General features: G+C 44.1%; 1 protein-coding gene and 2 pseudogenes across 4 annotated transcripts; 1 reads left to right on the top strand and 2 right to left on the bottom strand.

Annotated features, from left to right (window-relative positions):
* Positions 1-17,211: 17,211 nt before the first annotated feature.
* On the bottom strand, positions 17,212-18,802 carry LOC129491580 (BTB/POZ domain-containing protein 7-like; annotated as a pseudogene).
* Positions 18,803-20,001: 1,199 nt separating this feature from the next.
* On the bottom strand, positions 20,002-20,317 carry LOC129491764 (large ribosomal subunit protein eL42-like; annotated as a pseudogene).
* A 1,653-nt stretch (positions 20,318-21,970) lies between these two features.
* Positions 21,971-71,067, top strand: MCM10 (minichromosome maintenance 10 replication initiation factor). Of its 4 annotated transcripts, none has more exons than XM_055296605.2 (20): positions 21,971-22,087; positions 24,613-24,694; positions 31,368-31,709; positions 32,783-32,887; positions 33,035-33,172; positions 35,948-36,119; positions 41,177-41,342; positions 43,676-43,843; positions 46,634-46,750; positions 49,324-49,523; positions 51,733-51,833; positions 52,693-52,803; positions 52,891-53,008; positions 55,474-55,702; positions 58,362-58,506; positions 59,450-59,568; positions 62,316-62,429; positions 64,919-65,064; positions 70,312-70,354; positions 70,448-71,067. In XM_055296605.2, exons 2-20 carry the CDS (start codon positions 24,688-24,690, stop codon positions 70,529-70,531), a joined length of 2,625 nt encoding a protein of 874 aa, XP_055152580.1. In that variant the 5' UTR covers positions 21,971-22,087; positions 24,613-24,687; the 3' UTR covers positions 70,532-71,067. The 4 variants fall into 4 exon arrangements, with proteins under 4 accessions (XP_055152580.1, XP_055152579.1, XP_063466170.1 ...); XM_055296604.2 differs by having other exon boundaries at positions 21,977-22,087; positions 33,032-33,172; XM_063610100.1 differs by lacking the exon at positions 46,634-46,750 and having other exon boundaries at positions 21,987-22,087.
* Positions 71,068-71,609: the final 542 nt, after the last annotated feature.

The raw sequence follows: 71,609 nt of genomic DNA, 5'->3' as shown, positions 1-71,609 counted from the left end.
CAGGCAGATTGCCTGAGTTCAGGAGTTCGAGACCAGCCTGGACAACACAGTGAAACCCTGTCTACTAAAATACAAAAAAAATTAGCTGGGTGTGGCGGTATGCACCTGTAGTCCCAGCTACTTGGGAGACTGAGGCAGGAGAATTGCTTGAACCTGGGAGGCAGAGGTTGCAATGAGCCAAGATTGCACCACTGCACTCCAGCGTGGGCAACAGAGCAAGAGTCTGTCTAAAAAAAAAAAAACAAAACAAAACAAACAAAAAAAAACGCTTGTAATCCCAGCACTTTGGGAGGCCGAGGCAGGCGGATCACGAGGTCAGGAGATTGAGACCACGGTGAAACCCTGTCTCTACTAAAAATACAAAAAATTAGCCAGGCGTGATGGCAGGCGCCTGTAGTCCCAGCTACTCGGAGAGGCTGAGGCAGGAGAATGGCGTGAACCCGGGAGGCGGAGTTTGCAGTGAGCCGAGATTGTGCCACTGCACTCCAGCCTGGGCGACAGAGTGAGACTCCGTCTCAAAAAAAAAAAAAAAAAAAAAAAAAAACAACACCTACAAACAAGACATGGTTTAAGGAAGAAGTCTCAAGCAATATTGTAAGCTAAATGAAAATATAACCTATTAAAATTTGTGGGATTCAGAGAAAACAGTGTTTTGAGGGAAATTTGTAGCATTGAATATATATATATAGAAAAGAAGAAAGACTAAAATCAGTAATATAAGCTTCCTCCTAGGAAACTAGGAAAGAATAGCAAAGTACAAAATAAGCAGGAGAAAAGAAGTAGTAAAAATTAGAGCATAAATTAATGAAACAAACAAGGAAATCAACAGAGAAACCAGAAGCTGGTTATCTGAAATAAATCAATAAAATTGATGAACTTCTAGCCAGGTTAACTAAGAAAAAGAGACAAGGTACAAATTACCAATACCAGTATACCAACAATGAATCATTGCCCCTTGATATATAAAAACGTAGTACTACTAGCATTAGTACCAAAAAATGGAACACTTTGGTATTCCTAAGTATTCATTTAAGATCTGTATGAGGAAAACTACAAAACTCTGATGAAATAAATCAAATAGGCTGGGCGTGGTGGCTCACGCCTGTAATCCCAGCACTTTCGGAGTCTGAGGCAGGCAGATCACCTGAAGTCAGGAGTTGGAAACCAGCCTGGCCAACGTGATGAAACGCTGTCTCTACTAAATATACAAAAATTAGCTGGGCATGGTGGTAGGCACTTGTAATCCCAGCTACTTGGGAGGCTGAGGCAGGAGAATCGCTTGAATACAGTAGGTGGAAGTTGCAGTGAGCCGAGATTGCGCCACTGCACTCCAGCCTGGGCAACAAGAGTTCTGTCTCAAAAAAAAAAAAAAAAAAAAAGAGAATAAATAAACCAAATAAAATCTATTAAATGGAGAGATATTTCATGTTCATAGATAGGAAGACTCAATATATTCAAGATGTCAGTTCTTCCAGCTTGGTCTATAGATTCAATGTAGTTCCAGTCAAAATCTCAACAAGTTATTTTGTGGGTATCAACAAACTGATTCTAAAGTTTATATGGAAAAGCAAAAGACCTAAAATAGCCAACACAGTATTGAAGGAGAACAAAGTTGGGAAAGTGACACCACCGGCTTAAAGACTTACTATAAAGCTACAATTATCAAGACAGTGTGGCATTGCCAAAAGGACAGGCAAATAGATCAGTGGACAAGAATTGAGAGCTGAGAAATAGGCCCACGTGAATACAGACAACTAATCTTTGACAAAGGAGCAAATCCAATTCAGTGGAGAAAGGATTTTCGATAAATGTTTCTGGCATAACTGGACATCCACATGCAAATAAAAATTTAAAAGAACCTAGACATAGTCTTTACATCTTTTATAAAAACTAGCACAAGCCACAGACTGCGTGAAAATGTTTACAGGATGCCTATCTAATAAAAGACTGGTATCCAAAATATACAAAGAATTCTTAAAACTCAACAGTAAGAAAACTCAATTTTAAAATGTGCAGCCAGGTACAGTGGTTCACACCTGTAATCCTAGCACTGTGAGAGGTCAAGATGGGAGGAAAACTTCAGGCCAGGAGTTCAAGACCAGCCTGAGCAACATAGGGAGACCCCCATCTTTACTAAAAATTAAAAAATTAGCAAGGTGTGGTGGTGCATGCCTGTAGTCCCATCTACTCTGGAGGCTGAGGTGGGAGAAGCATTTGAGCCCAGGAATTTGAGGTTGCCATGAGCTATAATTGCCACTGCATTCCAGCCTGGGCAACAGAGCAAAACCCTACCTCAAAAAAATAAACAAAAATGGGCAAAAGATCTGAACAGATACCTCACCAAAGAAGATGTACAGTTGGAAAATAAGCATATGACAAAGATGCTCAACCTCTTATGTCATTAGGAAATTGCTAATTAAAACAACAAGAACATACCACCACACACCTATTAGAATGGCTAAAGTTCAAAACATCGACAAGACTAAATGATGAAGATGTGGAGCAACTGGAATTCTCATTTATTGCTGGTGGATATGCAAAATGGTACAGCCACCTACTGTAGAAGAAAATTTGGCAGTTTCTTTAAAAAAACCAAGCATACTCTTACCATATAATCCATCAATCATGCTCCTTGGTATTCACTGAAATCAGTTGGAAACTATGTCCACACAAAACCTGCACATGAATATTTATAGCAGCTTTATTCATACTGGCCAAAATTTGGAAGCAACTAAGATGTCCTTCAATAGGTGAATGGATAACCAAACCGTAGTGCATCCATAAAAAGGAATATTATTCAGCAATAAAAATAAATTAGTTAGCAGGACATGAGAAAACATGGAGGAGACTTACATGTGTTGGGGTGAAGGGAAAGCTTCCCCTTCACCCTCGAAAGTTTCGCTGAAAAAATCAACTCAGAATAAAGCAGATTAATAAAAGGCAAGCCAGGTGCGGTGGCTCACGCCTGTAATCCCAGCACTTTGGGAGGCTGAGGTGGGCAGATCACCTGAGGTCGGGAGTTCGAGACCAGCCTGACCAACATGGAGAAACCCCGTCTCTACTAAAAATTCAAAATTAGCTGAGCATGGTGGCGCATGCCTGTAATCCCAGCTACTCAGGAGGCTGAGGCAGGAGAATTGCTTGAACCTGGGAGGCAGAGGTTGCGGTGAGCCAAGATCGCACCATTGCACTCCAGCCTGGGCAATAAGAGCAAAACTCCATCTCAAAAAAATAAAATAAATAAATAAATAAAAATAAAGGAAAAGCATACAAATTTATTTAACCATGCATGTGGAGAGAATCACAGAGTGATTACCCAATATCCCAGTGGGGCCCAAATACTTATATAACCTCATGTCAAAAGGGAGGTAGGGATGAGGAATATAGGTAATTCCGTTGAGGGGCAGTAAATGATTACTAGGGAGAATGAGTGGATACTTAGGAGGGTGAATAGATAGGGGAACAGAGACTGATTTGTAATTGGTTCTCTCTGGAAAATGAATGAGCCTGAGAGACAGACATTATTTTGTAAAAAGATTGGGCCAAGTCTGGTTACATTCTTGATCATCATTCCTGCAATAGACAATGAAATGACATGGCAGAAAAAAACCATTGTTCTTCTTGGTGGATCTGTCAGGTCTTTGTGTAGCTAGGAGAAAAGTCTCTTCCAAGTCCTATCGGTCTGTAAGGACTTTTAATTCAAAATGCTTATTATGCCAAGGAGTCATATTTTGGGGTGGAATTCCTTGCACTTTTTAAAATGCAGATTGCTAAGTGAAAGAAGCCATTCTGAAAAAGTATGATTTCTGTATGATTCCAACCATCTGACAATGCAAAAAGCAAAACTATGGAGATGGTAGTGGTTGCCAAGGTTTGCAAGGGAGGGAGGCATGAGAGTATGGGAGACTTTTAGGGCAGTGAAACTACACTGTAGGATACTGTAATAGTGGACGCCATTGTCAAAACCCATAGAACTGTACAACATAAAGAGTGAACCCTAATGAACTGTAGACTGTCGTTAATAATAATGTATCAATATTGATTTATCAATTGTAACAAATGTCCCACACGAATGCAAGATGTTGGTAAGAAGGGAAACTGTGTGTGTGGAAGGGGCTATTTGGGGACTCTCTGTTCTTTCCAGCTGATTTCTCTGTAATCCTGAAGCTGCTCTAAAAAAAAATAAAGTCTATTATTTTTTTGAATGAAAAAAACTTTGAACTATAAGATTATTTAATATGAACACACCTAAAATTTATGTTTGCATCAGAAAATCAAGGTTGTTGTAAAGATTAGTTAACACTTCCATGTGAGCCATAAGGAAAGGGCTAACTTGGATTATTTTTAATGAAATATTAAATTTATTATGCCATCATTAATTCAGTGGGGGAAAATGGATATGACACCTAGTTGCAGCTATTTTTTTTTTTTTTTTGAGACAGAGTCTTGCTCTGTTGCCCAGGCTGGAGTGCAATGGTATCATCTTGGCTCACTGCAACCTCCACCTCCCAGGTTCAAGCGACTCTCCTGCCTCAGCCTCCCAAGTAGCTGGGATTACAGGTGTCTGCCACCATGCCCAGCTGATTTTTTTTTTTTTTTTCAAGACAGAGTCTCTCTCTGTCACCCAGGCTGGAGTGCAGTGGCGTGATCTTGGCGCACTGCAACCTCCACCTTCCTGCCTCAGCCTCCTGAGTAGCTGGGATTACAGGTGCGCACCACCACACCCGGCTAATTTTTTTTTTTTTTTTTTTTGTATTTTTAGTAGTTATAGGGTTTCACCATGTTATCCAGGATGGTCTCCATCTCCTGACCTCATGATCCACCCACCTCGGCCTCCCAAAGTGCTGGGATTACAGGCGTGAGCCACCGCACCCAGCCACGCCCAGCTAATTTTTGTATTTTTAGCAGAGACAGGGTTTCACCATGTTGGTCAGGGTGGTCTCGAACTCTTGACCTCAGCCTCCCAAAGTGCTGGGATTACAGGTGTGAGCCACTGTGCCTGGCCTAGTTGCAGCTTTTAAGTCATAAACCAAAAATAAAATACTAAGCCCCCCAACCAGCTGGATGGAAACTCCTCTTGGCCAACTGGATTCCAAAGTAAACCTGAAAAACTAGTTCAAGCCATGACGGGAAGCAGAGATCTTATGACCGATGAAGCAGACTCTTTGTAGCAATAAGATACAAGATTCCAACCTGAATCTAGTATAGCATCACATGACAGCAGGCCTGGACAGAAACTTAAGTATTTTACCCCAAAATGTGTTTCTTTGACATATTTTGAAGTGGCCCTGCAAAGCTGTCTCTTGTGGGGTAATTTACATTCTGTAGAGAATCCCCTTCCCTTTCCAGGTCTTTTTCTGATCCTGAACAGATTAACCGAGACTCTGGCCTTTTAAAAGATCTGAATAGGAAACATGTGCCATCTGTTGCCTCCAAGGGTGGCTAGAATGTTTATTGGCTTCCCTTTGCAAAACATCAGTCAAGGTAACTAGATGGAAGTAACCTCCAGGTTGGCTGAAGAGCAATAGACATCTATTTGGGCAACAAAGACAATATTCTGTTAATGAAAATTAAAGAGGTTGGGTTTTCTTCTTTCTCAAGAAGGCCACTTATCTCTAAGCAGAGATATAGGTCTTTGTCCAGTCAGCTGGACAAATTCAAGTTTGGGATAAAACTCTAGAGATTTCGGCACCATCCAGCATGGAAGATGTGAAGTCAGACATATACAGGGGTCTACAAGAGATGGTGGCGGTAGGGTGGGTTGCAGAAACCAGGCTATTACTCCCAGTAGGTCTGACTCTGAATAGCATTGCCTCCTGCTGGGCCTAAGGATGGAATCATTGTTTTAACGATCTGGTGCATTAGCTAAGGAAACACATTCAGAGATACTCTGCAATGTCTACTTGGAGAACTCAACTACGTTCTCTTTTTTTTTTTTTTTTTTGATATGGAATTTCGCTTATTGCCCAAGCTGGAGTGCAATGGCTCAGTCTCGGTTCCTGGGTTCAAGTGATTCTCCTGTCTCAGCCTCCCAAGTAGCTGGGACTACAGGTGCACACCACCACGCCCGGCTAATTTTTTGTATTTTTAGTAGAAATGGGGTTTCACCATGTTAGCCAGGCTGGTCTTGGACTCCTGACCTCAAGTGATCTGCCCGCCTCGGCCTCCCAAAGTGTTGGGATTACAGGCGTGAGCCACTGCACCAGCCTCAACTATGTTCTCTAAACCCACACCCCAGACCTACATTTGAAACCCAGATCCCCCTGGCTTCAGTCACAAACCTGAAGGAGGAAATCTCCACGCCATAGCCTGGGACTGATTCCCCGTCTGGTCCACAGTAAGCTCCTCTTTCAGACTCCTCATCTATTTCCATGGTTCTGCCAGTCTCCTGGGCATTGCCAACCTGCCCACTGTCCTCTCCTTTTCCTACCCAAGGTAACTTTCCTTTGGTCAGTTACCAAAGCAGATAGGCTTTCCCAGATACATTTTCCATTTGTCTCTTCCTTTCTCTGCCTCCAGTCTGTTGTGTTTTCAGTGCCTGAGCACCTGCCTTTGTTAGCTTAATCTCCCTAAACAGTGCCTGACGGAGCAATGAGAACATAAATGAACACACATTTAATGCTTACAGGTGCCAGGCACACTACTGCGTATTTCCAAATTTTTCTCATCTAATCCTCATGATGGCCTATGAAATAACTATTACTGTCCCCATTAAGCAGATGAATAAGTGGAGGCTTTGAGAGGTTAAGTAGCTTACCCAAGGTTGTGCATCCCTATTGTATGTGGCAGTTAAAAACGTGCAGTCTTGGCCAGGCTCGGTGGCTCACGTCTGTAATCCCAGCACTTTGGGAGGCTGAACTGGGCAGATCGCTTGAGCCCAGGAAGTTGAAACCAGCCTGTTCAACATGGGGAAACCCCGTATCTACTAAAAAATACAAAAATTAGCTGGACATGATGGTGCACACCTGTAATCCCAGCTACTCAGGAGGCTGAGGCAGGAAAATGGCTTGAATCCGGGAGGCAGAGGTTGCAGTGAGCCGAGATGGTGCCACTGCACTGCAGCCTGGGTGACACAGTGAGACTCTGCCTCAAAAAAAAAAAAAAAAAGTGCAGTCTTGGACCAGGTGCCAGTAGCTCACACCTGTAATCCCAGCACTTTGGGAGGCGGAGGCAGGAGGATTGCTTGAACCCAGGAGTTCAAGACCAGCCTGGGCAACATAGACTTCAACATAAGGAGATAAATAACAGCTGTGTGAAAACGTCCTGGAAAGTCTCATTTGATCTTCCCCAAAACCCTCAAATCCAGGTATTGCTGTCATCAGCTCAGTGGAAAAACCAAGTTCCCAGATGCTAAGTGACTTGTCCAGGAGCAAATATGCTATTCAGTTCTTTCTTTCTATTAGCATCTATTGTGTGCCAGGCACTGTGGGCAAGACAGAAGACAGAGGAAGAGAGAGAGGAAGAGGAGCAAGACATAGTTCCCTTTTCTCTAGGTGCCCATGTTATAGAGGGAAGAAGCAGAAGTCGTGAAGAATTAGGGTGCGTTGTGGAAAGGTCTGTGTGCGAGCTGCTTGTGCACAAGCTCTGTGTGCAAGCTCTAGAGCTCTAGGAAGTAGGAAATGCTTCGCCCAGGGGATCCAGGAGAGCTTTGTAAAGGAGAGGAGGCCCCAACGGAGCTTAGGTGGGAGAGGAGGAGTCGACAGGTCATTGGGAGTTGACCTCATGGTTAAAGGCATTCCGGGCAGATGGATTGGCAAGTACGAAGGCTCTGATGCATGCTAGAGCCCAGAATATTTGAGGAAGAGGGAATTGTTCAGTACGGCTGGAAGACTCATTCAGTGGGGAAAGACGAGAGTTGAGTTTAGTGGAAAAGCAGGCAGGAATCAGGTCTGTAAGGAAAGATCTTCAGTGGTGAGAAGTTTGGAATTAATAGGACCTGAGAAGTTATTAGCAGATTTATTTTATTTTATTGAGACAGGGTCTCACTCTGTCACCCAGGCTGGAGTGCAGTGGCACAATCTCAGCTCACTGCAGCCTCTACCTCCCAGCCTCAAGCCATCCTCCCACCTCAGTCTCTCGAGTAGCTGGGACTATAGACGCTTGCCACCACACCTGACTAATTTTTGTAATTTTTGTACAGATGGGGTTTCTCCATGTTGCCCAGTCTGGTCTTGAACTCCTGGGCTCAAGTGATCCACTTGCCTTGGCCACCCAAAGTGCTGGGATTACAGGCATGAGCCACCACACCTGGCCTATTAACAGATTTTAAACAGAAAAAGGCCATGCCAAGATTTTGTTGTTAGTGGAGGCAACAAGAGAAGTGGATTGAAGGTGGGTGAGATTGGAAACAGGCCAGTTGGAGGTAAAAAGGAGAGAGATGACAAGAGCCTGAAGAGGCTTAGGCCCTCACCTCTGGACCCATCCACCCATAGCAAGCATGGCGCGATCTCAGCTCACTGCAACCTCCACCTCTGGGGTTCAAGCAATTCTCCTGCCTCAGCCTCCTGAGTAGCTGGGATTACAGGCACCCGCCACCACGCCTGGCTAATTTTTGTATTTTTAGTAGAAATAGGGTTTTGCCATAGCAAGGAGGTAGAGGAGTGGATGGGTTCCAGAGGAAAGAGACACACAGTCTGTGAGGCAGGATAATTGGATGCAAGGATGAGGAACTTCCCCATATTGGCAGAGGTGACAAGGAGAGGGGCTTAGCAATATAAGCCAGAGGCATTTGGGGGAAGGAGACCTGAAGCCAACTCACCTTCTCCCCCCTCCTGCCTGTTTCACTGTCTTGCACCACGCCATGTTTCGAAGGCCCTCCTGGTGATTCTGATGCACTCTGAAGTTTTATGAACCACCGCTGTACAGCAACAAAACCTTCCAAAGGCGGAACATGCAATGCTGGGTCCCACCCCAGAGTCAGTGCTTCCGAGGCTCTGGAATGAGGCCAAGCATGGGACTTCTACCAGGTTCCCAGGTGACACTGCTCCTGCTGGCCCAAAGACCAGGCTCCAAGATGCACCGCTGTCCTGCTGCAGTGACGTTTGTCGTGTCCTTCCTAAAACTCTCCTTCCCTGGCATCCTGTGCCATCATTTTCCCGCAGGCCCACCCCTTTACATTGGAAAAACCCCGGGGCAAGAATACAGACATAGGCCCACATCCTCCATGTGTAAAATTTTTAAGTTTATAGATAAAGCTAACAATCTCCTTGGAGTTTCACACTGAAACATAACAGCTTAAGGAGAAGTGGGCCCCAGCCCTGCAAACCCTTCTTCCCTTCCTACCAGTGTCAAAGGCATGTGAACCAGAGCAACTCCATCTTGAATGGGAGCTGGGTAGAATGAGGCGGAGACCTACTGGGCTGCATTCCCAGATGGTTAAGGCATTCTAAGTCACAGGGTGAGATGGGAGGTCAGCACAAGATACAGGTCATAAAGACCTTACTGATAAAACAGGTTGCAGTAGAGAAGCTGGCCAAAACCCACCAAAACCAAGATGGCAACAAGAGTGACCTCTGGTGGTCCTCACTGCTACACTCCCGCCAGCACCAGGACAGTTTACAAATGCCATGGTAACATCAGGAAGTTACCCTATATGGTCTAAAAAGGGGAGACATGAAGTATCCAGTCTTTGTTTAGCATATCATCAATAAATAACCATAAAAATAGGCAATCAGCAGCCTTCGGAGCTCCTCTATCTATGGAATATCCATTCTTTTCTTTTCCTTTTTGAGACGGAGTCTTGCTCTGTCACCCTGGCTAGAGTGCAGTGGCGCAATCTTGGCTCACTGGAACCTCTGCCTACCGGGTTCAAGCAATTCTGCCTCAGCCTCCCGAGTAGCTGGGATTATAGGCACCCGCCACCGCACCTGGCTAATTTTTGTATTTGTAGTAGAGAGGGGGTTTCACTACATTGGCAAGGCTGGTCTCAAACTTCTAACCTCGTGATCCACCCGCCTTGGACTCCCAAAGTGCTGGAATTGCAGGCGTGAGCCATGGCGCCCTGCCTATTCCTTTATTTTCTTAATAAACTTGCTCTCACTTTACTCTGAGGACTCACCCTGAATTATTTCTTGTGCGAGATCCAAGAACCATCTCTGGGGGTCTGGATCGGGACCTCTTTCCTGTAACACCAGGGCTGAGTTCTGTGCAGCCTTTGCTGGCCTCTCTCCCAATTGTAGGGATACCCCAGACTGCTGTCCAAGCTCCCTTCCCTCACTCAACCCTCCAATCACACCGAATGGCCACTCCTTAGAACGATAACCAGAGAGAGGGGCCCACACAGGTCTCTGAAGCAGGCTGAGGGCTGTCTGGGTAAAACATCCCAGGGTCCCAGGACCTAGAGCTTTGACCACATGGAGCTGCCCAGGATCCAGATGGATACATCCCCTTGGCCCTGGGACTGGTCATCCAAAGGGGAGGAACGCAGCTGGAAGAGGAGGAGAGCTGGGCCCTGTGAAAGGCAGGCCCAGGCCAGGGTGCCGTCTTGCCTTAGGCTAGGGTTGGTTCTCCTTTCTGAACCACCCTGGCTGCTCCCGCTTGGTTCCTGTCTTTGGCTTCTCTTCTTTGCCTTGGCTGCTTGACCCTCAAATGTTTGTGCTCCCCAGGGTTCTGGCCTTTTGCACCAGAAGTTCTTAATTTGGAGGGGTGTCTGTAGATGGGCTTCAGGAGAACACATGTATCCCTTGAAAGGGCATACAGAAACTTGAGTGTATGGGTGTACACTTTTCTGGGAGAAAAAAAAATTATCACTTTCATCACATATATATCTACATAGATATATAGATCTAGATCTAGATCTATAGATATATAGGGGGAGGAGCCAAGACGGCCAAATAGGAACAGCTCCGGTCTACAGCTACCAGTGTGAGCGATGAAGAAGACAAGTGATTTCTGCATTTCCAATGAGGTACCGAGTTCATCTCACTGGGCAGTGCCAGAAAATAGGTGCAGGACAGTGGGTGCAGCGCACCGTGCATGAGCCAAAGCAGGGCGAGGCATTGCCTCACCTGGGAGACGCAAGGGGTCAGGTAATTCCCTTTCCTAGTCAAAGAAAGGGGTGACAGACGGCACCTGGAAAATCAGGTCACTCCCACACTAATACTGCGCGTTTCCAACCGGCTTAAAAAACGGCACACCAGGAGATTATATCCCGCACCTGGCTCAGAGGGTCCTACGCCCATGGAGTCTCGCTCATTGCTAGCACAGCAGCCCGAGATCAAACTGCAAGGCGGCAGCGAGGCTGGGGGAGGGGTGCCTGCCATTGAGTTAGTTGTTTGATTAGGTAAACAAAGCAGCCAGGAATCTCGAACTGGGTGGAGCCAACCACAGCTCAAGGAGGCCTGCCTGCTTCTGTAGGCTCCACCTCTGGGGGCAGGGCATAGACAAACAAAAAGACAGCACTAACCTCTGCAGACTTAAATGTCCCTCTCTGACAGCTTTGAAGAGAGTAATTGTTCTCCCAGCACGCAGCTTGAGATCTGAGAATGGGCAGACTGCCTCCTCAAGTGGGTCCCTGACCCCTGAGTAGCCTAACTGGGAGGCATCCTCCAGTAGGGGCGGACTGACACCTCACACAGCCGGGTACTCCTCTGAGACAAAACTTCCAGAGGAACGATCAGGCAGCAGCAATTGCGGTTCACCAATATCCGCTGTTCTGCAGCCACCGCTGCTGATACCCAGGCAAACAGGGTCTGGAGTGGACCTCTAGCAAACTCCAACAGACCTGCAGCTGAGGGTCCTGTCTGTTAGAAGGAAAACTAACAAACAGAAAGGACATCCACACCAAAAACCCATCTGTACATCACCATCATCAAAGACCAAAGGTAGATAAAACCACAAAGATGGAAAAAAAGCAGAGCAGAAAACTGGAAACTCTAAAAATCAGAGCGCCTCTCCTCCTCCAAAGGAACGCAGCTCCTCACCAGCAACGGAACAAAGCTGGATGGAGAATGACTTTGATGAGTTGAGAGAAGAAGGCTTCAGACAATCAAACTACTCTGAGCTACCGGAGGAAATTCAAACCAATGGCAAAGAAGTTAAAAGCTATGAAAAAAAATTAGACGATTGGATAACTAGAATAACCAATGCAGAGAAGTCCTTAAAGGACCTGATGGAGCTGAAAACCAAGGCACGAGAGCTACGTGACAAATGCAGAAGCCTCAGTAGCTGATGTGATCAACTGGAAGAAAGTGTATCAGTGATGGAAGACGAAATGAATGAAATGAAGCGAGAAGAGAAGTTTAGAGAAAAAAGAATAAAAAAGAAACAAACAAAGCCTCCAAAAAATATGGGACGATGTGAAAAGACCAAATCTACATCTGATTGGTGTACCTGAAAGTGACGGGGAGAATGGAACCAAGTTGGAAAACACTCTGCAGGATATTATCCAGGAGAACTTCCACAATCTAGCAAGGCAGGCCAACATTCAAATTCAGGAAATACAGAGAATGCCACAAAGATACTCCTCAAGAAGAGCAACTCCAAGACACATAATTGTCAGACTCACCAAAGTTGAAATGAAGGAAAAATGTTAAGGGCAGCCAGAGAGAAAGGTTGGGTTACCCACAAAGGGAAGCCCATCAGACTAACAGCTGATCTCTCGGCAGAAACTCTACAAGCCAGAAGAGAGTGGGGACCAATATTCAACATTCTTAAAGAAAAGAATTTTCAACCCAGAATTTCATATCCAGCCAAACTAAGCTTCATAAGTGAAGGAGAAATAAAATACTTTACAGACAAGCAAATGCTGAGAGATTTTGTCACCACCAGGCCTGCCCTAAAAGAGCTCCTGAAGGAAGCACTAAACATGGAAAGGAACAACCGGTACCAGCCACTGCAAAAACATGCCAAATTGTAAAGAACATCAAGGCTAGGAAGAAACTGCATCAACTAATGAGCAAAATAACCAGCTAACATCATAATGACAGGATCAAATTCACACATAACAATATTAACTTTAAATGTAAATGGGCTAAATGCTCCAATTAAAAGACACAGACTGGCAAATTGGATGAAGAGTCAAGACTCATCAGTGTGCTGTATTCAGGAAACCCATCTCATGTGCAGAGACACACATAGGCTCAAAATAAAGGGATGGAGGAACATCTACCAAGCAAATGGAAACCAAAAAAGGCAGGGGTTGCAATCCTAATCTCTGATAAAACAGACTTTAAACCAACAAAGATCAAAAGAGATAAAGAAGGCCATTACATAATGGTAAAGGGATCAATTCAACAAGAAGTGCTAACTATCCTAAATATATATGCACCCAATACAGGAGCACCCAGATTCATAAAGCAAGTCCTTAGTGACCTACAAAGAGACTTAGACTCCCACACAATAATAACGGGAGACTTTAACATCCCACTGTCAACATTAGACAGATCAATGAGACAGAAAGGTAACAAGGATACCCAGGAATTGAACTCAGCTCTGCACCAAGCAGACCTAATAGACATCTACAGAACTCTCCACCCCAAATCAACAGAATATACCTTCTTTTCAGCACCACACCACACCTACTCCAAAATCGACCACATAGTTGAAGTAAAGCACTCCTCAGCAAATGTAAAAGAACAGAAATTATAACAAACCGTCAGACCACAGTGCAATCAAACTAGAACTCAGGATTAAGAAACTCACTCAAAACCGCTCGACTACATGGAAACTGAACAACCTGCTCCCGAATGACTACTGGGTAAATAAAGAAATGAAGGCAGAAATAAAGATATTCTTTGAAACCAAGGAGAACAAAGACACAACATACCAGAATCTCTGGGACACATTCAAAGCAGTGTGTAGAGGGAAATTTATAGCACTAAATGCCCACAAGAGAAAGCAGGAAAGATCTAAAATTGACACCCTATCATCACAACTAAAAGAACTAGAAAAGCAAGAGCACACACATTCAAAAGCTAGCAGAAGGCAAGAAATAACTAAGATCAGAGCAGAATTGAAGGAAATAGAGACACAAAAAACCCTTCAAAAAATTAATGAATCCAGGAGCTGGTTTTTTGAAAAGATCAACAAAATTGATGGACCGCTAGCAAGACTAATAAAGAAGAAAAGAGAGAAGAATCAAATAGACGCAATAAAAAATGATAAAGGGGATGTCACCACTGATCCCACAGAAATACAAACTACCATCAGAGAATACTATAAACACCTCTACACAAATAAACTAGAAAATCTAGAAGAAATGGATACATTCCTCGACACATACATCCTCCCAAGACTAAACCAGGAAGAAGTTGAATCTCTGAATAGACCAATAACAAGCTCTGAAATTGAGGCAATAATCAATAGCTTACCAACCAAAAAAAGTCAAGGACCAGATGGTTTCACAGCCGAATTCTACCAGAGGTGCAAAGAGGAGCTGGTACCATTCCTTCTGAAACTATTCCAATCAATAGAAGAAGAGGGAATCCTCCCTAACTCATTTTATGAGGCCAGCATCATCCTGATACCAAAGCCTGGCAGAGACACAACCAAAAAAGAGAATTTTAGACCAATATCCTTGATGAACATTGATGCAAAAATCCTCAATAAAATACTGGCAAACTGAATCCAGCAGTACATCAAAAAGCTTATCCACCATGATCAAGTGGGCTTCATCCCTGGGATGCAAGGCTGGTTCAACATACCCAAATCAATAAATGTAATCCAGCATATAAACAGAACCAAAGACAAAAACCACATGATTATCTCAATAGATGCAGAAAAGGCCTTTGACAAAATTCAACAACTCTTCATGCTAAAAACTCTCAATAAATTAGGTGTTGATGGGATGTATCTCAAAATAATAAGAGCTATCTATGACAAACCCACAGCCAATATCATACTTAATGGGCAAAAACTGGAAGCATTCCCTTTGAAAACTGGCACAAGACAGGGATGCCCTCTCTCACCACTCCTATTCAGCATAGTGTTGGGAGTTCTGGTCAGGGCAATCAGGCAGGAGAAGGAAATAAAGGGTATTCAATTAGGAAAAGAGGAAGTCAAATTGTCCCTGTTTGCAGATGACATGATTGTATATCTAGAAAACCCCATCATCTCAGCCCAAAATCTCCTCAAGCTGATAAGCAACTTCAGCAAAGTCTCAGGATACAAAATCAATGTACAAAAATCACAAGCATTCCTATATACCAATAACAGACAAACAGAGAGCCAAATCATGAGTGAACTCCCACTCACAGTTGCTTCAGAAAGAATAAAATACCTAGGAATCCAACTTACAAGGGATGTGAAGGACCTCTTCAAGGAGAACTACAAACCACTGCTCAGTGAAATAAAAGAGGATACAAACAAATGGAAGAACATTCCATGCTCATGGGTAGGAAGAATCAATATCGTGAAAATGACCATACTGCCCAAGGTAATTTATAGATTCAATGCCATCCCCATCAAGCTACTAATGACTTTCTTCACAGAATTGGAAAAAACTACTTTAAAGTTCATATGGAACCAAAGAAGAGCCCACATCGCCAAGTCAATCCTAAGCCAAAAGAACAAAGCTGGAGGCATCACACTACCTGACTTCAAACTATACTACAAGGCCACAGTAACCAAAACAGCATGGTACTGGTACCAAAACAGAGATATAGACCAATGGAACAGACAGAGCCCTCAGAAATAATGCCGCATATCTACAACTATCTGATCTTTGGCAAACCTGACAAAAACAAGCAATGGGGAAAGGATTCCCTATTTAATAAATGGTGCTGGGAAAACTGGCTAGCCATATGTAGAAAGCTGAAACTGGATCCCTTCCTTACACCTTATACAAAAATTAATTCAAGATGGATTAAAGACTTAAATGTTAGACCTAAAACCATGAAAACCCTAGAAGAAAATCTAGGCAATCCCATTCAGGACATAGGCATGGGCAAGGACTTCATGTCTAAAACACCAAAAGCAATGGCAACAAAAGCCAAAATTGACAAATGGGATCTAATTAAACTAAAGAGCTTCTGCACAGCAGAAGAAACTACCATCAGAGTGAACAGGCAACCTACAGAATGGGAGAAAATTTTTGCAACCTACTCATCTGACAAAGGGCTAATATCCAGAATCTGCAATGAATTCAAACAAATTTACAAGAAAAAAACAAACAACCCCATCAAAAAGTGGGCAAAGATATGAACAGACACGTCTCAAAAGAAGACATTTATGCAGCCAAAACACACATGAAAAAATGCTCATCATCACTGGCCATCAGAGAAATGCAAATCAAAACCACAATGAGATACCATCTCACACCAGTTAGAATGGTGATCATTAAAAAGTCAGGAAACAACAGGTGCTGGAGGGGATGTGGAGAAATAGGAACACTTTTACACTGTTGGTGGGACTGTAAACTAGTTCAACCATTGTGGAAGTCAGTGTGGCGATTCCTCAGGGATCTAGAACTAGAAATACCATTTGACCCAGCCATCCCATTACTGGGTATATACCCAAAGGATTATAAATCATGCTGCTGTAAAGACACATGCACACGTACGTTTATAGTGGCACTATTCACAATAGCAAAGACTCGGAACCAACCTAAATGTCCAATGATTGTCTGGGTTAAGAAAATGTGGGATATATACACCATGGAATACTATGCAGCCATAAAAAATGATGAGTTCATGTCCTTTGTAGGGACATGGATGAAACTGGAAACCATCGTTCTCAGCAAACTATCACAAGGACAAAAAACCAAACACCGCATATTCTCACTCATAGGTGGGAATCGAACCATGAGAACACATGGACACAGGAAGGGGAGCATCACACACCGGGGCCTGTTGTGGGGTGGGGGGAGGGGAGAGGGATAGCATTAGGAGATATACCTAATGCTAAATGACGAGTCAATGGGTGCAGCACACCAACATGGCACATGTATACATATGTAACAAACCTGCACGTTGTGCACATGTACCCTAAAACTTAAAGTATAATAATAAAATTTTAAAAAGATATATAGTTATCTATATAGATATAGATATATAGAGAGATAGACATATAAAATATTTTGTAGTATTGAGTGCTTGATTTTCATAGTAAATAAAGAACCACATTAATACTGATGCTCAATCTGTCTCAGATGTCGTAACTGAAGGTTCAAAAAAACTGACCCTGTAACATCCCAAACACTGAAATCATAGACTATGCTAGTAGTGTTTTCAGTTTGGAAGATAAATACATAATTATAGAAATCAAAATTAAAAATCAGAACTTCATACCTTGTGTAAGCATGTTAAATTCCAAGAACGGTGCTGTGTGGTAAAGTTCCATGGCTTTTTCTGCCCTGGTCATGTTTGGCTTCCCTGTGATGAGATCGTGAACTTCACCGAGACTCCCCACAGAGGGGCTACAGTGCCAGACAGAGAGGTCCACCGCGTCGGTATACACACAGTGTAATATCACTTTTGGATTTTTTTTGGTATAATGGACTCATCTAATATAATTCTTGTGGGAGTCCTCAAAGTTCCATCTGTGATTTCTTCAACAGTTGGTATTCTCCTTTGTAGTAAATTTTGAAAAAATGGGGACCATGCAGAAATAACAGCCTTGTGGGCTTTGAGCTCTTCATCTAAACAGTTCTGATTTCCACCAAAAGCTTCAACCAGTTCAGAGTCTGAAGAAAAACTAAGGACGACATCATAATAACACATGTAATCAAAGAGTCCAGGCATATCTACATCAAGGGAATTCTTCACTAAGCTGAACAAGGATAATGACATTTTGAAACCCTGAGTCTTCCATTCCAAACTCTCCTGTATAAAGATAGTGTAACAAAGCAGAAAACATGGGCATATCAATACCAGCTGTATTGATGTCCATTATTATCTCTGCCCCATACTCAGGTGAGGAAGACAGCATTGTTTTAAAAAATGGACACCTTGCTGCCAAAATGGCACGATGAACAGGATAACAAGTTTCTTGAAATATGAAATCTATATCAGTACGATACTTGTACTCATAAAGATCAGCCATATCTTTCTGCAATGTCTGGGCTTCCGGTCTAGCCAAACTGGCTTGTAAGGAAAGCTCCTTTAATGCTGACCTTCCCTCATATTCCTCCACTAATGCATTTACGTCTCTAATATCCCACCCCGAGAGGAGTTCTCGCATCTGCTTGGCATGATTGGCAGACCTATCAGATTTTCGGCGCTTAATTAAGTTCTTTCTGAAGGTAGCAGGGCCAGAGGTCCTCTTTTTTTTTTTGAGACAGAGTCTGGCTCTGTCGCCCAGACTGGAGTGCAGTGGCGCGACCTCGGCTCACTGGAAGCTCTGCCTCCCGGGTTCCCGCCATTCTCCTGCCTCAGCCTCCCGAGTAGCTGGGACTACAGGCGCCCACCACCACGCCCAGCTAATATTTTGTATTTTTTAGTAGAGACGGGGTTTCACCATATTAGCCAGGATGGTCTCGATCTCCTGACGTCGTGATCTGCCCGTCTGGGCCTCCCAAAGCGCTGGGATTACAGGCGTGAGCCACCGCGCCTGGCCTCTTTTTTTTGTCTTGTGGTTTCTCATGGCCATGGTCAAGGCTATACAATTTTGGTTCACAACCATAGCCTTGCTGAGAATAGGATGACGTTCCTATAAAAGTCTGTTGGGCCTGTGAATTTCCCCCTACCTTTGCGGAACATGAATGAAGATAATGAGATGCATTAGCACCCATTTTCTTCAGTCACTCAGGCATTCCGTCTGCGGGTTCTTCAGAGTATAATCCCGGAGGCCATTACGAACCTTCAACCCTGGATCCAGCAGCCTCTTTCCATGTATTTCTATGAGAACAGGGCCATTAGACCTTACTTCAGTGCATACTACTGGAAGTATGAAAGGCTGTGGGCAGCCAGACACACGGACAGTGCGTTCTGTAAGAACCACACAGCAAGGATCCTAAAGGGTTTACTATACAGTCTGCCCTTCGTATTCCGTAGGTTCCGCATCCATAGTTCAACCAACCCGGAGGCTCCTCCCGCCGCTGCTTCTGCTGCCGCAGGGACCTCTGCCGTCGCCCCTGCCGCCTCCGCCACCAGCACCGCGGTAGGCACCGGCGCCAGCACACCGGCGCCATCCTCCTCCCACCGCCGCCGCCGCCCTCTCCTCCCTCTCCTGTCGGTGGCTCAGGCTCCGGGACTGCTCCAGGTTTCCCTCGCCGCCATTTTGATTCCTAGAGGGAGCAGGAGGGGCTCGGCTTGGCCTTTTTGTGTGTGTTTTGTGTTTTTTGTTTTTTTGAGACGGAGTTTTGCTCTTGTTGCCTAGGCTGGAGTGCAATGGCCGATCTCGGCTCACTGCAACCTCTGTCTCCCGGGTTCAAGCGATTCTCCTGCCTCAGCCTCCCGAGTAGCTGGGATTACACGCATGCGCCACTACGTCCGGCTCATTTTTGTATTTTTTAGTAGAGAAGAGGTTTCACCGTGTTGGCCAGGCTGGTCTCGAACTCCTGACCTCAGGTGATCTGCCTGCTTCGGCCTCCCAAAGTCCTGGGATTACAGACATGAGCTACCGTGCCCAGCCCACTTTTATTACATCAAAGGGCTCTGTGATAAACACCCTCCTACCGCCCAAAAAAGGATAAGGACCACTGCAATATGGGCTGTTTGCTTTAGATTTCATTTTAGATAGGTGTTGATGACTGTCAGAGCTGTTCTTTTTTGGCCTTCGTTTGTATTTTAAGGAGAGTGCAGGCCTCTCCTTAGAACCCCAGATCTGGAGATCAAGCTGGCTACCGTGCCTTTCTTAATCAGTATCCCTCATACATCTCATTCTGAAATAGAAAACTAAATCTATCTTCTCCCCTAAACCTGTTCCGTTCTTCCTGTGTCTCCTACTTCAGTGCACAACCTCAAAAACTACCCTATTGTATAAATCAGAAACCTAACAGTCATCCAAACCTGTCTCCCTATCCCCTCTCTGCTTCCTTCTCGCTAATATCTCCACATTCAATGGATGTTTTTAAAATATAAACTCAAGATTTTATAGTCTTCATAATAAAAGAAAACATGACACTTAGAACTGGATCACTTGGCCGTTTCTCTTCTTATCTCTTCCCAGTTCAAAATGCTTGCATATTTTAATAGCCAGCACTCTCTTAGAGCTGCAGCTGGGCTCAACGCCCTCAAGCCTTGGCACAATTTTCTGTAGTTTTAGCCTTTTCCCGGAAAATCGGCTTAGTTTGCCCACGATAGCCACTCTGCTTCCTGTCATAACGCCGCTTTCCCTGGGCATAGAGAGAATCCTTGGCCTTCGTGTACTGTGTCACTTTGTGGGGCTGGTGCTTGCCACACTTCTTACAGAAAGCCTGGTGGGTTTTAGAAACGTTCATAATGTTTGTGTGAGCACTATCGGCACGGAAAAGCCACATTCAATGGATTTTTAAAAATCTGTATGCCTAATTGTTTCTCAAAATCACCTCCACTTCTTTTCTCAAAGTCACCACCATACTAATTCCAATAAAAACTGCTTGATTCCTCACTTAAGGAAGGTTTGCGGGCTTAGATTGGTTCTGTTTCTGACTCCTTGCACGGAACTGGATGCAAAGAGGACCTGGAAAGTGAAGGTGAAGAAAAGAACTTCAGAGTACTGATCAGAATTGGTCAAGGAATTTCTGCATAATGGCTAAGAATAAATCTATGACAAGCCTTTTGTTTTTAATAACTAGATGTAGTGATGCATTTATTTATTTATTTATTTATTTAGACAGAGTCTGGCTCTGTCGCCAGGCCAGAGTGTAGTGGCGAGATCTCGGCTCATCCCTGCAACCTCCACCTCCCGGGTTCAAGCTATTCTCCCGCCTCAGCCTCCCCAGTAGCTGGGATTACGGATGCGCACCACTACGCCCAGCTAATTTTTGTATGTGTGTGTTTTTAGTAGAGACGGGGTTTCACCGTTTTGGCCAGGCTGGTCTCGAACTCCCAACCTCGTGATCCGCCCACCTCAGCCTCCCAAAGTGCTGAGTTTACAGGGGTGAGCCACCGCGCCCGGCCGTAGTGATGCATTTAAACATACTTTTTCAATTTGATTACTAGAGTTCCTCCATTACTATGAATTTTTAACACTAGCAGCTCTCAGAAATGGTTTTATTCCTATTCCTCAGCCAATATAGGTTTAAATAATAGGGCTGAGCTCATAAATGGAGCAGTAATATTCCATTAGGACAGAGAAAAAAGTCAACGTAGATGGCATCAGGACTGTTTATCCTCAGTCTTCCTAAAGTCGATTTTAATTGTTCTGAAAATGAAAGTAGTAGTGGATAGAGATAGGATCTTATACCAAAGGGATTATTACTGTGGGAACTGCAAAGCCTGAATACTATCTGCAAGGAGGGAAAGGGGGGAAAGACTTAAAGTGGTCTTTTGGTCCATCAAAGTCTCTTCTGCTATCAATCCCTTGAAATTATGTAAAAGCTAAGTGTTATTCTGCATTTAGAAACTCTGTTGTTAGTATTATGTACAAACACTATTTTTTAGAATGTAAATACATAAAGAGGCCTGAATTTTACTGAAAAAAAATTCTGTGAAAGATATGGGCTGCTGATAAGTTCTCTTCAGCCCTGACGCCCCTTAGAAGTCCCAAAATCTATGAGCCAGGAATTACTCGGGAAACAGTGGTTTCAGTGTAAAAGATGTCATCCACCCTTTCCCTCACTGCACAGATGGTGAAGGGGAAACTCAGAGAGATGTCACGTCCCCAAGGTCCTACGGTAAAAGTGGACCGGATCTGTTTGGTCCTGAGCCCAAACATTTCATAAGGCTGACAAAGGAATAGTCGGTCCCAGAGCGTCAGGAGTTGAGGTGGAACCGCAGGGAAAATACTGGGTGGGACGACTTAAACTTCCCGGCACCAGGGAGCGCCAGACACTCTATTTTACCTAAAGGAGACTGGCTTCTACCGACAGGAAGGTCCCTTGCCCCCAACGAGGAGGGCGCCCAATGACGTAAACCAATCCGATTGCTCTGCGCGAGGGCGGGGGTTCGCTGACGTAGCCAGTCAGTGCGGCCCCAGAGCCGCGTGCGTCTGACGCCAAGGCAGGGGCGGAATCCGGTTGGAATTTTGGCGGGTTCGGCTGTGAACCAAGAAGGCGTCCCGGCACCGGGTGAGCAGAGTGGGGCCCTGGCGTGCGGGTGACCTTCGGGTAGCGGGGCTGGGGCCGCCTCGCACGTCTCTGCGCGGGTTGCAAGGGGTCCTAGGGCTAGAGGCGCGGGGTCCCGGGAGCTCGGGTGGGCGCGATCTGGATTTGGCAGCAGCTCGGGACCGCGCGGGGCTGGCATGGCCGGGCCGGGGGCTGGGAGTTGCCGGCCGTCTACTAAGGAATCGGGTTCTTCCTTTTAAAAGCAGCCAAGTGCTTGCCAAGTGCATGCCGCCTGGGCTTTCTTTTATTCATTCATTCATTCATTCATTGATTTCTCGTATTCATGATTTGCCAATGATTATTGAACGCGGACGGTGTGCAGGGTTCGGATCACATTTCCGCTGCCTTCACGGCGCTTACGGTTTAAAGGGACGAGCAGGTAATAAACAAATGCACGACAGTGGACGACTCAGGGTGGTCCAGAAAGTCTCAGAAAGATGAATAAGTGGAGATCAAAGGGCGAGAAGGACCTGGGAGTAGCTTTCTTCCGACAGAGCCTGAGACCTCAAATCAGCTTAGTGTGTTCCAGAAGGTGGAAGCGGGCTGGCCCGGCTGGAGCATCGTTTTGGGTGTCGGGGTGGGTAGAATTGGACGTGGTGGATTGTGGAAAAGGTGAGGGAGTAGAAAGCTTGGAAAGAGAGAGAGAGAATATGAATCATTGCCTCGCAGGCTTTGTAGATTTTTTTCTAAGGGCAATGGAAAATCATTAAAGAATTTCAATGAAGGGACCCCCATGATCTGATTTATGTTCCTAAAAGTTACTAAGGAAAGGGAAGATTACTGTGGCGGTTGTATGCAGAACAGATTGCAGGGGGACAAAGAGACCAAGATAGAAAGCTAACACAGTCATTGGGTGAAAGGTTGATGGTGGCTTGGCCTAGGGTTCTGGCAGTGAAGTTGGAGAGAAGTGGTAGATTTGAGCAGTGTTTTGGAGATGGAACCACAGTACTTGTCAGTGGCCCTGCATGTGAGGGTGAGGGAGCGTGCATAGTTTCTTTTTGGGGGAAGGCGAGGCAGGTTATAGACTTGAACAAGACAGTTTGCTCCTAACCCTCAGGAAGCTTACTGTCCAATAGATTCCCCAGTAGATAGCACAGTGTGTGGCACATGAAGGATCCGTGGAAATGTTTGTTGAATGAATTTTTAAAAGGCGGCCAGGCGCAGTGGCTCACACCTGTAATCCCAGCGCTTTGGGAGGCCAAGGCGGACGGATCACCAGGTCAGGAGATCGAGACCATCCTGGCTAATACGGTGAAACCCCGTCTCTACTAAAAATAGAAAAAATTAGCAGAGCATGGTGGTGGGCGCCTGTAGTCCCAGCTACTCGGGAGGCTGAGGCAGGAGAATGGCGTGAACCGGGGAGGCGGAGCTTGCAGTGAGCCAAGATGGCGCCATTGCACTCCAGCCTGGGTGACAGAGACTCCGTCTCAAAAAAAAAAAAAAAAAGCACCTTTGGGAGTCCAAGGCAGATGGATCACTTGACGTCAGGAGTTCAAGACCAGCCTGGGCACCACGGTGAAACCCTGTCTCTACAGAAAACACAAACATTAGCCAGGTGTGGTAGTGCACGCTTGTAATCCCAGCTACTCGGGAGGCTGGGGCAGGAGAATCGCTGGAGCCTGGGAGGCGGAGGTTGTAGTGAGCCGATAGCACCAATGCACTCCAGCCCCAACGACAGAGCAACATCCTGTCTAAAAAAAGAAAAGAAAGCACCATAATCACTGTAATTAGTTCCTCGACATTGAACTTGCCAAACAGCACATGTAAGTTAAATAAGAGCCTAGAAAAGTTTATACTTTTTTACTTGCAGTTTAAAAAAATCATCTTAAATGAAAAGAGAAGTACATAGAGTGATACAACTTTGTCTTAATTAGCTATGCTGTTGCTCTGTGCTTTGCTGACTAGTATTGAATCAAAATCGTGATTGTCACTAAGGCTGCAACTAAGTAGAATCATACAGTAGCTGTTGTGGATAACGCAGATGTCAGGTGTATTACAGTGAATACAATGAAAGAATAGCCTAATTTAGATCAACCCCAATAATTCGTGTGTGTGTGTGTAATTCTTTAAAAAGACAAGGTCTTGCTCTGTGACCAGGCTGCTCTCAAACTTCTGGCCTAAAGTGATGCGCCCACCTTAGCTTCCCAAAGTGCTGCTATTATAGGCCTTAAGCCACTGTACCCAGCCAAGCCCAATAGTTCTTCCTCATAATTTATCGCATCCACGTAATCTGGTGTGATTTACAAACTGTTCTGCATCTCAATAAGTTTGTGTAACCTTAGTTTAAAGACAAGTAAAAGTGAGCTTCTTACATCCAAGGAGGGAGATGGCATTGGCAGTGTGGAGAGAGGAGGTGAGAAATGGTCAGATTCTGGATGAATTCTGAGGTTAAAGCCCATAGGAGTGGTAGGATTCTGGGTTTGTTGGATGTGTGTTGTGAGAGAAAGAGAAGAATTAAAAGTGACATTTCTAATATTGATTTCACACAGCCAAGGTTCTACATTGCTCATCTGGACACCTGAGCCTCCTTTGAAGTTTCCTGTCACAACTGTCCTCTTGACAGCATGGATGGTAAGGCCTGGCAGTTTTCTGTTTCTCTGTTTCACGGAAAACTAACCTTTTGTCCATGGACTTGTTATTTATTCCACTTGTAAAATCGTGAAAATGCTCCCCAGCCCTCAGGTGTTGTCTTAGTGGTTCTGAAGCAATCTCACATCTCACAGAGGTCACTGAATGTTACTTGCTTTTATCAGATGACATTTCTTCTGGCAACAGTGACTGTCTTTCATAATTACCATAGCTGGTAGGTGTACAGTGGGCCAGGCACTGCTCCAAGACCCTTGTGGAAGTTAACTGATTCAGTCCTCGGGCAAACATATTTTATAGGCAGGAAAACAGGGATGTTTAGTAACTTGTCACAGTTCAAGCTGGCAGAGCAGGGCGTTGAACCAGGCAGTCTGACTTCAGGGTTTACATTTGATAATGAAATCTGTTGAAGCGATTTTAGTCTAGCTCTGACTTAAGTTTTTATTAACATGATCCTTTCCAATTTTGTTCATTTTGCAAGGATGTGTACAAAATGTTTACCTAGAAAATAGATGTTGCACTAATTAGCAATCACCTAAAATGAATGTGCTGGGCGGGGCGCAGTGGCTCACACCCGTGATCTCAACACTTTGGGAGGCCGGGGTGGGAGGATTGGCTTGAGCCCAAGAGTTCAAGACCAGCCTGGGCAATAGAATGAGACCTCATTTCTGTTTTTAAAAAATTGAAGTGATTGTGCTCGTTGTGAAGAGATCTAGTTGCATAATTGAACTCATAATCTGAAACTGGATTTTTTAAAAAAATTCAAACATATTACACTTTGCCCTTTAAAAAAAAAACTTGAAATTCCTCACACTGTGATGCACAGTGGCCCCCCGTTGCCCCGAGAGATGTGTTTCCACACTCCCAGCAGATGCCTGAAACTGAGGATGGTACCAAACCCTGGGCATGCTGTGTTTTTTCCTGTACATACATACCTGTGATAAAGTATAATTTATGAATTAGGCACAGTGAGAGATGAACAACAATAATAAAATGGAACAATTATGACAATATACTGTAATAAAAGTTATGTGAATGTGGTCTCTCTCTAAAGTATCTATTGCACTCTCAAAATATCCATTGTACTGTCCTCAACCACAGTGACCATGGAAAATCAAAACCACAGAAAATAAACCCTCAGAAAAGGGGTTTTTCCTTATGTGAAACTCATTGCCTGATGGTATCATGGTAGTTTCCTGTTTCTTAAAATTGGCAAATTGCCTACAGGGCAGGTTATATAATACAAAGCGTCACTTTTTGCTATGAGATTGACATGAAAATAAGAGGTGAATGGATACATGTTCTCTAAGAAATCATGGTTTCTATCTGGAAACAGTATAGGTCAAGAAAAAAGAAAAGAAATCATAATGTTTAGGCTGGGTGCGGTGGCTCATGCCTGTAATCTCAGGACTTTGGGAGGCCAAGGTGGGTGGATCATCTGAGGTCAGGAGTTCGAGGCCAGCCTGGTTAACATAGTGAAACCCCATTTCTACTAAAACTACAAAAATTAACCTGGTGTGGTGGCATGTGCCTGTAATCCCAGCTACTCAGGAGGCTGAGGCTGGAGGATCGCTTGAATCTGGGAGGCAGAGGTTGCATTGTATGAGATCCCACCACTGCACCTCCAGCCTGGGTGACAGAGTAAGACTCTGTCTCAAAAAAAAAAAAAAAAAAAAGGAAAAAGAAATCATAATGTTTAGTAAGAAAATCTCATTTGATTGGCATTGGTTCACAATTTGGCTGTGTAGAGGAAATCGGAAAGTGTATGGTACTTGGGATATACTGTTGAACAATGTTCCTGCTTATATTTTAGTGGAGGGAGCAAGATAACAAAACAATAAACGGGTAGTTAGTAGATGGGAGACACTGCTATGTCTTTGTATGCTGACAGGAGTGCTTCAGAGGAGAGGGAGAAATTGGGGATACAGGAGCCAGAGAGGTGGTAATTGTAGAATGAAGTCTTTGAGAAGCTGAGAAGTGGGACCCAGTGTAAGAGTGTAAGTGGAAGAATTGGCTGTGAATAGCACTAGATACTTAGTCCTAGGAAGGAAAGCAGAGAAGATACGTTCAGAGTTGGGAGTGAAGGATGAGGAAGTCTGATTGCATCTATTTTTTCTGTAAAATATAAGCCAAGGGCTGGGTGCTGTGGCTCACGCCTGTAATCCCAGCACGTTGAAAGGCCAAGGCAGATGGATCACTTGAGGTCAGGAGTTTGAGACCAGCCTGACCAACATGGAGAAACCCCATCTCTACTAAAAATACAAAATTAGCTGGGCGTGGTGGCACATGCCTGTAATCCCAGCTACTCAGGAGGCTGAGGCAGGAAAATCACTTGAACCCGGGAGGTGGAAGTTGCAGTGAGCCGAGATCACGCCATTGCACTCCAGCCTGGGCAACAAGAGCGAAACTCTGTCTCAAAAAAAAAAAAAAAAAAAAATATATATATGTATAATCAGCTAAGAATGAAGAGTGGGGAGTGGGCATAGGAGGTTTGAAGAGAGACAGTGTGAAGTGGTCAGAGCCTGGGAAAGTGAATGAATTGGGGAAGTGTGGGAATCTTTAAGCAGTGCTGAATGCTTGTTTGTTATGGGTGTGCAAAAATTTAAAGTTAGACTGAGGCAGGGTCTTGTTGATCACGCCTGTAGTCCCAGCACTTTAGGAGGCCAAGGCAGGAGCATCGCTTGAGGCCAGGAGTTCAAGACCAGACTGGGCAACATGGCAAGACCCCATCTCTACAAAAAAATTTTTAATAAGCTGGGCGTGGTGGTGTGCACCTCTAGTCCCTGCTGCTTGGGAGGCTAAGGCAAGAGGATCGCTTGAGCCCAGGAGTTTGAGGCTACAGTAAGCTAAGATCGCGACACTGCACTCCAGCCTGTGTGACCCTGTCTTGAAAAAATAAATAAATAAATAAATAAATAAACAAACAAAAAAGACCAGTCAGCATGGTAGCGAGTCTTTCTCCAGGGCCATTCACCAGCCAGGGAGCTGAGTCTTTAGAAGGCAGTGATGATGGTGTTGAACATGGATCCACAGGGAGGGCATTAGGGGCAGGGGGTGATGGACAGGAAACACATTGTAGGTAGGTTGATGGATTAGACATGTGGATGAAGCTGAAGAGCTGCTGGATGTGAATACTAGAGTGAGTGGGCTGAAAGGATGGGAGGCTGGATCACAGAGGGACGTTCAGAGGTCAGCTGTGCTTTGCTGTGTGATGAGTTGGAGTTACTATGGGAGTGGGTAGCTAAGATGGGGAGTGGATGAGAAACCCGGTGACCAAGATGTTGGCTGGATCATCCTTGTAGAGGTTGAAGTGCCCCGGGAGGGTGATTGCAGTAGAGATGGAGGGGAGGACCAGGGAGCATGTATGATACACACATTATGATCAGCACATGACAGTGCCATGAGGGGTTCTTGATGCCAGCGTCTGGTGTCTTGAACTTCAGAGAGCTGTGATCTGGAAGAAGACTGAATCATTCCAAAGTGACAGGGATAAAGAAGACATCAGGAACCTGAAGTTGATCGACAAGTATTTATTGCATGCCTAATACACGCCAAACACTATTCTAGACATTGCCATGTGAGGTGTGAACAATTAAACGCTTTCCATTCAAGAGGGTTCCAGGGGTAGCCAGATTTCTGTTGTAAGAGCCACTGGGGATCCGGGAGACGTGCTGATAGTAGATTTCACATCCCAGGGGTTTGAGAACAAAGAGGCTGGGAGATTGAGTCAGCACCATACAGAGAAGACATGATTTTTGGTGGTGACTGAGGTAAACGGGTTTGTGAGGCACCATGGGATTATCCCTGGTTCTCTTGTGAAGGGTTCAAAGTGAATGGTATGGGGTCCCCAGGCAGCATTTTCCACCTGTGGCCCCCAGTGGTATGAGCCAGAGCCTCTTTCCAGGGTGTGCCCTCTTTGGCAGATGGGAACAAGAGATGGTTGAGGCCTCTTTGCTTCCTTGCAGGCATGTGACATTCTCTCTTAGAGCACAGGGGGCTGCCTGGCCTCTTCTCTCTTGCACTGTGCAGTCTTGGAGTCTTCGTGGACTGAGCAACTCAAGCTAATCCTCATACAACCTCTGACTCTGAGCATTAGGCCCCGTCAACAGATTCTAGGCCTGAAGTTTGGCTACTGGCTTTTTCCTTCTGGTAAGGGAGTGTAGAGTGGTGGAAAGGACATTGGTTTGCTGATCTGGAGATTCCTTATTAACCCAGCTCCTGCACTGATCTGTTTCTCCATGTGATCCTGAACAAGCCCTCACCCTCTCATACTCTAGCCCCTGAATTTCAGACAAGGAGAGTAGGTCAGATATTCTTAATATTTTTCCATTGAATACCTCTGATTTTGTAAACAAATAGTGCCCAAATAGGGGGGCAAAAAAGAGCAAAGAAAATAGACAAGAAAGAAGAAATCCGATTGGCAAATAAACATAAACAACTCTTAACCTCACCAGTAATCCAAGAAATGCAAATCAAAACAGTGAGATGCGTTTTTAAACCGTCCATCAGATTGACAAAAAAAATTTAAGTGACACATCAGATATTGATGAGGTGGTGGGGAGAAGTGGCCCTTGTGTACAGCTCTAGTGAGAGTGATACGAGAGATAGCAATTATTTAGGGAGATAGTAAGGGCAACAGAGTCCTCAGCAGAATTTCCCTTTTAACAAAAAGCAGCCCCCAAGTAATTTCTAACAAAGGCCAGCCTGAAAAATCAAGCTGCAGACATACAAAAGCAAGCTAGTAATTTGCAGGGTGAATACCTGCAGCTGTGCCAATAGGAAAAGGCTCCCTGGGGGCCAGGCATATTCAACATGGCGGCCCCTTTTCTTTGTCAACCACGTGTACAGTAAAGAAACAGACAACATGGCGCTGGCCAGGTAGAGAACCACCTGTATAATAAAAGACTAGGGTGGGGCAGCTAGGTTTTCCACCCTATGCAAATGGCATACCTAGTCCAGCCAATCTTTTATGTCCTATGTAAATCAGACACTGTGTCCTCAAGCTCATCTACGAAACCCCATGCATTTCTCCATGGAAGCGGCAACCCATTTTTCTGGGACCCCTCTCTGCTGCTGAGAGCCCTTCTTTCTCTTTTGCCTATTAAATCTCTGCACTTAACCTTACTCCTTGTGTGTCAGCGTCCTTGATTTCCTTTGCGTGAGACAACGAACCTCGGGTATTACCCCAGACGAACGATGCCATTTCAAGAGCGCATCCACTTTGAGAACAACTTGGCAGTATCTAGCAAAATTGGAAAACGTGGATACCCAGCAATCCAGCAATTCCATTTCTGATAGATATTCCCAAGAAACACATGTGCAAGAAGACGGATACACGATTACAGCATATTTAGTAGTGGGGAAAAATTAGAAATAGCCCATATTGTCCTTTATTGGAAAATGGATTAATAAGGTGTGATGCAGTCTTATTATAGGATACAATATAGCAACGAAAAGAAATAAACTAGAACTATATGGGGGTTTTTGTTTGTTTTTGAGATGGAGTCTCGCCCTGTCACCCATGCTGGAATGCAGTGGTGTGATCTCGGCTCACTGCAACCTCCACCTCCCAGGTTCCATCAATTCTCCTGCCTTAGCCTCCTGAATAGCTGGGATTACAAGCACAGGCCACCAAGCCCAGCTAATTTTTGTATTATTAGTAGAGACGGGGTTTCACTTTCTTGGCCAGGCTGGTCTTGAGCTCCTGATCTCAGGTGATCCTTCCGCCTTGGCCTCCCCAAGTGCTGGGATTACAGGTGTGAGCCACCGCACCTGGCTAGAACTATATGTTTTGATTTGGGTTAATCTTACAAGCAATGTTGAAAGAACGTGGAATGCAGAGTAATGCAGTGTGGAATATTTATGTAAATATTTTTAAAACCATCTAATATATATTGACTATGACTGCCTATATATTTATGTGGAAGCATAAGAATGGACTGGAATGATGCCTCAAAATTATGAAAGTGATTACAATGGGAAGTGAGGGCAGTGGTCAGGAGTTGGAATAAGATTTGGCATGACAGACTTTATCTGGAAGGTGTTATTTAATGTTAAAGGCAAGAAGCAAACAACAAAATGTTAATGATGACTAATTCTGGGTGATGGGATCTTAGTATTTTTTATATAGTTTGTATTTTTTTAATCTCAAATAATTTAAAGGTCAGGAATTATATATATCTAAAGCCTAAATCTATGTTTGGTGTTTTAAAATTATTCCCTTGTTGGTTGAATTTCATGGAAGTCGGTGTGCGGGAAGCTGTCTCATTGATTGGAGTAGAATGCTTGAGGACATTTGGCCCCGTGGCTGGCCCACTCTACTCACTAAGCAGTATTGGCTCCTTCTTAGCCCAGTGTCCCCTAAGAAGCACCTGGGGACAGGAAAGATGGCAACAAGGAGAGTAAAGACCAGGCAAAATGGTGCATCTGTAGGTTTTTTTTTTTTTAGTTTCAGCTTTCATTTTAGATTCAGGCTTGTTACAGAGGTGTATAGTGTGATGCTGAAGTTTGGAGTATGGTTGAACCCATCACCCAGGTAATGAGCATTGTACCCATTAGGTAGTTTCTCTTACCCCCATGGGGTCATTTAAATTGCCTAAAGTTGAATGTTTGGAATTAGCTGTGCTTATTCTCTGTCCTTTCTCTTTTTTTCCCCTAGAGGAGGAAGACAATCTGTCTCTGCTGACCGCACTGCTGGAAGAAAATGAGTCAGCCTTGGATTGTAATTCAGAAGAAAGTAACTTCTTGACGCAGGAAAATGGCGAGCCCGACTCATTTGATGAGCTCTTTGATGCCGACGGCGATGGTGAATCTTATACAGAAGAGGCTGATGATGGAGAAACAGGAAAGACCAAAGATGAAAAGGAAAATTTGGGCACTCTCTTTGGAGACATGGAGGACTTAACAGATGAAGAAGAAGTTCCTGCATCACAGTCAACTGAAAATAGGGTCCTCCCTGCTCCTGCCGCCAGGCGAGAGAAAACGAATGAAGAGTTGCAAGGTGCCCTAACTACTTGCCTTCCTTATTTCTTTCGGATAAGTTGGATGAAGACCACCAATCTGATAGTTGTCATCAAAATAGCTGCTGATTCAAGGGTAGAGATAAATGACTTTGCAAAAAAAGAAAGAAAATTATATGAGTTGGTAGATGAAATGTTTAAGGCCAGCATTTTAGCACAAACTACAGACTCTATCAGTGTCAGCCAGCTGCACTTGATCCTGTACGGAGTGGCGCTGAAACTTTTCATGTTTCTTATGGAATAGTAGTACTTTGGGATTTATGTGGATGTGGAGCCAGAGACAAGGCTGCAAAGCTGCCCTATATCTATTTGAGCAGAGCATTCCTGAACAGAAGCTTTGACACATGTTCTTTTCTTATTCCTGGCATCTCATACATGTTTAAGCTATAATAAAATTCGATGGTTAGCTGTTTCTTCTAATACAGAAGCCAGCATTTATTATATTAGTTATGATATCCAATTTATGAAGTAAATATAATTTTTTTTTTGAGACAGATTCTTGCTGTGTCACCCAGGCTAGAGTACAGTGGTGCAATCTTGGCTTACTGTAGCCTCCACCCTCCCAGGCTCAAGTGATCTTCCTGCCACAGCCTCCCTAGTAGCTGGGACCATAGGCATGCACCACCGTGCCCAGCTAATTTTTTTTCTCCTTATATTGCCCATGCTGGTCTCGAACTCCTGAGCTCATGCAGTCCTCCTGCCTCAGCCTCCCAAAATGCTGTGATTACAGGCACGAGCCACCATGCCTGGCCTATAATTATTTCTCAGCTCCTAAAAACTTATTAACTGTGGATTTGTATTTGATATCTCTTAATAGTACAGATTTATAACTAGTTTGACTCTTGGGTGCTTCATTACTTTAAATAAAATATGTATTTCTCTAAGGGACCTCTTTGAAGTACAAAAGTTAATCATGAGCTTTGGGTATGTGATTATATTGTGGGTCTCAAGGTATTGGGGCAGGGAGTGGACAACAAAAATATTGCCAGCATTTTTGTCGTGTAGAACATTTTCTCCTGCCTGGTTCTTAAATTAACATATTTTCATTTCCTAGAGGAATTAAGGAATTTGCAAGAGCAAATGAAGTCCTTACAAGAACAGCTAAAAGTAACAACAATTAAACAGACAGCAAGCCCAGCCCGTCTGCAAAAATCCCCTGGTAAGAAGACTGTCATTCTGGCTATCGTGTGCATTTCTTTTATTAGAAATTATCACATTATTTCTGCATCCAACTCCTGTCCAAACAGCCCTTTGAACCTCTTTCTGAATGGGTTTTTACTCACTTATTTTACTTTTGATTAAGTAGAGAAGTCTCCCCGGCCACCTCTTAAGGAGAGGAGAGTTCAGAGAATTCAGGAGTCGACATGCTTTTCTGCGGAGCTTGATGTCCCTGCACTACCAAGAGCCAAGCGGGTGGCCCGGACACCAAAGGCTTCACCTCCAGGTGTGGTACTTGCGGTCTCAGTATCTTGGCACTATTGTATGTATTCATGTGTGTGTGGGTGTTCGTGTGTGTGGGGGTGTCTGTGTCTTTTGGTCTGTCTTATCTCTCCATTGAGGAAGAAAGAAAGTTTCTTGGGAATGGGAGCCACATGATGTATTTTGTGTTCTTCGTCTACATCTCAAAGTGCCTAGAAAATTATTAGGGCCAAGGCATGAGGCAGGAGGATTGCTTGATCCTAGGAGTTTGAGACCAGGCTGGGTAGTATAGCAAGACCCTATCTCTACAGTAATAAAAAAAATTAGCCAGGTGTGGTGCTTGCCTGCAGTCTCAGCTACCTGAGAGGCTGAGGTGGGAGGATCATTTGGGCTCAGGCTAGAGTGAGGCTAGATCATTTGGGTTGGGGCTAGAGTGAGCTGTCATCACACCACTGCACTCCATCCTATTCCACAGAGCAAGACCCTGTCTGAAAAAAGGAAAATCCTTAGGTACAGAGTAGCTATTTACTGAGTACTTAACAGGTTGAATTTTTTTTTTAACTCTGTAGTCTCATAGTTTTACCCGGGTTGTAGTAAGTAAAGCCACCGGTTAGGTTCTCATGCTTTAGGCTTGTGAGGTTATTTCCCTAGAAAATGGTCAAGTTTTATTTGAAGCCAGGTTGTATTAAATCAAAAGTGCTGTTTTTTAGAAAAGACTTCTTTGCCACGAGTAGAGGATAGTATTCAAATACAGTCCTAGTTCAGCACACACATGTATATGCACAAAACAGCAGTGAAAAGGCTTTCTGCCCTATGTATTGCTTTTCTTGTATTGTCGGGAGACCTAAGACAAGATGGTCCTGATAAAACATGGTGGGTTGGAGGACACAGCATTTTATTGGCTGCATGTGTTTGGAAAAGCCCCTTTGAATAGCATGGGTCTGTGCCACAGTCGTAGAGAACTACTGCCGCCTGAGTGTTCATATTAATCTGACAGCAAGTTATATATTCAGATATCCATTCAGGAGTAGCATCCATCCCCTCAGGACTTTTGGCGTTACTAGGGTGTTGCATTAGGTAATGTCCAAAGTTTGGTTTTGAGGGGTGGGGAATGGGCCTGGCCTCTAGGTTCTAAAGTTCTAGGGTCACCCTGGCCCCCAGTGTGAGAGCAGTGATCCAAAGTCCCTTTGAGGGCAAACAACAATCTTATGAAAGAGAGAGTGATATTTTATTAAGGAAAATACCCAAGCATCTGACTTTCAGGAGAATTATCAAACACTTTTAAAATATGAAAAGTAACTCCATCAGGGACATTTAATGAAGCAATAGTGAATAGAATACCAGACCTCGAACTCTCCTTGGCCCCACAAATAAAATCGAATGGAATGAAATGAAACAAGAAAGAAGAAAAGGGGAGCTAGTTTTGGAATTTTTTTTTGTTTTTGAGACAGACTCTCACTCTTGTTACCCAGGTTGGAGTGCAGTGGCATGATCTGGGCTCACTGCAACCTCCACCTCCTGGGTTCAAGTGATTCTCCTGCCTCAGCCTCCCGAGTAGCATGCCCCACCATGCCCAGCTAATGTTGTATTTTTAGTAGAGACAGGGTTTCATCATGATGGCCAGGCTGATCTTGAACTCTTGACCTGAAGTGATCTGCCCACTTCAGCCACCCAAAGTGCTGGGATTACAGGTTCTTAAAGTAGAATTTGAACTGTACACAAATCTCCACTAATTACTCATTCTGGAGGAGGTCTTGTCCTCCCTTTGAGAATCTGCCCCAGTGATCTGTATCTTGATGAATACCTAGTAAACATCATTGCATAGAGAATCAGTATTTTAGAGCGGCACTATCTAGTACAGTAGCCACTAGCCACATGTGGATATTTAAGTTTAAATTAGATTAAATTTAGTTAGAAATGTATTTCCTTAAAAGCACAGGGTCACATTTAAGTGACCAGTGGCCACATGTGTCTGTTAGCTAGCACCCTATTGGACAGCACCAATGTAGAACACTGTTATCATCAGAGAAAGTTCTGTTGGACTGTAAGGCCAAGAAATGGTCTTGTGGGGCATGCTTTGTTCCCAAGATTTGATTATTGCATGTGTTGCTTTAAAAAAGGAAAAATCCTGGCTGGGGGCGGTGGTTCATGCCTGTAATCCCAGCACTTTAGGAGGCTGAGGCAGGCGGATCACCTGAGGTCAGGAGTTCGAGACCAGCCTGACCAACATGGAGAAACCCCATCCCTACTAAAAATACAAAATTAGCTGGGCATGGTGGCGCATGCCTGTAATCCCAGCTACTTGGGAGGCTGAGGCAGGAGAATCGCTTGAACCCGGGAGGCAGAGGTTGCGGTGAGCCGAGATCGCCCCACTGTACTCTGGGCAACAAGAGTGAAACTCCATCTCAAAAAATAAAAAGAAAAAGGAACAGTATGGGCCGTGTACATGTGCAGTGTCTCACGCCTGTAATCCCAGCATTTTGGGAGGCCTAGGCGGGTGGATTGCTTGGGCTCAGGGGTTTGAGACCAGCCTGGGCAACATGGCAAAACCCGTCTCTACAAAAAATACAAAAATTAGCCGAGCATGGTGGCACATACCTGTGGTCCCAGCTACTCAGAAATCGCTTAGACCCAGGAGATGGAGGTTGCAGTGATCCCAGATCACGCCACCACTGCACTTCTGCCTGGGTGACACAGTGAGTCCCTATCTCAAAGGAACGAATCTGTAAAAACAAATTTCCAAATTTCATTCGTGATTATTGGTGTGGTTGCCTTTTCATTAATTGTGTTAACTTTCTAGAGCCCAAAAGCTCATCTTCAAGGATGACAAGTGCACCCTCCCAACCACTCCAGACGATTTCTCGGAACAAACCTAGTGGGATAACTAGAGGTCAAATTGTGGTAACCCCAGGAAGCTCTGGGGAAACGACTCAACCCATCTGTGTGGAAGCCTTCTCCGGCCTGCGGCTCAGGTCAGTAGCTATGCTGTCTATTCATGTGCGCCACTGCATAGCTTTTTGTGCCTCTCGGAGTCTTTTAGAAGTAGTGTGTTTATACATCAGGATCCGCAAAACAGCAGCAGCTCTTGAACGGGACAACACACCGCCAGAAGACTAGCAGTAGCCCTGGGTTTGACTAAGTACAGTTGCATATAAAATGTTTAAGAAAGACTTTTTCTTGTGTATATAATCAACAAAGAATATGTATCTATAAAAAGAAATGGACAAGTGGTAGTATATTTAATCAGAAATTGACAGACGGAAATAGTAGATTTAAAATTTTCTCCATCTCTATTGAGGTGTAATTTAGACTATTTTTAAATACACAGACAGTTTAACCAGGATAATATTTATGCAATTAAGCAATTACTGGATTGCTTTGGCTCTTCTGGGTCTTTTGTGGTTCTGTATAAATTTTAGGATCATTTTTTCTATTTCTATTGATTCTTGTAATTGATGTTAAGAAAAATAGCTATGCTGTTTTTCTTTCTTATAGCCTTTTTAAGGCAAATTTATATCCTTTGCATCTGTTATAGGGATACATTTAAGATAGCCTGTTGTAATAGGAATATATTCCAAGCTCAATTCAATTAAAAGCTATATTCAAATCCTGGACCTTTTTTTTAACTTTAATTTTTTTAATTATCTATACTCTGTATCACTACTCCATTGCATCTCCATCATTACATCTGGATAATCCTAGGGCAGAACAGTAATCCTTACTGTGAGACTGGATTGCTTTTAGCACAGTCCATTTGAGGAACCCATGAAACCCTCTAAAACTCTTAAACCTTGTCAGTCTAAATATCAGCCAACAACTAAAACTGCTAAGCTCTTAAAGTAGATATTATTAGCAGAGGAGAACAAGTGTTGCCAACATACAATAAAAGTGTATTATAAGGCTGGCCGTGGTAGCTCACACCTGCCATCCCAACACTTTGGGAGGCCAAGGCAGGAGGATTGCTTGAAGTCAGGAGCTCTAGACTAGCCGGGGTAACATAGTGAGACCTCATCTCTACAAAAAGTAAATTAGCTGGACACAGTGGTGTGCACCTGTAGTCCTAGCTACTTGGGGGTGCTGAGGCAGGAAGTTCGCTTGAGCCCAGGAGTTCAAGACTGCAGTGAGCTATGATCATACCACTGCACTCCAGCCTGGGCAACAAAGCAAGACCTTGTTTCCACAAACAAAAAAGAAGTGTCTTGTAAAGACTTGGTATTCTCCAAAACTGAAGAATGTATTTATATCTTAATTACATCTGAGAGGAGTCTAAGAAATAGAATACAGCAGTAGAAGCTGTGGTTCTCACTGAGGGGCTGCAGGCTTCCTTCTCAAGGTAGAGAATTGCCCCCACCTGAGGTGCTACTGCCTGCCCCAGCCATGGCCCACTTGAAGCTCCCTATGGGTAATGAACCATGTTGCTGCTGGTGGGCATTTATTGCACATGTGAATCAGAATTGAGACAGAAGATACTTAAACTACTCAGCAAAAGCTTCTGAGTGGCTTTTAAATTTAAGGGAGTACAGAATTGTTTGAGTCTCTTTGTCATTGTTATACGTGAACCTCAGGCCCTAAAAATACTCTAAAGGACATATTCATAGAAATTCCCCGACACAGGTCGAGGGTCCCTTATCCAAAATGCTTGGGACCAGAACTGTTTTGGATTTTGGATTCTGGAATATTTACATTAAACAGACTTGCTGGTTAAGCATCCCAAATCTGAAAATCCAAAATCTGAAATGCTGCAGTATTTCCTTTGAGTGTCATGTTTGTGCTCAGAAAGTTTTAGATTTTGGGGCTTTTTTTTTTTTTTTAATCTATTAACTCATTGTTACGGAAAAAACCCTGGGCTGTGTAGAAGAACCTTTAGCTGGGCATGGTGGCTCATACCTGTAATCCCAGCACTTAGGGAGGCTGAGGGGGGGCAGATTGCTTGAGCTCAGGAGTTTGAGACCAGCCTGGACAACAGGGCAAAACCCCATCTCTACAGAAACAAAATTTAGCCCGCTGTGGTGACATGCGCCTCTAGTTCCAGCTGCTTGGGAGGCTGAGTGGGGAGGTCAAGGCTGCCGTGGGCCAAGATTGTTCCACTGCGCTCCATCCTGGACAATAGAGCAAGACCCTATCTCAAAAAAAAAAAAGTTTCCTCAAAACTGGGAAGGATCCAAAAGCCAAAGAATGACTCGGACTTATATGTAAGGCACTCCTGGATGGCAGCAAGATTGTTTGGGAGATCTGCTTATTTGTCTATTTTTGCTTTGGTTACCTGTGCTTTCATGTTACTACTCAGAAAATCTTAGCCAAGACCAAGACCAATGTCCTAGAGAGTTTCCCCAATGTTTTCTTTTAGTAATCTCATAGTTTTGGGTCTTAGATTTACGTCTTTAATCTTTTTTTTGAGACAGTCTTGCACTGTCGCCCTGGCTGGAGTACAGTGTCGCGATCTCAGCTCACTGCAACCTCTGCCTCCCGAGTTCAAGTGATTCTCTTGCCTCAGCCTCCCGAGTAGCTCAGACTACAAGCACGCACCACAATGCCTGGCTAATTTTTGTATTTTTGGTAGAAACCGCCATGCTGGCCAGGCTGGTCTCAAACTCCTGACCTCAGGTGATCCACCTGCCTTGGCCTTCCAAAGTGCTGGGATTACAGGCGTGAGCCACCGTGCCCAGCCTCTTGAATACATTTTGATTTGATTTTTGTATATGGCAAGAGATAGGGGTCTAGTTTCATTCTCCTGCATATGGATATCCAGTTTTCCCTACACCATTTGTTGAAGATACTGTCCTTTCCCCAGTGTATGTTCTTTGCACCTTTGTTGAAAATGAGTTCATTGCAGATTTATGGATTCGTTTCTGGGTTCTCTATGCCAGTACCATGCTGTTTTGGTTACTATAGCTTTCATATAATTTGAAGTCAGGTAATGTGATTCCACCAGTTTTGTTCTTTTTGCTCGGGATTGCTTTGGCTATGTTGGGTCTTTTGTGGTTCCATATACCTTTAGGATTGTTTTTTCTATTTCTGTGAAGACTGTCATTGGTGCTTTGATGGGGATTGCATTGACGCTCTAGATTGCTTTGGATAGTATGGACAGTTGAACAACATTGATTCTTTCAATCCATGAACATGGGCTATTTTTCCATATTTGGTATCCTCTTTAATTTCTTGCATCAATGTTTTTTAGTTTTTATTGTAGAGATCTTTCACTTCTTTAGTTAAGTGTATTCCTAGGTGTTTTCTTTGGAGCAGTTGTAAATGGTATTACTTTCTTGATTTTTCAGATTGTTCGTTGTTGGCATCTAGAAATGCTACTGATTTTTGAATACTGATTTTGTATCCTGCAACTTTATTGAATTTGTTTATCGGTGCTAACAGTTTTTTGGTGGAGTCTTTAGGTTTTTCCAAATATAATATCATATCATCTGCAAACAGGGATAATTTGACTTTTTCTTTTCCAATTTGGATGCCCTTTATTTCTTTCTCATCTGATTGCTCTAGCTAGGACTCCCCTAAGCTGTTTGCCTACTGTGTATGTGTGATGAGGCTCTTTTCTTGGTGTGTTCCCATATATGCTCCAGAATGGTTGGGTTCTTAGGGACATCTGCTTCTCGGCTGGGCACCATGGCTGTGGCCCCCTACCCGGCCTTCGGGGTTCAGGCAGCTAACATACACCCTTAAGTAACTTGGGGTGGGGGGAAACCTATCACACTACAATCACAGAAATCAGACAAAGGAAAGAATTTTCCCACCGAAGTCAATGTTTTGCTTCCTGAATATTCGTCATTGTTCAAACTTAGCTCTGGGACTTTCTGTTCCAGAAGACTCATTAAATAGTGAAGAAGCATGTTTTTCTGTGAGTGTCTTTTCTCGTCTGCAAATATATAATGCGATCAAAGATGGAACAAATGTTAATAACCCTGAGAGTTTTTTGACCCAGTCATTAGGAATAAGAATATATTAATTGAAGCTACATTCAGAAGCCTTTATTGTATGTCAAAATGTTGTCTTTAAAAAAAATTCAATTAGAATAGTAGAACCTGTGAAATTCTTGCATAATCGATGAAATTTGTGTCTTTATGAATATTAATTCGTGGTTTTGTAATAAAGTAAAAAAGGATTGTTTGCAGAAGAATATTAAAATTTGCATAGTTTAAGAGCTTAAAGGATTTGTGATCTTTCTTGTATTCTATATAAGCTCTAGATCTAAATCCAAAGAAAGGCAAACCTAGCTTTAAAAATTATCTTAGGCCGGGCGCGGTGGCTCACGCCTGTAATCCCAGCACTTTGGGAGGCCGAGGCAGGTGGATCACGAGGTCAGGAGATCGAGACCATCTTGGCTAACATGGTGAAACCCCATTTCTACTAAAAATACAAAAAATTAGCCGGGCGCGGAGGCGGGTGCCTGTAGTCCCAGCTACTTGGGAGGCTGAGGCAGGAGAATGGCGTGAACCTGGGAGGTGGAGGTTGCAGTGAGCTGAGATTGCGCCACTGCACTCCAGCCTGGGCAACAGAGCGAGACTCTGTCTCAAAAAAAAAAAAAAAAAAAAGATCTTAGAGGCCAGGTGCAGTGGTTCACACCTGTAATCCCCACACTTTGGGAGGCCGAGGCGAGCAGATCGCTTGAGGCCAGGAGTTTGAGACCAGCCTGGCCAACATGGCAAAACCCCATCTCTACTAAAAATACAAACATTAGCACATGATGGCACGTGCCTGTAGTCCCAGCTACTCAGGAGGCTGAGGCAGGAGAATCAGTTGAACCCGGGAGGTGGAGACTGCAGTGAGCCGAAATTGCGCCACTGCACTCCAGCCTGGGCAACAGACTGAGACTCCATCTTTAAAAAAAAAAAAGAAAGAAAGAAAGAATTATTTATTTATTTCCTATAAAAATGGATGCCTTGGTCATACTATATAACTAAGCTTCCCAAGAACAGGTACTGTAGAGGTTTCTGACCATCACACTCCCTTACCACCTGCTAAGGTGCCAGGTAATTTTTTATTAGAATCATAATTACTAATCGCTGGTTTCTTAACCCAGGCGGCCTCGAGTATCCTCCACAGAAATGAACAAGAAAATGACCGGCCGAAAACTGATCAGACTGTCTCAGATCAAGGAAAAGATGGCCAGAGAGAAGCTGGAAGAAATAGACTGGGTGACATTTGGGGTTATATTGAAGAAGGTTACGCCACAGAGTGTGAATAGTGTGAGCCATTGTATTGGTTTCTTAGCTGTTTTACTATAAACTAACAGTGGGAATTCGATGTCCTGAATTTGTTAACTGGAACCCGTTGGTGTTTCATTTAGAAATAAGTATAGTGAGTTCCAGAATCGCCACACATCACTGAGTTGGTATCCAGCGGGTATAAGCAAAGGATGCCCTGTTTAAATAAGACCTGGTGGTACAGGTTTCTTGGGCTTTCCATTGTCCAAATCATCCTTACTGCATTTCACTTGTCACTTTTTTTGGTGACACATATAGTTGTCCCCGTGACACTGTGGTCTCTTCCATGGAGGAGAGGCGCAAGTACCCAAACAGGCTGAGTTCACAGATTGTTTCGAGGTCCCTTTAGATGTAAGATACCAACCACAGAAGTGCTGAAATTGCTGGCCTGTGTCAGTGCCTTATGATATATTTAATTTGATGGTTATTACCAAAGATCTAACAAGTTTCAAAATCACTTTTGACTGAGTCATAAATGGGAAAGTTATTCTGTGACCTGGCAACTCAGATAGCCTGGCTTCTAAGCCTTGTGCCTTTAACGAGCGATGTTACCTTAGGTTGGCTGTTAATCTTTCCTTACCGGCTTCCATTTCCTTATTTATAAAATGAAGGAACTGACTTTGATTAGATTGAAAATCTCTCCTATCTCTAAAATACTATGATTGATCATGCTCAATCATGATGTTATTCTCTAATTTAGATCTTGGCCAACCTTTGGTTTTTTGTTAGAGCTGACATGGAGTTGAATTTTAAGAGAACCCGGTCCTAAGCCATTATCCTCAGCAAACTAATGGAGGAACAGAAAACCAAACACTGCATGTTCTCACTTATAAGTGGGAGCTAAATAAATGAGATCACATGGACACAAGGAGGGGAACAACACACACTGGGGCCTGTTGGGGGAGGGCAGGGAGCGGGAGAGCATTAGGGAAAAGAGCTAATGCATGGCAGGCTTCATACCTACGTGATGGGTTCATAGGTGCAACAAACCACTGTGACACACATTTACCTATGTAACAAACCTGCACATCCTGCACATGTACCCCGGAACTTAAAAAATTTAAAAAAAAATTAAAGATTACCCAGTCCTACACTAGCCCTATTACTGTTGAGGTAAATGTGGACAGGTCTGGTTTTCCTTTGATCAAATTCTTAGTTACTTCATAAGTGGCTGTAATGACATGATAATAATAGACACAAGAATTTATCTGAACTCCTCCAAGACAGGCACTGCACAAATCCATGGAAGATGGATGCCAGCTCAGAGTCCGGGCAGTAGATTCCATGCTGTAACCCATAACCATACCCAGCCCGGGATGCCTCTATGAGATAGTGCAAGTCAAGATTATTCACAGTATTCTGGTTTTAAAAACAACTGTAAAAGTGGAGGTTTTTCACATTATAATCAGTCAGCATTTTGAGCTGTATTTCTTCAGATACTTAATCATACTTCTGAAATGTTAAGGTTAAACTCAACCAGTTTTCTTGAAATGATGCTTTGGTAAGCTAAGCAAAGATTTAATAGCCTAGAAAGGAAACTTCTTTATTCATATTAATAATAGACTTAGGCCAGGCTTGGTGGCTCACGTCTGTAACCCCAACGCTTTGAGAGGATGGGGTGGGAGGATCACTTGAGCCCAGGAATTCATGACCAGCCTGGGCAACATAGTGAGACCTTATCTCTATGAAAAGAAAAAAAAAATTAGCTGGGGCTGGTAGCACATGCCTGTAGTCTCAGCTGCTTGGGAGGCTGAGGGTGGAGGATTCTTTGAGCCCAGGAGTTGGAGTGAGCAATGGGACGTGATTGCACCATTGCACTCCAGCCTGGGTGACAGAGCAAGACTCTGTCTCTAAAAATAATAATCATCATATAATTAACCAATGATATGAAATAGATTTACTCATTTACCTAATATTGATTCATATCAGTAAGTTATTAAATGGTAGTGTCATACCTTCCACTGTCCTTTTAATGATGTGCGTGTCTCTGTGTCATTAGAAAGGCAGTGCTATCCCACTCCCTCTGCTTAGACCCGAGTTAATTAGAGACTCTGCTAACAAGTTTGCCACTGGCTTGCTTTATTTCACCTTCATCTCTAAAATGAGAAGGGTAATAGAATGCAAAAGCCTAGAGAATGGGTTAATTTAAAGTCATCACACATGTTGATGATACATATTTGAATAATAACAAAAAAACTTGGATTTAATGGATTATAGGCATATAGTTTTCCATAGTAAAACTCTTGAACCATAAATGGGGACAGGATAACCTACAGTTCAAAATTATAAAAAATAAAAATAACTATTTGTTCCAGGGAAAAACCTTCAGCATCTGGAAACTGAATGATCTTCGTGACCTGACACAATGTGTGTCCTTGTTCTTATTTGGAGAAGTTCACAAAGCACTCTGGAAGACGGAGCAGGGGACTGTCGTAGGGATCCTCAATGCCAACCCCATGAAGCCCAAGGATGGTTCAGAGGAGGTAAGAACCTGTTTCTGGGATTTGATTGATGATTGTCTTTACAAGTTAACTGAGTTTTATCAAAGACGTTTGAGGCTGCACACAGTGGCTCACACCTGTAATGCTAACACTTTGGGGAGGCCAAAGCAGGAGGATCACTTGAGCCCAGGAGTTCAAGACCAGCCTGGGCAACATAGTGAGACCCCCATCTCTACAAAAAATGTAAAAATTGGCTGTGAGTAGGGGTGCACAACCGTAGTTCCATCTATTCAGGAGGCTGCAGTGGGAAGTTGAGGCTGTAGTGAGCCCTGATTGTGCCACTGCACTCCAACCTAGGTAACAAAGTAAGACCCCCATCTCAAAAAAAAAGACAAGAAAAGAAAAAAGTTTGTATTAGTCTGCCTCCAGAAAGTAAGTCATGCTTTTATGTGCTTGTGTCTCCGTGAATCTGGCTTTTCATTTTTTGTTCATTCATTACCCATCAGTATTCTGAATTTCCACCTATTCAAAAGTGTTTTGTAACAACTACTTTTATTCCATCTTTTCAAATTAGTTACAACGTTCCTTGAGTTTTTTGAACTATTGTACTCAGATTTCCTTAGATTCATACCTTCTTTTTTTTTTTTTTTGAGAGTGAGTCTTGCTCTGTTGCCCAGGCTGGAGTACAGTGATGTGTTCTTGACTCATTGCAAACTCCGTCTCCTGGCCCTAAGTGATACTTCCACTTCTGCCTCCTGAGTAGCTGGAACTACAGGTGCATGCCACCATGCTCTGCTAATTTTTGTGGGTTTTTGTGTGTGTATGTGACGGAGTTTCGCTCTTGTTGCCTAGGCTGGAGTGCAATGGTGCGACCTTGACTCACTTCAACCTATACTTCCCAGGTTCAAGTGGTTCTCCTGCCTCAGCCTCAGCAGCTGGGATTACAGGCATGCGCCACCATACCTAGCTAATTTTTTTGCATTTTTATTAGAGACGAGGTTTCACCATGTTGGCCAGGCTGGTTTCGAACTCCTGACCTCAGGTGATCCACCTGTCTCAGCCTCTTAAAGTGCTGGGATTACAGCCATGAGCCACCACGCCCAGCCTATTTTTGTGTTTTTTGTAGAGACAGGGTTTCACTGTGTTGCCCAGGTTTGTCTCGAACCCCTAGGCTCAAGTGATCTACCTGCCTTGACCTCCCAAAGTGCTAGGATTACAAGCGTGAGCCACCGTGCCCAGCACGATTCCTTACATAAATTTTTATGGTGGCATCAAGAAAGCAGTGTTTTATAGTTGAGGGAATTTTGCTCCTTTGACTATGACAACCATAGCTGCGGTTTAAAATCAAAGTGAATTTTCATCTTCTCAAATACTAGAGTTTTGGCACTACTGCTTCTCTCGGAAATCGTAAACCTAGACACAGTGAATAGGAACTGGCAGTTTCTCTGCTCTGACCCAGCGCGGAGCTTTACTCTGTTGTAGTCAGAGAAGTGTGAAGTGGCATACCGTGGAAGGTGCCAGTTTCTCGGAGAGGAATACCATGCACTGTTTAACCAGTCCCGTGGGAGGGCTCTAAACACCTTGCCAATTTCTACTATTTCTAGATCTGGTAGGTTCCCAGGTCTGGCTGGAAGCTTTGTACAAACCCAGCTGCCAGTGGTTCAGCATAAACCAAGCTACCCGCAGCTTTGCACAAGCCTGCCTGCAGGAGTATGCATCTGGGAGACAAAACACTTACACAAGTTGGGCAAAGCACCTTAGGCAGCGAGAGTCCACAGAAGCCTAGGATCCGAGTTGAGCCAGTGCACCAAGGCTCAGGAAAGGCACTCCAGGCAGGCAGAGTCCTGTCTGCTCATGGCTCTCTTCACCATGCAGCGGAGGGATTATGAAAGCACCCTGATCTGGGTTTTATAACCTGGAGGCCACTTGGCTTATTGAGCTCAAGTGTTGTAAGAGATCTTGTCCTGGGAGGGGTGAGGACAAAGCCCGAGCTATTCGGGACAGTCCCTCTTGGTACAATCTCTCCAATAAGAGAATTGCAAACAAGAAGGGAGAGAGCTGAGTTCAGCAAGGCCCTTCAGGGACTTGTCTCCCTCCAGTCATCTCCATTCAAGGCAAGAAGTGAGGAGTAAGGGGGAGCCAGCCTCCTAACTCATTTTATCAGGAAAGCAGGAGCTTCCCTGCCAATTCCTGTTTATGTCTGAGCATCTAGAACTTATCACATAACCAATGCTAACTCTAAGGAGTGCTGGGAAAACAGGGAACAGGATCTATTACTTGAGGCTGAGAACTCGGCCAGCCCAGACAAAATCAGGATTCCAATCTCAAAGATGAAGGAAAGGATGGAAAATGGGAAGAGAACTGAAGGTGCCTTCGGCACCCCTGTTCCTAAAACAGTCATAGAGCACTGGCTTCGAATTCCTTTAGACTAGTAAAACCTCTCTCCTTTTGAGACGGCCTTACTCTGTTGCCCAGGCTGGAGTGCAGTGGTGTGATCACAGCTCACTTCAGCCTGGACTTCCCAGGCTCCAGTGATCCTCCCACTTCAGCCCCCCAAGTAACTGGGGCTACACGCACACACTACCATGCCTGGCTAATTGTTGTGTTTTTTTCGTAGAGACAGGGTTTTGCCACATTGCCTAGGCTAGTCAAACTCTTGGCCCCAAGCGATCCACCTGCCTCAGCCTCCCAGAGTGCTAGAATTATAGGTGTGAGCCACTGCGCCTGGCAATAACCTTCTTAAATCAGCACCAACCATTCTTTTTTGTATTCCTGCTAATAAAAGGCCATAATTTTGTCCACCTTTAACTCCTGCCCCACCTCTTCTTACAGGTGTGTTTATCTATCGATCATCCTCAGAAAGTCTTAATTATGGGTGAAGCTCTTGACCTGGGAACCTGTAAAGCTAAGAAGAAGAATGGAGAGCCGTGCACGCAGACTGTGAATTTGGTTAGTTTCAGCCTTGTTAGGATGGTTTCTGCTAAAGAAAAGAACAGTTAGGAATAAACTGTAGGTGCTTTAGCTGCGATGACCAATTTGGAACTGGGTTTCCCACTTAAAGGAAGAGTCAAAATGAGAAAATTTAATGTGTAGTTAATAATTGCCAGTTTAAAAAAGTGAGGGCAGGGGAAAGGTGGGGGGATTTAACCTCTTAGGAAAGTGATCTTTTATCTGACCAAGAGGTTTAAGACAGAATTTTTGTTTGCCTTTAATTCTTGTAATTCCACGGAGCAAACGTGATGAAATACAAAGAAAATTGTATTTTAGCCTATATTTTAACTCCATTATACCTTTTCTTAGGGCTTTTTAAAAAATAATAGCTTCGTTTAGGTATAATTCACATACCATGCAATTCACTCTTTTAAAGTAAGCAATTCAGGCCAGGTGCGGTGGCTCACTCTTGTAATCTCAATACTTTGGGAGGTCGAGGCGGACAGATCATCTGAGGTCACGAGTTTGAGACTAGCCTGGCCACCGTGGTGAAACCTCATCTCTACTGAAAATACAAAAATTAGCCGGGCATGGTGGTGGGCGCCTGTAGTCCCAGCTACTCAGGAGGCTGAGGCAAGAGAATCACTTGAACCCAGGAGGCAGAGGTTTCAGTGAGCCGAGATCGCACTATTATACTCCAGCCTGGGCGAAAGAGTGAGATTCTGTCTCCAAAAAAGAATATAAATAAATACAGCCAACAATTCAGTAATTTCTAGTACATTCACAGAGTTGTGCAGCCATCACCACTGTGTAATTTCAGAATCCTTTCATTGCCCCAGAAAGAAACCCAGTACCCACTAGCAATCACTCCCCAGTCTCCTCTCCCCCATCGCCTGGTGAACACTAACCTACTTTCTGTCTCTATGGATTTGCCTCTTCTAGACATTTCATACAATGGAATCACAATATGTGACCTTTTCTGTCTGGCTTCTTTTGCTTAGCATAATTTTTCTCACAATCGATCCATGCCATAGCATTTATCAACACTTTATTCCTTTTTGTGGGTAAATAATATTCCATTATATGGATATACCACATGTTGTTTATTCTTTTTCATCAGTTGATACACACTTGGGTTGTTGCCACATTTAGCTATTATGAATAATGCTGCTAAAACACTCACATACAAGTTTTCATGTGGATGTATGTTTTCCACTCCCTTGGGCATATACCTGGGAGTGGGATTGCTGGGTCAACATGGTAACTGTCCAGATTTTGGAGGAACTGCCAGACTGGTTTCCCAAGTGGTCCACCAGCAATGGATGAACTTTCAAGTTTCTCCCTGTCCTCATCGGCACCTGTTACTGTATTTCTTTTTTGTTACAGCCATTGTAGTAGGTGTGAAGAGGTACTTCTCAGAGTTCTTTGAAAGGATTAAATGACAGGTTTTGGTTTCATCTTTTTTTATTTCCTTATTCCTTCCTATTAGATGAATTAGTGGGCAGGAAAGAATAAGGTGGGAGACGGTTGGAAAATGAGGTTTCAGAGTGAAGTACCTAACAGATCTCTCCGTGAGAACTAGATTCTTAAAAATCCATTGTCTGGACAGGGGCGGTGGCTCACACCTGTAATCCCATCACTTTGGGTGGCCGAAGTGGGCTGATCACTTGAGGCCAGGAGTTCGAGACCAGCCTGGCCAACATGGTAAAACCCCGTCTCTAGTAAAAATACAAAAATTAGCTGGGCGTGGTGGTGCACGCCTGTAATCCCAGCTACTTGGGAGGCTGAGGCACAAGAATCACTTGAACCCAGGAGGCAGAGGTTGCAGTGAGCCGTGATCACGCCACTGCACTCCAGCCTGGGTGGCAGAGCGAGACTCTGTCTCCAAAAAAAATCCATTGTTGCCGTAACTACTGTTCACCCAGTAGAACAATGGTGCACCATCTCTCTTTGTTTCTTTCACTGAAAGGATCGCACTTGTCCGAGGATCAACCAGAGAAACAGCTAGAAAAACCTCGCTGGGAGCTGATTTTGTTTTTAAATTATTCTTTATTGGGGCAAAATTCAAAATATACAGTTAACCAATTTATAAGATATATATATAATTCAGTGATATTTAGTTGTGTAACCACCAGCTCCCTGGTTTCAGAATTCCATCACCCTGTAAAAACACTGGTACCATAAAGTCATCACTCCCATCCCCACTCCCTCCATCTCCTGGTGATGTCTAATCTGCTTTCGTCTCTATGGATTTGCCTCTTAAGTAAAAGGACTTAAATAACATGGGACCTTGTGTGTCTGACTTCTCTCACCTAACTTGTTTTCAAGGTTCATCCTAGAAGCTGATTTCCTTTGTAGAAAGAGGGCAAGGGGTATTTCACCAGAACAGTGCTTTCAGGGGACTCGAAGGGAAGAACTTCTTCCCCTCAGGGACTGAGTAGCCCTTCCACATTGGGAACAGTCATGGAGGTCAGCAGGGAGGACTCTGCATGCGTCATATTCCGGGAAGTGGGGAGAAGGAACTGTGTCTGCTCACTACTATTTCCTGGCCTGTTGCCCTCATCCTGATGCCACTGCTCTGCCTTTTGCAGCGTGACTGTGAGTACTGTCAGTACCATATCCAGGCTCAGTACAAGAAGCTCAGTGCAAAGCGTGCGGATTTGCAGTCCACCTTCTCTGGAGGACGAATTCCAAAGAAGTTTGCCCGCAAAGCCACCAGCCTCAAAGAACGGCTGTGCCAAGATGGCTTTTACTACGGAGGGGTTTCTTCTGCCTCGTATGCAGCTTCAATGTAAGACGTTCTCGGGGCTTCTTTTGGGCAGAGGATTTTGCTTATCAAAGACTAAACCTACTGGTTGTACCTTCCTGTAACCGCCATAGGATACTTGTACAGGCTTTATCTTGCATAACTCATTGCCTGAAACAAGTTGGTTAAAGACCGCTTTTATTCCCAGGTAGAGAGAAAAATTTTCAGGAGAGAGAGAGAGATTGACTTGTGTTGGACTTTAAGAGAGCCCACTCTTCCTCTTCAACTTTTTTTTTTTTTTTGAGACGGAGTCTCATTCTATCACCCAGGCTGGAGTGCAGTAGTGCAGTCTCAACTCACTGCAACCTCCACCCGCTGGGTTCAGGTGATTCTTCTGCCTCAGCCTCCTGAGTAGCTGGGACTACAGATGCGTGCCACCACGCCTGGCTAATTTTTGCATTTTTAGTACAGACAGGGTTTCACCATGATGGCCAGGCTGGTCTCAAAATCCTGACCTCAGGTGATCTGCCTGCCTCGGCCTCCCAAAGTGCTGGGATTACAGGCATGAGCCACTGCTCCCGGCCCCACTTTGACTTCTAATGTAAATAGTGCACCTTTGTCAGGGCCATTAAAAATGTGTTAATTACAGTGTTAACACCTTTTAATTATTTCTCGTACGACTATTTGAGTGAGGCTACAGACCTCGTGGAACCCAGATTTCATTCAGTGAGTGAATGTACTATGAAGCCTCACATGGGGAGTGGGCGATGCTGGGCAGGCATACATGGCCCCTTGCCTGGGGATTCAGAGTCACTAGAGTCCCTGATGCTGTAATCCAGTGGTGTCCAATCTTTTGGCTTCCCTGGGCCCCTTTGGAAGAATTGTCTTGGACTACACATAAAATATACTAATGATAGCTGATAAGCTTAAAAAAAAGAAAAAAGAAAAATCTCTTAATGTTTTAAGAAAGTTTATGAATTTGTGGTGGGCCGCATTCAAAGCCATCCTGGGCTGCGTGTGGCCCGCGGGCTATGGTTTGGACAAGCTTGTAATCAGTGGCCTCATCACCACATTATATAAAGCATATCTGAGGACGTGGCATGAGGCAGCTACAGTTGGTCCAAGAATAAAACACAGATTTCTGTTCCCAATCCAACAGGAATAGGGCAAGAGGACTCACTTCCTGTTTCTTTTTTAACAGTAAGCATGTTTTTGAGATTTAAAATGATTTCTGAATTTTTCCAATGTAAAAGCAATACATGTATATTAGTCTTTTAAAAGAACATACAATCCAACCAGTGGAAAAAATAAAAACCAACTATAATCCTACCACCTGAAAAACTGTTAGTTCTAGGCCAGGCACGGTGGCTTACACCTGTAATCCCAGCACTTTGGGAATGGAGGCCAAGGCAGGAGGATGGCTTAAGCCTCGGAATTTGAGACCCACCTGAGCAACATGGCAAAATCCCATCTCTACAAAATGCAAAAAAATTAGCTGGGCATGGTGGCACACGCTTGTAGTCCCAGCTATTTGGGAGGCTGAGATGGGAGAATTGCTTGAGCCTGGGGAAGTTGAGGCTGCAGTGAGTCACGATTGCTCCATTGTACTCCAGGCTGGACAACAGAGTGAGATCTTGTCTCACAAAAAACCTCAAACTGTTAGTTTCTTGGTATATATACTCCTAGGTGTTGTGTTTTGTTTTTTCATATGTATAAATTTTTAGTAATATAAAATGAGGTCATATTGTTCCTATTCTTTGTATCCACTTTTTTTCAGTGTGAAATAATTAATGTTTTTCTTATGTATTTTTAGCGGCTACATAGTGTTCTTTTACATACTCTGCCTTAATTCATGTAAACAATTCCCTATGGGTGAACATTAATGGTGTTTCCAATGTGTGACATTATAAACAAAGCCACCATTAATATCCTAAATTTTTGCATAATCCTTAATTATTTTAAGATAAATATCCAGATTGCTAGATCAAAGCATTGGCTTTTTTTATTTCTTTTGCCAAATTTCCTTCCAGAATGGCCTCAAGAGGATTTGTAGGCTGCCTCTAGCTTTTCCTCTGTGACACAGTGCATAAACCAGTTATGCTATTGGGCCGTGACATTAAGAAAGCCTACTTAGATGGTGTTTTGAGAAACTTTGACGGTGTGTGTAATAAATGATTATATCTATGCCTTCTTTACCTCATCAGAGCATTGGGGCTTTAGTGATTCTCCTTTTGGGCATGACTTGTCATTTCAGTGCAGCAGCTGTGGCTCCTAAGAAGAAGATTCAAACCACTCTGAGTAATCTGGTTGTTAAGGGCACAAACTTGATCATCCAGGAAACACGGCAAAAACTCGGTAACTCTGTTTTTCCATAAGACATTTCTTTCTCCAGTTTAATTATGCAGTCTTAGGGATAAAAGACTACACATTGCGTACAGTGTACACTGCTCCGGTGATGGGTACACCAAAATCTCAGAAATCACCACTAAGAACTTATTCATGCACAAACATAAATGAATAAATAAGCAAGCAAGCAAGCAGTCTTTAGGGTTGAAAATGGATACAGCTCATACTCTTAAGTAATAAGAATCCAGTCATCACCTGTACTTAGTGAGTGGTGTGGTCTAACCTAAAGGAATCAAGCCAGGTTCGCAGGACCTTAAGAAAAAAACAGCATATTGATTTTAGTTGTGTCTTACCTTAGTATGCTTTTTTAAATTTCTTGGTGTATCTGGGTCCAACTCTTTACATCCAGCATTAGAATCAGCAGTATTATCTTCCTGGCCAAACTTGTTGGTTATCTTTTGTTAAAATGGGTCTTGGTGATAAAAACAAAAAAATTTTTAATAAAATAAAAATAAATAAAAACATGTCTTGATCAGAGAATGCAGCCCCCATCCTGGGCTTATGGTCATAAACAGTGGTCAGGGACCCTTATCCTTGGTGGATATTCCAGAAACAGGGTATGGAATGACCCCCAGATTTAAGGGCTTAATATTCTAATCATTAGTAGAAATAAAATATACTCAAGATACCCTGCCATCCTATGAGTCTGATGATAGAGGTTAAGGATTCTTTTCTTTCATCTTGGTATTCCGTCTTCTTCATTTACATATGACTAAAATTATGAGTGCAGAGTTTAGAAAGTGGTGTGTCATATGACCTCAAACTATCTGAATGTGAATCCTCTAAAGCTGGTGTTGACCTGGCACAGGAATACCCCAGAAGAGCCTGTCTTGCTCCGAGGAGTTCAAGGAACTGATGGACCTGCCGACGTGTGGAGCCAGGAACTTAAAACAACATTTAGCCAAAGCCACAGCTTCAGGTACCATCAGCTGCGCAGCCACACGTGTGTCCCTGTGTTCCCTCAGACGCCCAGGGCACCCCCTCAGTCTGTGGGCTTCTGTTTCAGGGATCATGGGGAGCCCAAAACCGACCATCCAGTCCATCTCGGCCTCAGCACTCTTGAAGCAACAGAAGCAGCGTATGTTGGAGATGAGGAGAAGGAAATCAGAAGAAATAGAGAAGCGGTAAGAGGAGCAGATTTAATATTCCCCGCTTGGGTCATCCATCTCAGGCGTCCTCAGAATGTCTTCATCGATTTCCAGAATGTGACTTCAGGTTTCGGTTGGCTGCGTTTTAACTCTGAAAGTTTAAAATAGTTTTCCCATAACCTGAATAGCATTTAAGGCTGTATTATTTCTTACACTGGTGACTCCCAACACCAAATGGTACAGGTTAGAGTCGTTATCACCATGGAAAAGGGAAAGGAGTGAAATGTATGTAAAGAGGGTTTTTATGAAGGGGGAGAGCGTAGGTTCACCTGCTGGCTGTCATTTTCTCTCTCTCTCTTTTTTTTTTTCCGAGACAGGTTTTCACTCTGTCGCCCCAGCTGAAGTGCAATGCCGCAGTGTCGGCTCACTGCAACCTCCATGTCCCAGGCTCAAATGATCCTCCTGCCTTGGCCTCCCAAGTAGTTGGGACTACAGGCATGTGCCACTGGCTAATTTTTGCATTTTTTTTATAGAGACTGGGTTTTGCCATGTTGCCCAAGCTGGTCTCAAACTCCTGGATGCAAGTGGTTTGCCTGGCTGCCATTTCTGGATTTTGCCACACTTCAGTTTTTTTATGACAGGCAGAGCCAGTGGGTAAAGTACAGTTCTTTGGATAAAGGATAAAACTGAAGCGATAAAAATGGAGTCATTTTAGAGGCAAACGCAAGTGGAAATGTGTTACTTGGCTTCAGCTAATAATTTAAAAAAAAAAAAAATCAAGTGGAAATGCATACGGTAGGTGGACAAACGAATGATTCCTGAACTCAGGTCACCTGAATACTAATGAGAGCTGCAGTTCATAGGCACTTCATACGTACTCCATAAACACAGCATCTGAGCCTCTGGAGGCTTCTCACCCTTGTTTTACTAATAGTGTGCCTGGAGGTCAGAGAGCTAGTTTATGGTGGGGCCGAGTTTTGGGCTCACACATGTTGTGCTCTGGTGCTGAACCTTTTGCCATCCCGAATCTGGGCTGCTGAAAGGCAGCTGCATCCATGAAAGGGAATCAATGATAAGACAAGAGGAAATTCTTTGCGAAAGTAAGAGAATGGGTTTGGTCTCAGGCAGATTAGTTTGAAGTGCTGGTGGGATATCTATAAAGCTATTCATCTTGAGCCTACAGGTGACATAAATTATATACGTGGACATAGAAATATGTACAGAGTTGGAGGCCTCGTGGGAAATAGAGAATGCCCATCAGCTTGAAGGCATTGCGTAATGAAAATTTTCAGAATTCTGTTGGCCAAGGAAACCTTATCTTTGCGCAGGATTTGATAGGCAGTTTGCAAACACATCCTAGAGCTTGCAAGAGTGGCTGTGGGGTTGGGAAGAGTACTGCTCTGGGATGGCCTGGCTCCCTTCCTGAGTCTGGCTGTTGTGAGTAATGTGATCCTAGGCCTCAGTTTCTTCATCGATCAAATGAGAAGTTTGGACTAGATGATTTCTGGGGTTTGTTATTTGTTTTTAAATATCTCTTACGAGGCTGGCTCAGTGGCCCATGTCTGTAATCCTAGCACTTTGGGAGGCCGAGGCAGGCAGATCGCCTGAGCCCAGGAGCTCGAGACCAACCTGAGCAACATGGCGAAATCCTGTCTCTACAAACAATACAGGTGTTTGTAGGCATGGTGGTGCACACTGTGGTCCCAGCTACTCGGGAGGCTGAGGTGGGAGGATCACCTGAGCCTGGGAGGCAGAGGTGGCAGCGAGCTGCAATCGTGCCAGTGCACTCTAGTCGGGGTGACAGAGCAAGACCCTGTCTCCAAAAATAAAAGTAAAATGCTCTTAAAACTATTTTTTGCCAGGCGTGATGGCTCACGCCTGTAATCCCAACACTTGGGAGGATGAGGCACGAGAATCACTTGAATGCAAGAGGCAGAGGTTGCAGTGAGCCAAGATCATGCCACTGCACTCCAGGCTAGGTGACACAGCGAGACTCTGTCTCAAAAAAATAAAAAAAAATAAAAAAAAGAGATGTAAAATAATCGCTGCAAGTGACAGTGTTTTTCATTAATGACTTCCAAATGTCCCACATGTATTGTCTCTTCCCAGTAGCGTAAACGAAGATGCAGGGATGTGCAATGAGTTCCTACAGGCCCTAGAGCTGACGGTAGGGGTGGGAATACAGTTCACACCGCATCTTCAGCTGTGTGCCTTGTGGATGACATCCACTGGACAGCCGATTGATAAAAACAGTTATCAGTTCTAAAGTGTTAGGACAATTACAGCTTATTCAAAGAAAACTCAATTCAGGAGGAGTTAGTAAAGCTAGTATTGTTCTTATCATGTGCAAATTTGAATTACCAGCCTAGAAGGGGATATTATTTTGCTAACAACTAGCTCCCAACTGGTGGCCTGCCCGCCACCTCCCAGTCCACTTTGAGTTCTAGAGTTTTTATTTTCGTAAACCCTGTTTGCATATTTTGACTGTATGTTCTTTAAAGATTTCTGCAGAGCTCAAGTGAAGTTGAGAGCCCAGCTGTGCCATCCTCATCAAGACAGCCCCCTGCTCAGCCTCCACGGACAGGATCCGAGTTCCCCAGGCTGGAGGGAGCCCCGGCCACAATGACGCCCAAGCTGGGGCGAGGTGTCTTGGAAGGAGATGATGTTCTCTTTTATGATGAGTCACCACCACCAAGACCAAAACTGAGTGCTTTAGCAGAAGCCAAAAAGGTAACTGGCATCTTTTCTCTTTAACACTTGAGTTTGCATTCTGTAGGGCAGAGCTGGAGGAAAGACAGACACCTAATAGCTGTTTATTGATCGTGATCATTAGAGTCAGTGTAATTTGAAAACATGGTAGTGTCAACATAATATTAAAAGAAAGTTAGATCTGTTATCTCAACACTTTTTCTTGTCAGGCTACAAGAGGTAGCCTAGAGGAAGATAGTGTCTTATAACCAGAGGCATTGACAGTAGGAAAACAATTCTTGGAATTGTTGAGGTGAGACTGTAAAATGGTGGTTTAAGGAATCCTTCTTTTTTAATGCTTTATTTATTTATTTATTTATTGAGACGGAGTCTCACTCTATCACCCAGACTGGAGTGCAGTGGCGCAATCTCGGCTCACTGCAACCCCCGCCTCCTGGATTCAAGCGATTCTCCTGCCTCAGCCTCCCGAGTACCTGGGATTACAGGTGCCCACCACCACACCCGGCTAATTTTTGTATTTTTAGTAGAGACAGCGTTTCACCATGTTGGCCAGACTGCTGGTCTCGAACTCCTGACCTCAAATGATCTGCCCACCTCGGCCTCCCAAAGTACTAGGATTATAGGTGTGAGCCACCATGCCTGGCGGTTTTATTTTTTATTTTTTGAGACAGAGTCTCCTCCTGTCACCCATGCTAGAGTGCAGTGGTGCAGTTTGGTTCACTGCAGCCTCAACCTCCCAGGATCGATTGATCCACCTGCCTCAGCCTCCCAAGTAGTAGCTGGGACTGCAGGCACACGCCACCACACCTTGGCTAATTTTTGTATTTTTTATAGAGATGGGGGCCTCCCTTTGTTGCCCAGGCTGGTCTTGCACTCCTGGACTCAAGCAGTCCCACCTCAGCCTCCCAAAGTGCTGGGACTACAGGCATGAGCCACTGTGCCTAACCAAGACTCCTTTAAAAGAAATCTTACACAAAAGTCCAGTCCCATGACAGGTGAAAGCTAAGTTGCTGTGGCTGAAGTAGGGGTAGGGCACCCAGAGCCCCACCTGCCTGCTTCCTGAGTGCCCTGATCGAGCCTCTCTCTTCCCTCAAGTTAGCAGCTGCAGCCAAATGAAGGGCAAAGCTTGCTGTATGCCAAAACCTTACCTATAATAATAACAACAGTAATACCTATAATAACCATGGCACATGCCCATGTTACTCTGTACTTGTGATATGTGTGTGCCGTGTATTTACTATGTTTATTTATTTATTTATTTTTATTTATTTTTTTTGAGATGGAGTCTCGCTCTGTCACCCAGGCTGGAGTGCAGTGGTCCGATCTCGCCTCACTGCAGCCTCCACCTCCTGGGTTCAATTGGTTCTCCTGCCTCAGCCTCCCGAATAGCTGGGATTACAGGTGCCCACCACCACGCCTGACTAATTTTTATATTTTTAGTAAAGACAGGGTTTCACCATGTTGGCCAGGCTGCTTTCGAACTCCTGACCTCAAGTGATCCACTTGCCTCAGCCTCCCAAAGTGCTGGGATTACAGGCATGAGCCACTGCGCCTGGCCAGGAATGTATTTACTATGTAAAGATTCATACTTTGCAGATGTTATCTTATTTCATCCATACAACCATGACCTTCAAAGGTAGATCAATGCTATATCATCATTTCCTTCTCTTTTTTTGTGTGTTTGTTTTGAGACAGGGTCTCACTCTGTCTCCCAGGCTGGTGTACAGTGGTGCAATCACAGCTTACTGAAACCTCCACCTCCCTGGGCTCAGGTGATCCTCCCACCTCAGTCCCCTGAGTAGCTGGGACTACAGGCATGCACTACCATGCCCAGCTAATTTTTTGCTTTTTTTTTTTTTTTTGAGACAGAGTCTGGCTTTGTCGCCCAGGCTGGAGTGCAGTGGCACGATCTGGGCTCACGGCAAGCTCTGCCTCCCGGGTTCACGCCATTCTCCTGCCTCAGCCTCCCGAGTAGCTGGGACTACAGGCACCCGCCACCACGCCCAGCTAATTTTTTTGTATTTTTTAGTAGAGATGGGGTTTCACCGTGTTAGCCAGGATGGTCTCGATCTCCTGACCTTGTGATCCGCCCGCCTTAGCCTCCCAAAGTGCTGGAATTACAGGCATGAGCCACCGCGCCCAGCCAATTTTTGTATTTCTTGTAGAGATGAAGTCTCGCTATGTTGCTCAGCCTGGTTTTAAACTCCCAAGCTCAAGAAATCCGCCTGCTTCGGCCTCCCAAAGTGCTGGGTTTACAAAGAGCCACCATGCCAAGCCCCATTTCCATTTTATAAATGAAAAATTAAGTAATTTTCCTTGGGTTACAAGCTAGTCCATGGCAGAGCTGGATGGCGCTGTATCTTAATTCTCTCTGATTCTAAAACTTCCAAAATGGTGATGTGGCTCCTTTATGGATCTGGAAGCCTGCAGTCTTGCTGATGTCAAACTTGTTATATTTAAATAAACTAAGATTTTATTGGTCAACATATAGACCTGTCTCCCATGCTATTATATTCTAGTAATTGTGTTAATAATACTAAGTAAAATTAAGATATGTTCTGCCAGTTTCTGTCAGAGAACAGCTAGAATTCACTGGTTAATAATAAAAAAGGGATCCAGGTCTATAAGTGCCTCTGTCATCTTTTAGATCTTTACCTCCCTCTCATTCCCTTTTTTCTAGTTAGCCGCTATCACCAAATTAAGGGCAAAAGGCCAGGTTCTTACAAAAACAAACCCAAACAGCATTAAGAAGAAGCAAAAGGACCCTCAGGACATCCTGGAGGTGAAGGAACGTGTAGAAAAAAACACCATGTTTTCTTCTCAAGGTACTGCAGTTTCACAGTTAACAGTGGGAAAGAGAAACTGTTTCTAAGGGAAATATGTTCTAAACCCAAACCAGCACCCAGATATCAAGCAATTACTTCCATTTCCTCCTATATTGAATACCTATATAGAATTTCTACAGGTGGAACTGATTTTTTTTTTTTTTTTTTTTTTTTGATGGAGTCTTGCTCTGTTGCCAGGCTGGAGTGCAGTGGCGCAGTCTTGGCTCACTGCAGCCTCTGCATCCTGGGTTCAAGCGATCCTCCTGCCTCAGCCTCACGAGTAAGTGGGACTACAAGCACGCGCCACCACACCCATCTAATTTTTTTGTACTTTTAGTATAGATGGGGTTTCACCATGTTGGCCAGGATGATCTCGATCTCTTGACCTCGTGATCTGCCCGCCTTGGCCTCCCAAAGTGCTGGGATTATAGACGTGAGCTGGAACTGATTTTTTTATAATCACATTAAATTGGAATGAAATTGGGCACAATTTGAATACTTGGGAATAGGATTGCTCATTGGATCTTTGTACATATATATATTAGCATAAAGATTTACTTGACAGAACTAGAATTCCTTTGTTTTAAATTGCCGTATCTTTATTTTTAAAACTCTGAAGTTGGCAATATCATTTTAACATAATTGTCAACATTATTTAACATTGTTGTTATCTGTTATTATCGTCAGCTGCCTATTTGAAGGTGAAAAAGAGATTCTATTTAGTGGTAAAATCTGCCACCACCCCACATTCTAGGCTCAGCTTCTTGGCTCAGCTTCTTGGCTCACCTCTGAGAGCTTTTCCCTGCTGGGACCAGCTGGGGTAGGTCAAGTTTGAAGGGCTGGTAGGCAGAGGAGGAGGGAGTGGGAGGGAGTGGAGTTGATGAGGCGCACTGGCTTTCTGAAATTTCTTGGTCACTGCTGCTGTTTGTTCCTTGTGCCCTAGCTGAGGATGAATTGGAGCCTGCCAGGAAAAAAAGGAGAGAACAACTTGCCTACCTGGAATCTGAGGAATTTCAGAAAATCCTAAAAGCAAAATCAAAACACACAGGCATCCTGAAAGAGGTAAGAGCCCAAAAACTCAAGGATGGTGTTGATGTCCGATGTCCTTCAAAGCCAAGGTGCTAGCTGTAGGACCAAGAATCTGTTGTTTGTTTTATTTTGTTTTTCTGAGACGGAGTCTCAGTCTGTGGCCCAGGCTGGAGTGCAGTGGCGCAATCTCGGCTCACTGCAAGCTCCGCCTCCCAGGTTCAAGCGATTCTCCTGCCTCAGCCTCCCAAGTAGCTGGGATTACAGGCGCCTGCCACCACACCAAGCAAATTTTTGTGTTTTTAGTACAGACAGAGTTTCACCATGTTGGCCAGGCTGATCTCTAACTCCTGACCTCAAGTGATCCTCCCGCCTTGGCCTCCCAAAGTGCTGGGATTACAGGCGTGAGCCACCATGCCCGTACCCAGCCAAGAATCTGTTTTTTACATAAGTCTAGAAGTAGGTATATGTCAGTTTGTTTGAGTTTGCTTTGAAGAACAGGAGAATTTCTAATAGATTTTAGCTTTGTCCTTGTCTCTTTACTGAAGAATATCATTTGATTTAACATGACTTAAATAGATATCAATATTATAAAAATGTTTGCATTTGGTTATGGCTGTGAAATTATGTTTAAATGGCTCTACTCTGCTGCTCTTTTCTGCCTTGCAATATGCAAAAAGAGTTTTCCCATTCCAGTGTTTTTATATTGGCATTTCAAATGCTCTAAATCAGTAGTTAACCCCATCACACCCAAGGACCCTTTTTAATAACAAGTATTTTGTTTTGCTTCCTTATCTTAAAATAAAATTCATAGATAATATGAATTACCTATACTAGTCATTTCAAAAAAATCAATAAATATCCTAATGCAAATAAGAAAAAATGAAAATATTTGTGATAAAGATACAGATTTCATTATGGATTCGTAAATGCAGAGGCAGAACTAGCTTAGGGGAAGTAATAAAATCATCAGAGGCTTGGACTTATCAGTGTACATGAGCCAGAAATGGAGGCTCACATAGGTTTGTGTCTTGGTAAATAGCATGGACCTATTGCTTTGAGAATGTAGGGCTTTTGTCAGGGGTTGGAGGGGTGTTCAGACAGGGTTTCCATATGTTCCCCAAGCTGGTCTTGAACTCCTGGGCTCAAGCAATTCTCATACCTCAGCCTCCTGAGTAGCTAGGACTAGATAATGTACTTTTTGGGGGGGGGGGGGAAGGGAGGTTTTGTTTTTTTTTGAGACAAGGTCTTTTTCTGTCCCCCAGGCTGGAGTGCAGTGGCGCCATCAGGGCTCACTGCAGCCTCGAACTTCTGGGCTCAAGTGATGTTCCCACCTCAGCCTCCCAAGTAGCTGGGATTACAGGCGCATCACCATGACTGGCTAATTTTTTTTTAATTAATTTTTTTTTTAGAGACAGGGTTTATCTATGTTGCCCAGGCTGGATTGCGTGTGTGTGTGTGTTTAAGTAAATAATCCTTAGAAGCCAAAGTACCATTGTCCCTCAGTATACACAGGAGTCTAGTTTTACTCTTGGAATAGTCAACATAGGTTAAAACCATGCACAAATGTTGTAGGGTTGTGTAGAAAGCAGTTAGATTCTAGGGTTTTAATCAGGTTCCCCATCCACACAGATGTCTCATAGAGCACACAGAAGCCAGGCAGGATGAGAAGCAATCCTTGGTTGTGCTAGTGACTGTCGCATGCATTGCAGACAGTGCAGCACCCCTGGTCCCCGCCAGCCACAGAGGTAGCAATCATTGCAATGAAAAAGAAAGTGCTGCCACCAGTTTTCAAAATATCCCCATTCAGTATCACTACCCCGAATGATCTGTTCTTCCTTTGATTAACAAATAATTAACGAGACAGTTCTGCATCATATCTTTTCACTGGACTTGAAACTCAGGAGAGATGCCAGAGCTGACTCTGCAGCCTACAGAGTTGAGCTCCTCACCTCTGTGGCATCCGAGGCCCCGAGCCCTCCTGTCTGTGGGGCAGCACTAACCCCATCGCTGCACCCACATTCTGCCACAAGCATCTCTGCCCTCAGGGCTGTTCCCTGATGTTCCGTGCGCCCAGGAAACTCATCAGTGGGGGCCTGGAATACCTTGTGTATGTGGAGTCTGTATTAGAACAGTAGAAATAACTGCCTTCAGGCACACACTTGACATACTGATACTGTCATGTTAGGAGTGTTTATTTGTATTTGGTGCTTTAAAAATCACCAAACGGGCCAGATGCGGTGGCTCATGCCTATAATCCTAGCACTTTGGGAGGCCAAGGCAGGCGGATCACCTGAGGTCAGGAGTTTGAGACCAGCCTAGCCAACAAGGTGAAACCCCATCTCTACTGAAAATCCAAAAATTTAGCTGGGCATCGTGGCAGGAACCTATAGTCCCCACTACTCAGGAGGCTGGTGCAGGAGAATTGCTTGAACCCAGGAGGCGGAGGTTGCAGTAAGGTAGAGATTGCACCACTGCACTCTAGCCTAGGTGACAGCGAGTCTCCATCTCAAAAATAAAATAAAAATAAAAATCACCAAATGTTCTCATGTCCCTTTGTTTTTGCATATTAAGAGCTCATTTCTATGCATCATCATCTTTTGCTTTGCAGCTCATGAGGTGCTATCCAGGGCCCTCTCACACTTAGCCTGCCTCTTTCGTTCTGTTCTGTTTTGATTATTATCTGCTGAGTCATTTGAATAATCATCAAGTCACTCTTACTGCGCTGCCTGAGTGCATACTGGATTTAGTACCAGGTCTTCCATTATGCCCTGTCATTCCAGGCCGAGGCTGAGATGCAGGAGCGCTACTTTGAGCCACTGGTGAAAAAAGAACAAATGGAAGAAAAGATGAGAAGCATCAGAGAAGTGAAGTGCCGTGTCGTGACATGCAAGACGGTGGGTGAAGGCGGGGGCTGCAGCAACCCATGGGCCCTGTGTGGTGCTTTTGTGACTCAGCAGCATGTGGAGAACCTGTGGGATCTGGGGCCCTATCTCGTGATGTGTCAGTTAATTAGGCTGGAAAGCAAAGGGCGCAGGTAGCCCAGGACCTGGCTTCCTGCCTGAACTGGCTGCTGTGCTCCGCTGATGGAGTGTTTGTCAAGGGGATTCTTCTCTCATTTGACCACAGCCCCCAGTTTGGATGGGCCCTAACATCTCTTCCCCCGGACCACTGGGTCCGCGTGGCTCTGACCACTCTTTCTCAGGTTCTGGTGTATCCTTGCTCAGTGTTCTCAGGCCTTGGGACCGTGGTTGAACCCCTTGGCTTCTCATGTTATGATCCACCACTGCTTCCCTATTCCTGGCTCAACCTGCTCTGTTGAGTCTCAAGCCAGAGTATGGATTATATCATCGTCTGTGTTTGCAGAATTTTTATCATAAATCTGTTAGAAAAATCTAAGTCCACTATTCTCAACATTGATTAAACATGGGAAGAAAGGGCTGGGTGCAATGGCTCACGCCTGGAATCCCAGCAATTTGGGATGCCAAAGCAGGAGGATCACTCAAGGCCAGGAATTTGAGACCAACCTGGGCAACATCGTGAGACCCCATCTCAACAAAAAATAAAAAATTAGCCGGGTGTGGTGGTGCACACCTGTGGCTCCAGCTACTTGGGAGGCTGAGGCAGGAGGATCACTGAAGCCCAGGAATCCAAAGCTGCAGTGAGCTATGATCACGCCACTGCACCCTAGCCTGGGCAATGGAGCGAGATCCTATCTCAAAAAGAAAAAAGACAAGAAAGAAGAAACCTCTTGCCGAACACTGTTCCTTCCATTACTATTTGTTCCCACAATCCCTCTGTGGCAGATCAGCCTACTTAATAAACCTGCAAAAGAGGTGGAAGTGGTGTAGCTTACCAAGTGCACTTTTCTCTGTCTTATTCCTTTTAACACTTTAGCTCTCCTCTGTATTTGGGGGTCAGTTCCGAATCAGCTGCCACCAAAAGTAGGGCTTCCTTGAGGAAGTTTCTGTCTTGGAGCATAAGTAAAGATGATTCTTTTAAACGTAATTTTTGGAAGACAGGAAACACAAACCCACCTTTGCATTTCACCCCAGATGACAGCTCTTACTCTGACACAGCGGTGGACCTGCAGGCGGACTTGGTGGGTTTGTCTCCTGTTGCCGCCATAACAAATGATCACAAATGAGGTGGCCTAACACAGTGCACATTTATTGTTATTTTATTATTTATTTATTTAGTTTTGGAGACAGAGTCTCACTCGGTCACCCAAGTTGGAGTGCAGCGGCATAATCTCGGCTCACTGCAACCTTGCCTCCCTGGTTCAAGTGATTCTCATGTCTCAGCCTCCTGAGTAGCTGGTATTACAGACATGCACCAAACTGCCCAGCGAATTTTTGTATTTTTAGTGGAGATGAGGTTTCACTGTGTTGGACATGCTCGTCTGGAACTCCTGACCTCAGATGATCTGCCTGCCTCGGCCTCCCAAAGCGCTGGGATTACAGGCATGAGCCACCATGCCTGGCCTCACAGTGTACATTTATTATCTCTTATGTAGATCAGAAGTCTGTGTGGGTCTTGCTGGGCTAAAATCAGGGTGTAGCCAGGGCCGGGTTTCCTGCAGACGGGGCTGCTGTAGGGGAGAATCATCTCCTTGCCCAGCTTCTGAGTCACAGCATTCTTGCCTTTCCTCACTTCCTCCACACAGCCACAGTAGGGTGTGCACGTTTTTAGGGGGCCATTGTCATGCCAGCCTTGGGCTCACCACTCTGCTGTGCACTTTCTGAGGTTGTCCAAGTCTCGAGTTATTGATCAAACTCAGTGTAATTCCCAGAAGTTACATTGCTGTCTCCTGCACATGTTTTGCTGTCACCCACCCCTTCTCATTCTCTTTGGTCCTTCTGAGGATGGAAATTTAAAGTGAATTCCTTAATCTCTCTTTCTTGGCTTTGCTGCTAATAGGGAGTAAGAATAAGCCTATATCCTTTTTATAGATCATAGAAGAGAATGAAAGAGCTGCTGATCAGTCTTTCTAAATAGATCCCAAGCCTCAGCATCCTATATAAGCAAGGGGCCATAATGGCTCTAGCACAGACTGACCGAAGCTATTTAGGGGTTTACAGTACGTTTCCTCTCCTGCCCTTGCTATTGTCGTCATGGAACATGTTACACAATAACAAAGTTATTGTGTACTTTATGCTGGATCAGAAATTGGGCCAAATGTGAGAAACGGTGGTATCAGTGTGAGGGAGTCGGGCAATCACACGGGTCACTGTAGCAAGAGGCAAAGGTGGCCCAGTCCCCTACCAAGGGCCAAGGTGGTGATGAGAGACCAGCTGGTCATGGAGCAGATTGCCCTGACTGCAGCTGAGCATTTGTCCTCAAAGGCTGTTCACCGGAGGTGTGGGTTTTTTATTGCTCTGTGCAGTGTGCCTACACCCACTTCAAGCTGCTGGAGACCTGCGTCAGTGAGCAGCACGAATACCACTGGCACGATGGCGTGAAGAGGTTTTTCAAATGTCCCTGTGGAAACAGAAGCATCTCCTTGGACAGACTCCCGAACAAGCACTGCAGGTATGAGAATCACCTGGAGCTCTTTGTCCCACGTGGAGATTTTCATCTCTTTTTCCAGAGCCTGTGATTCTGTTCCCTTGGAATGTTGGGTGATCATTTCGTGCCTTCTTATAGCTGCAGGCTACCCTTGGGACTCAAGCTGTTAACTGAAATCCCTGGAAGGAAGGGACCCTACCCTTTCACTGCTGTCCCCAACACCTAATATAGTGCCTGGCCCATAGGGGGTCCTCAGAAGTGTTTGTTGAATAAATAAGTGAAGAATCATAGGGTGGGGTGGTGAACACGTGTGTGTTTGTTGGGGGCTAGGATGCACATAATATTTTTTTCCTCTCTCTTCTCCACAGTTATTTGATCATTTTAAATGTCTTTAGCTTGTGAGGACTGCTATTCTTCAGTATCCAAGGGGCATTGGTCCCAGGACAGCACTCTTCCCCACAGGATACCAATATCTGTGGATGCTCGTCTCTGATATAGTGTCATATTTGCATATAACGTGCACACATCCTTCCATATACTTTAAATCATCTCTAGATCACTTAGAATACCTAATACAATGTAAATGCTGCAAATAGTTGTTATATTATTTTTTTCTTTCCTTTTTTTTATTATACTTTAAGTTTTAGAGTACATGTGCACAACGTGCAGGTTAGTTACATATGTATACATGTTCCATATTTGTGTGCTGCACCCATTAACTTGTCATTTAACATTAGGTATGTCTCCTAATGCTATCCCTCCCCCCTCCCCCACCCCACAACAGGCCCTGGTGTGTGATATTCCCCTTCCTGTGTCCATGTGTTCTCATTGTTCAATTCCCACCTATAAGTGCAAACATGTGGTGTTTGGTTTTTTGTCTTTTATTGTATTTTTTTTTATTGTGCTTCCCGTGTGTGTGTGTGTGTGTGTGTGTGTATATAGATATAGATATAGATATATTTTTTTTTTTGTATAAATTTAAGGGGCACAGGCGCAATTTTGTTACCTGGATAGTTTGTGTAGTTGTAAAGTCAGGGCTTTTAGTGTAGCCATCACCTGAAATAATGTACATTGCACCCATTAAGTAATTTCTCCTCCCTTGCCGCCTCCCACCCTTCAGTGTCTATTATTCCACCTTCTGTGTCCTTGCATACACATTAGCTTCCATTTATAAATGGGTACGTGCAGTATTTGACTTTGTTTCTGAGTTTTTTCACTTAGGATAATGGCCTCCAGTTCCATCCACATTGCTGTGAAAGACATGACTTCATTCTTTGTTACGGCTGAGCAGTATTCCATTGCGTTTATGTACCACCTTTTCTTTATCCAGTCATCTCTTGATGGGCATTTAGGTTGATTCCATGTCTTTGCTATTGTGACTAGTGCTGTGATAAACATACATGCGCAGAAATCAGTATACCGCTATCTTGTTCTTTAGGTAGATACCCAGTGTGGGATGGCTGGATTGAATGGTAGTTTTATTTTTAGTTCTTTGAGAAATCTTCATATGTTTTCTATACAAGGTTGTGCTAATTTGCATTCCCACCAGTGTGAGCATTCCCTTTTCACCACATCCACGCCAGCATCTGGTTATTTTTTGCCTTTTTAATAATAGCCATTCTTACTGGTATAAGATGATATCTCTGATGATGAGTATTTTTCCGAATACTTTGGACCCGCAGATGGGATGGTTGAACCCACGGGTGTGGTGGGCTGTGTTGTGTTGTAAGGGTCTTTTGTTTCTCTTTTTACTTTTGGGGGCAACGTCAGATACGGAGGCAGAGCTGCTGTGTTTGACAGTCAAGGAACATCATTCACGTAGAATACGACGATGGCACCTCTGGAGCTGGGTTAAGGAACCCTCCCTGGTGCAGCATGCTGCCATCGCAGGTCCATCCAGTGCCCTCCCCGAGTCATTCACGTGCTCTTCTTACCCATTCTCCCTCCATCCCATCCCTTCACACCATCCTCAGCCATTCTCCAATGGTTGCTGTGATCCTCTTGTTAATTTTCTTGTGAATGTGTACTGCTTGCTATGCAGCCATTTTTATTTCACATAGGTGGTACAGAATTAGATGTCTCATTTGATTTTGTTTCTCACTCGGCTCTGTGTTTGTAGGATGCGTCTGTGCCCGCTATGTTCATCGGGTCTGCTGTTCCTAACTGATGACAGTGCCCAAGGCAGCACCCATCACATTTTACCTGCGTGCACCCTACACCCTCCCCACACATGTCCCCTGGCCTCAGCCCCTCAGTGCTTTCACCTCAATGAGTTCTTATGCTTGTCAAGAGCTCTCACTGGGATAGTATCACTGCCTTTTTGTGTGCTTACTTATTTTCATTTGTTGTTTACTTCCTGGAATTCATACTTTACTCTCACTTCAGATTCTCAGGGTCGATCCAGAGATCCGAGGGAGGGAGCCAGGAACCCGGGCCAGTTCATCACTTTACCAAGAGCTGGCTTGCCAATTTTTCACAATCTAGATTATAATTTTTTTTTTTTTTTTTTTTTTCGAGACGGAGTCTCGCTCTGTTGCCCAGGCTGGAGTGCAGTGGCACAATCTCGGCTCACTGCAAGCTCCGCCTCCCGGGTTCACGCCATTCTCCTGCCTCAGCCTCTCCAAGTAGCTGGGACTACAGGCGCCCGCCACCACGCCCGGCTAATTTTTTGTATTTTTAGTAGAGACGGTGTTTCACCATGGTCTCGATCTCCTGACCTCGTGATCCACCCGCCTCGGCCTCCCAAAGTGCTGGGATTACAAGCGTGAACCACCGCGCCCGGCCTAGATTATAATTTTTAAGTAGTTATTTATATATTGATACTTGACTTCGTTCCAAAATAGATGACTAAAAATGTCATTATAGCAAGAGCTTACGGAAAACGTTAGAAAAATTTTAAAAAAATTCTGTTCATTAAGTACAGGGCACAAATGGAAGGGCACAATGCCTTTCAGCCTCCAGATGGCACTGTGATGTTAAGAACCATGCTTTTTCTGGACTTTTTGTCAGTTGCTTTTTTTTTCCTTCTTTTTCTGAGATAGGGTCTCACTCTGTCATCCAGGCTGGAGTGCAGTGCCATGATCATAGCCCATTGCAGCCTTGAACTCATGGGCTCAAGCGATCCTCCTGCTTCTGCCTCCTGAGTAGCTGGGACTACAGGTGTGCACCACTACACCCAGCTAATTTTTTTAATTTACTTTTTTATAGAGACAGGGTCTCACTATGTTGTCCAGGCTGGTTTCGAACTCCTGGGCTCAAGTGGGCTCAGCTGCCCAAAGTGCTGGGATTACAGGCCTGAGCCACCATGCTTGGCTAGTTCTTGATCTAGAACAGAAGTCAGCACACATTGCCTATAAAATGTCAGTGGTGAATATACAGGCTTTGTGGGCCAGATGATCCATCACAACCACACAGCTCTGCTGGTGCAGCCTGAAAGCAACCATAGATAATACACAGGCAACTGGGCACAGCTGCGTTCAAACTGGTGATGTGCTGGATCGGGGGTGTAGTTGGCTGACTCCTGACTAGAATAGTGATTTTTTTTTTTTTTTTTTTTCACAATTTTATCATTGATCTACATATAGGCTACCAGAGTTCTCTCCGTTGATACTGAACCAGTCTGTAGAGGTGGAAGGTGATGGTTGGGAGGCTGTAAGGGCTAAGGCCACTGGCGTGCCACCTTTCAGGGCAGGAATTGTGATACGGTTTGTCTGTGTCCCCACCCAAATCTCATCTTGAATGGTAGCTCCCATAATTCCCACAAGTTGTGAGAGAGACTCAGTGGGAGGTAATTGAATCATGGGGCAGGTCTTTCCCAGGCTGTTCTCATGATAACAAATAAGTCTTGTGAGATCTGATGGTTTTATAAAGGAGAGTTCCCCTGCACATGCTGTCTTGCCTGCTGCCATGTAAGACATGCCTTTGCTCTTCCTTCGTCTTCTACCATGATTGTGAGGCCTCCCCAGCCATGTGGAACTGAGTCCATTCAACTTCTTTCTTTATAAATTACCCAGTCTTGGGTATGTCTTTATTAGCAGCATGAGAACAGACCAATATGAGTAGACTCTAAGCTAGGTAAGGGGAAGGAGAGACAGGCAGAGCATCCCCACCCCACCCCAACCCTCTAAAATCCAAGGGAGCTGGCAGACATACTTCCTTGGCTTTATTATATGTCTTCTCTCTTTCTCTCTCTTTTTCCCAGATTAAACTTTGTAGGAAATATGTTTTCACCATAGTGTTCACATCCCTTCTCAGGGTGGAAGTCACCCACCATTTTAAAAACGAGAGCAAGAAGGGCTGGACTTGGTGGTTCATGCTTGTAATCCCAGCACTTTGGGAGGCTGAGGCAGATGGAACACTTGAGCCCAGGAGTTCAAGACCAGCCTGGGCAACATAGTGAGACTCCCCATCTCTACAGAAATTTTAAAATGAGCTGGGCATGGTGGTGTACACCTTTGGTCCCAGCTACTCAAGAGGCTGAGGCAGGAGGATCACTTGATCCCTGAAGATCAAGGCTGCTGCAGTGAGCTGTGATCGCACTACTGCACTCCAGCCTGGGCCACAGAGTGAACCCTGTTTCTAAAAAAATAAAAACAAAACAAGAGTCCCTGGGCCCTTTGAATAAAAAGAGAGTAAAGAGGCTGGGCGCAGTGGCTCACGCCTGTAATCCCAGCACTTTGGGAGGCTGAGGCGGGCAGATCACTTGTGCCCAGGAGTTTGAGGCCAGCGTGGGCAGCATGGCAAAATCCCATCTCTCTAGAAAAAAAAAAAAAAAGGAAAAGAAAGTGAGTAAAGGCTTTTGGGTTATAAAGAGAAAGGGAGAAGGATGATCCAGACTAGAAAGAAGATTTTTCCTTTCTTAGCTCAACCTTTTTGTTCCAAAAAAAAGAGGAGAAAGGGGCCAAACATAGATTGTCTTGCACCAGAGGGCCAGCTCCTTAAATCTGAGTCTCATCCCAACCGCTATCAGTTGTAAAAACCAAGGGTGCATTCATTACCTGCAGCGCGTGGATCCCTGTGGTGCCATCATGTGAAGCTCCATCTCTGAAGCCTCTAGCTTTGTAAGGACCTACAGACCACTTCCCAAGTCATTGCAGGTTTATTTTTGTCACATTCAAGCATAACCTCATATTTGGCATACAATACGAATGTCACTTTGAACAGCTTCTCCTTGAATGGGGGCCTACTTTCCCCAGGTGCAGTGAGCACAGTCGTCTTTACGTGAGTGGGCCTACACCACCCTGCTGAGTAAATCCATCTGTTCTGTTTCAGTAACTGTGGCCTCTACAAATGGGAACGGGATGGAATGCTAAAGGTATGCCATTTGCGTACTAATTTTTGACTCCTTTTAGTGACCCGTGCCAATAATGTTGAACCATCTCCTATTAAAATATTTTCATTTTTCTAGGAAAAGACTGGTCCAAAGATAGGAGGAGAAACTCTGTTACCAAGAGGAGAAGAACATGGTAAATTTCTGAACAGCCTTAAATAACCCGAACTTCAGACATTTTCCCACAGGCTTCCTGGCCTCCTGTGACTCTGGAAAGCAAAGGATTGGCTGTGTGTTGTCCATTGATTCCTGATTGACGCCGTCAAAAACAAATGCTTGTTAAGCCCATAAGCTTTGCCTACTTACTTTCTGCCACTGGGTTGGTTTGATACCACATTTAACATTGACATTTAAGTGGAAAACCAAGTTATCATTGTCTTTTCTAAGCTCAGTGTGGATGATTGCATTACTTCATTCATTGAAGTTTTTGCCCAAAAATTGGAAGGTAAACAGAGAGCTATGTTTCTGTATCTTTTGGTTATAGAGTGTTCACTTCTTTATCATAACAAAATTCTAGTGTTTATACAAACACCCAGAGGCAAAAGAATTAATGTAGCTTAATGCTTACTCCAGGTAAGTTGCTTAACTTCTGGGCTTCAGTTTTCTCATCTGTAAAATCAGGAAGATTGGACTGAGTGATCCTGAAATGTATTTTTTAGCACTGGATTTCTACAAATAATAAAACTTTTTCCCATCTAGATAATGATGATCACTGCCTTTAATATAGTCAAGCCAGATTTCTTCATTCAATTCTGTTATCTCTGTTTTACTCTTTGAAATTGATCAAGCCACTGAACCACTTTGCATTTCAGCTTATATATAGAGAGAGAAAGAAGGCTCTCTGCTCTTACATTATTGTGGAGCCCTGTGATAGAAATAGGTAAAATCTCATTTTATTTTTGTAAATTTTTGTATTTTTTACAACAGGGTCTCGCTCTGTCACCCCGGCTGGAGCTCAGTAGTGCGAGCGATCGCGACACACTGCAGCCTCGGCTTCCCTGAGCTCAAGCGATCCTACCACCTCAGTCTCCCAAATAGCTAGGACTATAGGCGTGCATGACCAAGCCCAACTAATTTTTGTATTTTTTTGTAGAGATGGAGTTTTGCCATGTTGCTCAGGCTGGTCTCAAACTCCTGAGCACTAGCAATCCACTCACCTCTGTTTCCAAAAAAAAAAGAATGAGAGGTCAACCCCTATGCAAATTACCACAGCAAAGGTTTCATTCAGGAGATTCTTCCA

Source organism: Symphalangus syndactylus, chromosome 10, assembly GCF_028878055.3.
Source record: "Symphalangus syndactylus isolate Jambi chromosome 10, NHGRI_mSymSyn1-v2.1_pri, whole genome shotgun sequence".
Taxonomy (NCBI): Eukaryota; Metazoa; Chordata; class Mammalia; order Primates; family Hylobatidae; genus Symphalangus; species Symphalangus syndactylus.
The sequence above is the reverse complement of the archived record's forward strand: the minus strand, read 5'-3'. Positions and strand labels throughout refer to the sequence as shown.

What these genes read in the sequence shown, in the direction of transcription:
- MCM10 (XM_055296604.2), top strand. An exon ending in CGCCACAGAGTGTGAATAGT is followed by an intron (nt 41,343 to 43,675) that starts GTGAGCCATTGT and finishes TATTTGTTCCAG; the next exon opens with GGAAAAACCTTCAGCATCTG. An exon ending in GCCTCGTATGCAGCTTCAAT is followed by an intron (nt 49,524 to 51,732) that starts GTAAGACGTTCT and finishes TTGTCATTTCAG; the next exon opens with TGCAGCAGCTGTGGCTCCTA.